Source organism: Arachis ipaensis, chromosome B4 (assembly GCF_059453495.1).
Source record: "Arachis ipaensis isolate K30076 ecotype BB chromosome B4, ASM5945349v1, whole genome shotgun sequence".
NCBI classification, from domain to species: Eukaryota; Viridiplantae; Streptophyta; class Magnoliopsida; order Fabales; family Fabaceae; genus Arachis; species Arachis ipaensis.
The window spans coordinates 20085108-20157196 of NC_142439.1; the positions used below are offsets into that span (position 1 = coordinate 20085108).

Here is a 72089-nt window from a genome sequence, read left to right on the forward strand (position 1 = left end):
CTTGGACCTTTGTCAGGTCTCTTTCAGGGATTACTTTTATAACTTTTCATTTTGGGCTGACTTTGTCATGTCGAGCCCTTCTAAGTTAAAGCAATCCTCTTTAATAAGGTTGGCCAGACCTCTTTCCAGGGTTTACTTATAACTTGGGTTGACTTGGTCCGACTTCTCAACGTCGGCCAGTCTTTAAGTTATTATTTTAGCAATCCGTAAGACCTCGTCAGGTTCTTTTTTAGATCACTTTCGATAACTTCTTACATTATTCTGTGTTCATCTTTGCCGATTTGTAGAAAGTGGTTGTCGTCTCTAGATCGTCCTTTGGGTGAATCGCGTTTTCACCTTTATCGGACGGTTGTCTTTATCATGATCGTGCAGTGAAGTTGTTTTTCACTTTCTGCCGATCTGTTGCTTTATAATCAGACGATGAATGCTTCACATTAATGCGTCTTGAAATCTTTGTAGAATATTTAAAATATATTTTATTTAAAGGAAAAATGCAAATATATACATATGGGATTTGTCTGAGTCTTAACTTGGTGCCTCATTAAAAAACCTTTTCAGGAAAAAGAGTGCATCCAATGATGAGATCTTTTATCTTCTCTAACTGTAGTACCTTCTGAGGTTGCAGGCGTGCCATGACCTGGGAAGTTCTCGTCCATCGAGTTCAGACAGTCTGTAGTAGCCCTTTCCAAGTACTTCTATAATTCGGTAGGGTCCTTTCCAGTTTGCTGCCAGCTTTCCCTCTCCTGGTCGAGTTGTACCGATATCATTTCGGATTAGGATGAGATCATTTTCTGCAAAACTTTTCGGCACTACCTTTTGATTATATCTGGAGGCCATTCGGCGTTTTAGAGCTTCTTCCCTGATCCGAGCTCTTTCTTGGATTTCGGGTAACAAGTCGAGCTCTTCTCTCTGAAGTTGGGAGTTTGCTCCCTCATTGTAGTGAACTACTCTGGGCAACCCTTTCTCAATCTCTACTGGAATCATCGCCTCTATTCCGTATGCTAATTGGAAGGGGGATTCCTTCATGGTGGAATGTGGCGTTGTTCGATATACCCACAGGACCTGTGGAAGCTCTTCTGCCCAGGCTCCCTTTGCATCTTGTGATCTCCGTTTTAATCCAGCCAGTATGACTTTGTTAGCAGCTTCGGCCTGCCCATTGGCTTGTGGATGTTCGACGGAGGTGTACTGGTGCTTTATATTCAAGTCGGCTACTAGTTTTCTGAAGCCTGCATTTGTGAATTGAGTGCCATTATCTGTGGTTATTGAATATGGAACCCCGAACCTTGTGACAATATTTCTATAAAAGAATTTTCGGCTTCTTTGAGCGGTGGCATTGGCCAGGGGCTCTGCCTCGATCCACTTTGTAAAGTAATCTACCCCTACTATGAGGAATTTAACTTGTCCTGATCCCTGTGGGAATGGGCCGAGAAGATCGAGTCCCCATTTTGCAAACGGCCAAGGCGAGGTCACGCTGATGAGCTCTTCTGGCGGGACGATGTGAAAGTTGGCATGTTTCTGACATGGTGGGCATGTCTTTACAAATTCTGTGGCTTCTTTCTATAGAGTTGGCCAATAAAATCCCGCCCGGAGTACTTTTTTGGCGAGAGCTTGTGCTCCGAGATGATTGCCACAAATACCGCCGTGTATTTTTTCTAGCACTTCCTTTGTGTTGGAGGTTGGCACACATTTTAGTAAAGGTGTTGAGATTCCTCTTTTGTACAGGATGTTGTTTATGATGGTGTAGTACTGTGCCTCCCTTTTTAACTTCTTTGCCTCCTTTTCTTCTGTGGAGAGCGTTCCTGTTCTGAGGTAGTTGGCTATAGGGGTCATCCATCCTTGGTCTTGATTTGTTATGGTCAAGACTTTTTCCTCTTCCGAGATTGATGGGTTCTGCAACATTTCCTGGATGAGGCTTCTATTGTTACCCCCTGGTTTAGTGCTGGCTAGTTTTGAGAGTGCGTCAGCTCGGGCATTTTGTTCGCGGGGTATGTGGCAGATCTTATACTCCCCAACTTGTCCGAGCTGTTCCTTGGTTTTATCCAAATACTTTTTCATGGTGGGATATTTGGCTTGATAGCTCCCTGTTATTTGTGATGTGACTACTTGTGAATCGCTGTAAATGTTGAGTTTTTGAGCTCCGACCTCTTTAGCCAGCTTCAAACCAGCTAATAACGCTTCATATTCCGCCTGGTTGTTTGAGGCCGGGAACCCGAACTTGAGGGAGAGCTCAACCTGGGTTCCTTGGTTGCTCTCTATTATCACGCCCGCACCGCTTCCAGTTTTATTTGAAGAACCATCCACGTAAAGATTTTATTCTGTGGGGGTTTCTAGGGCATCTGTGAATTCTGCGATGAAATCGGCCAGATACTGTGATTTGATGGCCGTCCGAGCTTCATATTTGAGGTCAAATTCTGACAACTCGACTGCCCATTGCAGAATTCTGCCTGCTAAATCTATTTTCTGCAATATTCCTTTTATGGGCTGGTTAGTTCGAACCTTAATGGTGTGAGCCTGGAAGTACCGGCGGAGTCGTCGAGATGTTAGGATAAGAGTATAGGCAAATTTTTCTATTTTCTGGTAGTTCAGTTCGGATCCCTGTAGTGCCTTGCTAATGAAGTAGACGGGTTGTTGCCCATTTTCGTCTTCTCTGACTAGTGCTGAGGCTATTGCCCGGCTCCCTACTGCGAGATATAATATGAGCAGTTCTCCTTCTCGTGGTCGAGATAGGATGGGTGGCCGTCCTAAGAATTCCTTGAAGTCTTTGAAGGCTTGCTCACATTCTGTCGTCCATTCGAACTGTTTTCCCTTTCTTAGAGTGGCATAGAAGGGGAGAGATCTTATCGCAGCTCCTGCTAAGAATCGGGATAGGGCGGCCAATCTCCCGTTGAGTTGTTGTACAGTTTTGACATAGGTTGGGGTCTTCATGTTGAGTATGGCTTGACATTTGTCTGGATTTGCTTCAATTCCCCTTTGTGTGAGCATGAAACCTAAGAATTTGTCTGCTTCTACTGCGAAGGTACATTTTGAGGGATTGAGTCGCATGTTGTGTTTCCTTATGGTGTCAAACACTTGAGCCAAGTTGGATAATAATGTATCTTCGGTTTGCATTTTTATCAACATGTCATCCGCATAAACTTCCATAATTTTTCTGATGTGATCTGAGAAGACTTTATTCATTAGCCTTTGATAAGTAGCTCCTGCGTTCTTGAGACCGAAAGGCATCATGATGTAGCAGTAGTTTGCTTTTGGTGTTAAGAACGAGGTCTTTTCCTGATCTGGTGGGTATATGGGGATTTGGTTGTATCCCGAGTATGCGTCCATAAACGAGAGATATTTATATCCAGAGGAAGCATCTACCAGAGCGTCAATGCTTGGAAGTGGGTATGGGTCTTTTGGACAAGCTTTGTTGAGATCGGTGTAATCAGTGCACATTCGCCACTTCCCATTCGACTTTTTCACCAAGACGACGTTGGCTAGCCATAGTGGGTACTTGACTTCTCTTATAAATCCGGCTTCCAGCAGTGCTTGTACTTGCTCTTCCACAGCCTGGGATTGCTCTGGCCCAAGCTTTCTTCGTCTCTGCTGCACCGGTCGAGATCCTGGATAGACCGCCAACTTGTGGCACATTAGCTTAGGGTCGATGCCTGGCATGTCCGCGGCTTTCCATACGAAGAGATCGACATTATCTCATAAGAATTGTATTAGCAATTCTTTTAATCCTCCTTTGAGGATTGTACCGATATTAGTTGTTTTTTTCGAGGTGTCCCCGATCTGAATTTTTTCTATCTCACCTTCTAGTTGGGGGCGAAGATCTTCTTGTCGTTGAACTCCGCCCAACTCGATTGCGTGGAACTCTTCTCCTTTGCCTCTGAGGTTTAGGCTTTTGTTATAACAGCGACGTGCCATCTTTTGGTTAGCATTTATCGTGGCTATCCCTTTTGGCGTTGGGAACTTCATACATAGGTGTGGGGTCGAGACTATTGCGTCGAGTTGGTTGAGTGTTGTCCGACCTATAAGAGCATTGTAAGCTGAACTTACATTGACTACGATGTACTCTATTTTGAGGGTCCTGGATTGGTCTCCTTTTCCGAAGGTTGTATGTAGTGATATATATCCTAGTGGTCGAACCGGGGTATCTCCTAACCCGAACAGACTGTTTGGATATGCCTTAAGTTCTTTTTCTTCTAAGCCGAGTTTATCAAAGGCTGTCTTGAATAATATGTCGGCAGAACTCCCTTGGTCTATTAAGGTGCGGTGTAGGTTGGCGTTTGCCAATATGATGGTGATGACCATCGGATCGTCGTGTCCTGTGATGATGACGGACGCATCCTCCTTAGTGAATGTTATCGCTGGGATGTTGAGTGCTTCCTCCTCTCCTTCGACATGACATACTTCTTTGAGATACCTTTTGCGGGAAGATTTGGAGATCCCTCTTGCTGCGAATCCGCCATGTATCATGTGGACGTGTCTTTCTGGTGTCCGAGGTGATCGTTCTGCTCGTTCGGTATCTTCATCCCTTCGTCTTTTTCTTTGATCATCATCTCGGGTGGCCAGGAATCGATCTAATTTTCCTTCCCTCACCAATTTTTCTATGATATTTTTCAAGTCGAAGCATTCGTTGGTGGCGTGTCCTCTGACCCGATGATATTCACGATATTCCTTCCGATTTCCTCCTCCTCTTTTTCCTTTGAGGGGCCGTGCTGGGGGAATCTTTTCTGTATGGCAGACCTCTTTGTATATTTCGACTAGGGATGCTCTGAGGGGAGTATAATTATGGTATTTTTTAATTTTCTCCCCTTGTCGGTCTTCTTTCTTTTTGTCTTTATCTCGGTAGGGGTTCCCAGATTTTGAGGTTTCTCCTAATCGAGCGTTTTCTTCCATGTTGATGTATTTTTCTGCTCGCTCCTGTACTTCGTCTAATGAGGTAGGGTACTTCTTTGATATAGATTGGCTAAATGGCCCCTCTCGTAGGCCATTGATGAGTCCCATGATGGCGGCCTCTGTTGGTAAGCTTTGTATGTCCATGCATGTTTTGTTGAATCTTTCCATGTAGTTGCGGAGGCTCTCCCGATCTCCTTGCTTGATCCCCAGTAGACTGGGGGCGTGCTTGGCTTTATCTTTCTGGATGGAGAATATGGCCAGGAACTTTTTGGCCAGGTCGTCGAAGTTTGGGATGGACTTTGGAGGTAAGTTGTCGAACCATCAGATTGCTGTCTTTGTGAGAGTTGTTGGGAAAGCTTTGCAGCGAACGGCGTCTGAGGCGTCGGTAAGGTACATTCTGCTTCTGAAATTGCTGAGATGGTGGTTGGGATCTGTGGTGCCATCATATAAAGTCATATCTGGGAGTTTGAAGTCCTTTGGGATTTTGGTTTTCATGATCTCTCTGGTGAATGGATCCTGTTCTTTACGTGAGCTTTCCTCAGGAGTGATCCGAGGGGCCTTCGATTTGAGATCGGCTTCCAATTGCTGTAATTTTTCTTCCAATTCTCGACGTCGCCGTATCTCTCTTTGTAGATCCTTCCCGATTTCTCGTTGTTGTTGGGTTTCTTTTTCAAGTTGCTTCAAGCGATCTTGAAGTACTTCTATCGCCCCAGGATTTGCTGGATTTTTGTCTCCGTTGGATTCCGGGGTGTCTTTTAGTGGGGTGTCCGCGTTTTTGTGCGGCGTTCTGTTTTCTAGATCTGAATCGCGATCGTTGTCATGGTTGTCCGCCATGGTGTTGGGATGACTTCCAGGTCCCCGGCAACGGCGCCAATGTTCCAAGGGTTACTTGAAACTATAGGTCGATCTCGGACGAGATCCTCAGTGGTGGTCGGAACCGATGTGTCCGGCTGGTGAATGGAAGCCGGAGCTGGTACGTCCGACTTGTTTGGACTTGGACGTGCTGCTGATCCTTTGTCACCGAAGGGTGGGGGTACCTGCAAGAGACTCCGATGCTTAAGTTAGCATGGGTATTAAACAGGTATTATGTAGAATCAGAGTATGAGATATACCTGGGTGCTCCAGTGTATTTATAGTAGTGGGGGCTGACCTTTCTGATAAGATAAGTTAGTTATCTTATCTTATCTTATCCTGTTTTGGATGAAGTCAGCTTATTTTTAAGGGAACCGCCTTTATTTCTATAGGCTGGGATTGCCTTTGGATTTGGGTCGTGTTCCTCTATTTGGGCCCTTTATTGGGCTGTCCTGTCGATTTGGCCGACCTCTTTTAGAAGAGGTCGGGTAGTCTGACCTGAAGAGGTCGGTCGCTTTGTCGCCAATCATCCTGGGTCGGGTAACTCGACCCAGGGTATGAACACCCCCTGGTTTGGTGTTGGCAAGTTTTGAAAGTGCGTCAGCCCGGGCATTCTGCTTTCGGGGTATGTGACGGACCTCATATTCTCCGAGTTGTCTGAGCTGTTCCCTAATTTTGTCCAAGTACTTTTTCATGGTGGGATCTTTGGCTTGGTAGCTCACTGCTATTTGTGAAGTGACTACTTGTGAGTCGCTGAAGATGATATGCTTTTGAGCTCCAACCTCCCTAGCCAGCTTCAAACCAACTAGTAGCGCCTCATATTCCGCTTGGTTGTTTGAGGCGGGGAACTCGAATTTGAGGGAGAGTTCAATTTGAGTTCCTTGGTCGCTTTCAATTATCACACCCGCGCCGCTTCCATTTTTATTTGAGGAACCGTCCACGTAGAGATTCCATTCTGTGGAGATTTCTAGGGTGTCTGTAAATTCTGCAATGAAGTCGGCCATGTATTTTGATTTGATGGTTGTCCGTGCTTCGTATTGAAGGTCGAATTCGGACAGCTCGACTGCCCATTGCAAAATTCTTCCTGCTAGGTCTGTTTTCCGCAAAATCCCTTTTATGGGCTGGTTGGTCCGAACCCTGATGGTGTGAGCTTGGAAGTATGGACGAAGTCGTCGAGATGTTAGTATGAGAGCGTAGGAAAATTTTTCTATTTTTTGGTAGTTCAACTCGGATCCTTGTAATGCTTTACTGATGAAGTATACAGCTTTTTGCCCACTGTCGTCTTCTCGAACTAGTGTTGAGGCTACTGCCCGACTTCCTACCGTGAGGTATAGTATGAGTGGTTCTCCTTCCCGTGGCCAGCTTAGGATAGGCGGTTGTCCCAAGAATCTTTTGAAATCTTGGAAGGCTTGTTCGCACTCTGTTGTCCATTCGAACTTCTTTCCCTTCCTTAGGGTGGCGTAGAAGGGGAGAGACCTTATTGCCGATCCGGCTAGAAATCTGGACATGGCTGCCAACCTCCCGTTGAGTTGTTGTACCTCTTTGACACAGGTCGGGCTCTTCATGTCGAGTATGGCCCGGCATTTATCCGGATTTGCCTCGATTCCCCTTTGTGTGAGCATAAAACCCAATAATTTTCCAGCTTCTACTGCGAATGTGCACTTTGCAGGATTGAGTCGCATGCCATGCCTTCTTATAGTATCGAATACTTGGGTCATGTTGGACAATAGCGTTTCTTCACTTTATGTCTTTATTAACATGTCGTCCACATAGACTTCCATGATTTTTCCGATGTGATCCGTAAAGACCTTATTCATTAATCTCTGATAAGTAGCTCCCTCGTTTTTAAGACCAAAAGGCATGACGATGTAGCAGTAGTTTGCTTTTGGGGTTAAGAACAAAGTTTTTTCTTGGTCAGGTGGATACTTTGGGATTTGATTGTATCCCAAATATGCGTCCATAAACGAGAGGTATTTATATCCGGAGGAGGTATCCACCAGAGAGTCGATACTTGGGAGTGGATAAGGATCTTTTGGGCAGGCTTTGTTGAGATCAGTGTAGTCAGTGCACATTCGTCACTTCCCATTTGATTTTTTCACCAAGACGACGTTAGCTAGCCATAGTAGATACTTAACTTCTCTTATGAATCTTGCCTCTAGTAGAACTTTTACCTGCTCTTCCACAGCTTGGGATCGTTCTGGCCCGAGCTTTCTTCGTCTCTGTTGTACTGGCCGAGATCCTGGATAGACCGCCAACTTGTGGCACATTAATTTGGGGTCTATGCCTGGCATGTCTGCAGCTTTCCATGCAAAGAGGTCGACGTTATCTCATAAGAACTGTACGAGTGATTCTTTTATGTCTCCCTTTAGGATCGTACCAATGTTGGTTGTTTTGTCCGGGATGTCTCCGATCTGGACTTTCTCTATTTCACCTTCGGGATGCGGGCGGAGTTCTTCCCGCCTCTGAACTCCACCGAGTTCGATTGTGTGGAATTCTTCTCCTCTGCCTCTGAGGTTTAGACTTTCATTGTAGCAGCGGCGCGCCATCTTCTTGTCTGCTTTTATTGTAGCTATCCCTTCTGTAGTTGGGAATTTCATGCACAGATGTGGAGTCAAGACTATTGCGCCGAGCTGATTCAATGTTGTCCGACCTATTAATACGTTGTAGGCTGAACTCACGTCGACCACGATGTAGTCTATCTTGAGTGTTCTGGATTGGTTTCCTTTTCCGAAGGTTGTGTGTAGTGAGATGTATCCAAGTGGTTGAACTGGGGTGTCTCACAGTCCAAACAGACTGTTCCGATATACTCTAAGTTCTTTTTCTTCCAGGCCGAGCTTGATGAAGGCATTTTTGAACAAGATATCGGCGGAGCTCCCTTGGTCTATCAGTGTGCAATGGAGATTAGCATTTGCCAGTATAATAGTGATGACCAAGGGATCGTCGTGTCCTAAGATGATACCGGATGCGTCTTCTTTGGTGAAAGTAATTGCGGGGATGTCGAGTGCTTCCTCTTTCCCCTCAACATGATATACTTCTTTGAGATATCTTTTGCGAGATGATTTGGAGATTCCTCCTCCCGCAAATCCACCATGTATCATATGGACGTGTCTTTCTGGTGTACGAGGTGAACGCTCAGTTCGTCCGACATCCTCGTCCCTTCTTCTTTTTCTTTGCTCATCGTCCCGGGTGGCCAGATACCGATCTAATTTCCCTTCTCTTACTAGTTTTTCTATGACATTCTTTAAGTTAAAACATTCGTTGGTGGAATGTCTGCGGATTCGATGGTATTCACAATATTCAGTCCGATTTCCTCCTCCTTTTTTGCCTTTGAGTGGTCAAGCTGGGGGTATTTTTTCAGTGTGGCAGACTTCTCTGTAGACATCCACAAGGGACAGCCGAAGAGGGGTGTAATTGTGGTATTTTTTAATCTTTTCCCCATGTCGATCTTCCTTCTTTTTGGATTCTTTATCCTTATCCCGGAAGGGATAGGTGAATCCATATTTTGAGGTTTCTCCTAGTCGAGAGTTTTCCTCCATGTTGATGTACTTCTCTGCTCGTTCTTGCACTTCGTTCAGAGATATGGGGTGCTTTTTTGATATAGATTGGCTAAAAGGTCCCTATCGCAGGCCATTGATGAGGCCCATAATGGCGGCCTCTGTTGGTAGGCTTTGTATGTCCAGGCATATTTTGTTGAATCTTTCCATGTAGTTGCAAAGACTTTCCCGATCTCCTTGCTTGATTCCTAATAGACTTGGGGCGTGTTTAGTCTTATCTTTTTGGATGGAGAATCTGGCCAGAAACTACTTGGCTAAGTCGTCGAAGCTTGAGATGGACCTAGGAGGTAGATTGTCGAACCATCTGATTGCTGTCATTGTTAAAGTAGTTGGAAAGGCTTTGCAGTGAACTACATCTGAGGCGTCGGTGAGGTACATTCTACTTCTGAAATTGCTAAGATGATGGCCGAGATCTGTAGTGCCATCGTATAAAGTCATATCCGGGAGTTTAAAATCTTTTGGGATTTTGGTCTTCATGATCTCCTTGGTAAATGGATCTTGGTTCTTGCGGGAGCTATCCTCATGAGAGGATTGATTAGCTTTGGCCTTGAGATCGGCTTCGAGTTTTAGGAGTTTGTCCTCCAATTCCCGGCGTTGCCTTATTTCCCTTTGTAGGTTTTTCTCAGCCTCTCGTTGATGTAGGGCTTCTTTTTCAAGTTGTTTTAAACGATCTTGAAGCACCTCCATGGCTCTTGCGTTTGGAGAATTCTTTTCGTTGTTAAGTTGAGGAGTATCCTTTGGTGTAGCGTCCGCATTTTTGTGCGGTGTTCTATCCTCTAGATCTGAATCGTGATCGTTGCCCTGGTCGTCCGCCATGGTGATGGGATAACTTCTAGGTCCCCGGCAACAGCGCCAATGTTCTGAGGGTTACCTGAAACCGTAGGTCGATCTCGGACGAGATCTTTAGTGCTGGTCGGAGATGACGTGTCCGGCGTGTAGGTGGAGGCCGGAGCTGCCGTGTCCGACTTGTTGGACTGGTGATTCAGTTGATCCTTTGCCACCGGAGGGTGGGGGTACCTGCAAGGGACTCCGATGCTTAAGTTAGCAAGGGTATTAAGCAGGTTTTTTATAGAATCAGAGTATGAGTTATTCCTGGATGCTCCAGTGTATTTATAGAGGTGTGGAATGACCTTTTTAGATAAGATAAGTTAGTTATCTTATCTTATCTTTGGGTGAGGTCAGCTTATCTTCAAGGGAACCACCCTTATCTCTATAGGCTTGGGTTGCCTTTGGCTTTGGGTCGTGTTCCTCTATTCGGGCCCTTTATTTGGGTTTTCTTGGTAATTTGGCCGAGCTCTTTGAGAAGAAGTCGGATAGTCTGACCTGAAGAGGTCGGTCGCTTTATCACTAAACATCCCGGGTCGGATAGCTCGACCCAGGGTATGAACAGTTTTCAAAATTGATTAAAATTTGTTTATAATTAAAGATCTTTGAAAACCCTTTAAATCGATATAAAGTTTGTGAAAATTGGAATTTTGTAGAGGAAGTTATGATCCGGCAAAGTTGGTGTTAAAAATCTGAAATTCTGCAAAATTGCAGAATTTCCTAATTTCTGATATGTGCGGGCGCACACTCTTGTGCGGACGCACACCCTGCGAAATTTTGACCTGTGCGGATGCACACACACCTGTGCGCACGCACAGGCAGGGGAGTACGCTCTGTTTGCAGCGCTAGCATAGCTTGTGCGCGCACATATCTAAGGAAGAATGCCAACCTGTGCGGACGCACATGTTTGGAAGGTCAGTCTGTTAGGGGCACTGGCACAGGTCGTGCGAGAGAACAGACCAATTTGAGTTTTGACACCTGTGCGTACGCACACTCTTAAAAATTTTCTGGACGTGCACACGCACACACCCCTGTGCAGCCGCACACGTCCTGTTTCTCAAATTTTGCTTGTTTTTCAACTATTCTACCTTCCCAACAAGGTTGTGAGCTTCTAAAACACCATTTTAAGATTTTTGGGCCTAGTTTTGAGTATTAGAACATGGGATATAACTTAAGGGTTCAAGTACTTGATTTTAAGATAAATTAGAAAACGGAGGCCTAGGTTTCTGGTGTGCTGATAAGAGGTTTGACGTTAGGTGAAGGATGAATGATATATGAGATGAGGAATGATGAACTGTTGATATTTGGATACTGAGTTATGAATGGACAGTGGTTGAGATGAGTCGGGGACTCGGATTGAAGTGATGGATCTCTGTATACTGAAAATGCTTTTGAAAACCACTAAAATAACATTTTTATATGATATTATGAGACGCTATGCGCCTGACAAGGACGGTGGTTAATCCCGCCTGTCGAGGTAGCGGCGGCGGCGTAAGGACGGTGGTTAATCCCGCTTACATTGAGATATGAGGTCTGAGGCAAGAGTATCCTGCTTGCATCCCTTCTGATCTATATGGTGAGCATGCGCCGATACCTGGACAGTGATCCGGGCACTATATCTCGGGAGTTCCCATATGAGAAATCCGAAAAGCGACGTCTCTATGGAGATGTGTCGGGTTGGCAGTTGAACCGACAATGTGATATCACAGCCAGTAGGACAGGCATTCATCATATGCATTTTCTATCTATTTGTATGCTTTGTTTACTTGTAAATGGCTTGCCTTATTGAATAACATGCTTACTTGCTATCCGAATTAATTGCCTTGTATGCTTCTACTTGTGATTTACTTGCATTGTATATTACCTGTGTTTTCTGCTGGGATTGAGGAGGTTTGGAAGGCGGTGGTGATGGGATCGCATGGAGGATCGGTTGGTGGAGGCTGTGGGACAGCGGTGTTTGGTTAGAGTAGAAATCCCCTAAGATAGATTACCTGGTTTATTTAAGACAATGTTGGTATATTATGCTTATCTGTTTTAGAATGCTTAACTTTGAAATCTTATGATGGATACGGAGCTTAGGATTACCTTTGGCGTCCCGGGGTCTTATATCCTACATCACTGGGCATTATTACCATACTGAGAACCTCCGGTTCTCATACCATATTTCTGTTGTGTTTTTCATATGCAGGTCGCAACCCACCTCGGTGAGTTGTTTTGGATGGTGACAGAAGCGGAGGATCTTGGATTCTTTTGGAGTCTTTTTGGTTTACTTTGTTTATACATCTCTCCTTTTGTATTTTGTTTTGCCTAAAGGCATGTATTTGAGAGGACAAAACTTGTATAAGCTGTTTTTCATTGTATGGTTCTGTATACCTGTATATGGCTAGCCGGCTTAAACTCCGCGAGTCGTGACTAGTTCCCTATGATATTATATACTTATCTTTTGTTATATCTTGTCTGTTTCTTGTGCTTTAAGCTAGAATCTTCGTTAGTACGTTTTGCGCTTTGAAATTCTGTTTTTGAGCTGTATCCTTCATCAGACTTCTAGATTATATTATTCTTTCTATATATATCTATTATGTAAGAGTTTAGAATTGTCGTAATCTTTGATTAGCCTTTGCTTTACAACGCGTGGTAAGGCTTAGGCTAATTAGGGTGTTACACAATGCAAGACTAACAGCGTTAATCAATAGACCGTCATGTGTATAAAGCTCTAATTCTTGTTATCCAGACAAGACCTATTACATGACAAACGCTCAGAATATGCAATTGAAGCATAGTCGGTCCATTCCTCAGGCTCTACAGGAAAGACCGCTCTGATACCATAATGTAACACCCTAACTATCAAAGCTCATGCTTCTGGCTGCACAACTCTGATAGCTCGGACATTACAATGACTCTTATACTATTTAATACTAAAATATGAGCCTGTTTAAAACTTAAAACCGCAACACCGCTTCAAAGTACTTTTATTATGTACATACATCCATACATACAATACAACTTACAAGACTCATAAAGAGTATATATATTAAGTAACTTTACAAGCATTAGCCAATGCCATTCCTATCCCTCTTACATAATGCATAAAGATAAAGGCGAGGGAACAATAATTAATAACTAAGGCAATACAAAACATCATGACAACAATTAGATAAGCTCTTTATGACTTCTGCTTCCATATCCTGAAAGGGGAAATTATAGGGGGTGAGAACATCATCCTCGAAAGGGTTCCCACCGTAGGGTTGCAGAATTACTATAAAAGGATACGAGAGATAAAATCGTTATAGTGATTGATAACCGCCTTATGTATCTTTTCCAAAAACAACGGCTTATTATAAAAGAGAAGTCTGAAATCTTTTCTGAAAGAAAAACCGTTCAATTCTTAAAAACTCAAAAGCCTTTCAAAAGGGTTTATCTAAGCTGAACCAAATTAGCCTTTCATGCTTTTCCAAACCAGAAACACCAACGAACATGGCCTTCGGCCCAAATCATGATCAACCAAGGCCCCAGGCTCAAACAGTCCAACCAACAACCAATCACCATAGTCCAACAGAATCCCAGTCACAATCACAAGTAGAAAAGTTCAAGCACAAACAAATAGTTACTGCAAGTAGAACAATTAGCAGATAATCACAAGTATTCACAAAGGCAAACCAAGTACAATATACACACCCAAACAATGTCACATAGATGCATATGATGCATGCCTGTCCTAGTGGCTGATGATATCATCTGTTGGTTATAAAGCCAGTCTGACAAGTCTTGGTAGCTAACCATTGGACTGTCCCTCTATCGTGCATCCCCAACTCGATTTATTTCTCAATCATCATCATGATCATAATCACAATCCATATCCAACACCCTCACTGGTGTATATTCATGGGGGCGAGCTCATCCGAGAATTTTACAGTGCCCGGCCACACTTACGACATAGGGTCAGCAGAGTATCGAGTCTCCACCTGGAACACGTGGTGGCTAGCCACTGCTTTCACCCAAGGAAACTCGTATCTCAGATAAGTGGAAGTGCAAAATCACAATATCAATATCTCAGCATATATGCATTTATTCTCAGCCATAATTCAACATTCATTTCAGCCATTCGGCTTGAATTCATGACTTACAGTCAGCCATCCGGCTCATAGTTCAATCCAGGATCAGCCAAAATTCATAATCATACACAGCCATTCCGGCTCATAACAAAACAGCACTTCCGCCATCCAACATCATCAAATTCATGAAATCATTATTCAAGCCATAAATCACTTTTTCTCAATTTAATTTACTCTGAAATCAAATTTCAGCTCTTTTCAGCCTTGGCTTTAAAGATCTCATTTCTCAAATCATCTCAGGCTCATAAGCCACTTTTGCTCAAAGTAAGTTCCCCTTTTAAAAACAATGCCACTTTCGGCATCCTCTTTCCAAAATTTCCATAACCATGGCAAGTTAAAGATTTATTTTGAAATATTCAAAATCATCCATCCAATAACGGGATTTTATGACAAAAGTTCATCGGCAGAATCTCAAGTCTTTAGGGGAGAATAACATAACTCATTTCCTCAAATTTACTAAAAATCATTAAAACATTGGCTTCCTGATTTGAGTAATAAAATAGGATTTAAGCCAAACCGAATCATGTAATCAATTACTCTTTTCAAAGCCGCTTCCTTCACTTAAACAAAACCAGTTTCAACTCCATGGTAAATTCCAAAGCGTTTCAAACTGCCCAAAAATTGTTTTAGTCTTACAAAAATTCAAAATTTAAAGAGTACTTAAGACTTTTCCAAAACATTTTAGAATGAAACTTGTCAATAGACGTTTAGGCTCTTTCAAAGTCACTGAACTTCTCTAATTGAAACCCTCAAGTCAAATTCAAAGGCATAAACCCTTTTCACATTTAAAACAGCCTTAAAGCATAAGTTTCATCTAAATAACTTGTTCACAAGTGAAATATAATATTTTTCTTAAGAAACAAGACTAAATCACAATTTCCTTTTTAATAATTCATTTCAAAAGCAAAAGTCATCCCTTTCTTAATAATTTGGATAAAATAGTAGAAGCCTTTAACTCATAAGTTTCCGAATAACGTTTCAGTAAAGTCCCAGATTCTACCGAAATTTCGGCAGCACCTCCCCTAAAACTTGGACTTTGCCACCCTTTCCGGGTCCCAACCAATCCATTCCGCAACCCTCTTCAAGGGATCCAAAACCAAATCAATTCAAAATCAAGTTGTTTCCAAATATGCACCGTGTTCAGGTTTTAAGAATACCAAATCAAGTTCAAATCAATTCTTGACAGAATAAACCCGATTTCAAGCTTTTAAAAAAAATTAACTTTAAAGAAGCATTTCAAGAACGGTCCGTTTCACAAAACCGAACCACAACCCAGCCAATCAAACAGTCATATTCGTTCAAGACAATCAACAATCACATAAGACTTATACAATCACTCTCAGATACATTTCCTCATATCAATATCCATATATAGTAATTCTAATTCATACAATATGGTTTTCTGAAAGAGCCCCTACCTCGACACGCGAAACCACAGTCCAAACGCCTCAGAGTCCTTTCCGCCTCAACCCAAAATCAACAACCAAAATCCCGGTTCCGCTTGTTTTTCTCAATAGTAGAAACAGCCTCAACACCACATATAAGCTCATTTACCACTTCCTAACACATCAATATCGTGGAAATCTTAAAACTCATAACTGAAAATAAATGGCGAGGATTCCGAGGTAAAAACACTTACTGAAATAAAAGGAATGTCAGAGCAGCCTCCGCAACACTTATGCGACACGCAAACAACGGAACTCAAACCTACATTACCAAGCCTCAAGGTCTTTAACCAAACACAACCGAACGCTAAAGCAGGGGTTTTCGAAACGTGAAATACTCACTGAATTAACAAAACGAAGCAGCCGCAACTCCAAATCGACCCAGCAACGGCTCCGTCAATAACCCCAAGTGACAATCGCGAGCAAAAACCCCGGTAACGGCAACTGTAATAACCACACGGCGTTAACAACCTTTTCGAAATTCCAAAAGGACAGAAACCAAACTCAAAACTCTTACCAGCGGTGGAACACGGTGGTAGCAGGGTCTCAAGTGGCAGAAGCTCAGCCCGGAGCTCCGGCGGTCAGAAACACAGAGGCGCGGCTTCACAGCAACACCTGCGGCGACCTGAATCCTTTTCCAGCGGCGGTGAGAACCCCAACAGCACTGCCGCGGCTCACTCTGTTCCATAGCACAGCGGCAACGATGGTTTGACCGCAGGTTGATGGCGTCACAGGGTGCTTCGGCAGCGGCAAATCGGTGGCGACGTGGTGGCGGGACGACGGTGGCTTCACAGACGAGACTAGGCGCGGCGGTTCCAGGCCTTCAGCCCCCTTCTCACTCGCGTACCCTCTCTCCCCGTGTCTCAAATTTGACGGGTCAATAGAGGTGGAGGCGGCGCAAGCTCCCTCTCGTCTTCGCGATTCTCCTCAGGCGACGGAACGGGTGCTGGATGGCAGAACCGCGACTGGGCAGGGGCAAAAGGCGTGGCTTCGACGGCGGCGCTCCTCACGTGTGGCAGAGCGCGACGGCAATGAAGCCTCATCTCCCTCCTTCGCGTCCTTCTCCTCTCCTGGCGACAGCAACAGCGACGGCACTCCTCGCCGGCACCGCACCGTCTGTCTTCTCTGATTCCCCTTCCCCGGTTCCCTCTGATTCCTCATCCTCTCTCTCTGTTCTATTTCATGAATGCCGCCGGTTTTGGAAGAGGCAATAGGATTAGGGTTTCGGCGGCTGAGGGGTAGGGGATTAGGGTTTCATTTTTTTAAAAATTAGGGTTAGAGGCATTTTAGTAATTTTAAATGAAATGGGGAAAAATATAATAATTGAAACCCTAATTAAACTCAACACTAATTGTATATAGAAAATACTATTTGTTCATTAATTTTATAAATTACTTTCAATAAAAAATCCAAATCAAATAATTAGAAATAATATACTTAATTTCTTCATTTTCCAAAATAACAGTATTAATATTTAAAATATTACTTATTTAATCCAAATTATATAAAATCTTTGTTATTTCACAACTACCAACTTTATAATTCAAATATAGAAAATAATCCAATAATTATAAAATTGGATAATAAATCCTAATTTATTTCAAATTCAATTAATCAAAACTTGCTCTAATTTTCTTTAATAAGGAAATTTCTAAAATTAAAGCTACAGAAATACTAAATTTGAAATTAGCTCATGATAGCTATTTTTCAAAAGTTATGGGTCTTACACCTATAACATACAATTTCAGCTCCAACTCATACAATATCATAACAATATCACTCCATATTCAACCATCACCCATCAAACCCCAACTTTTACCAATCCACACTCTAAATTTCTTCCATCAACAAAAATCACTAACACCTTGGCATACATTCATATATAACCAATATCATCAATTTACCAACTTATCAATTACCCATCAATACACCATATAGCATTATATTTCCCACAATAACTATGATCACCAACATATATTCAGCTCATTCAACTCATATCAGCAATCATTGTCATAAGCACTAAACATTCAACATGCTTAATCATTCCAACCTTACTTAAGGTCTTCTAGCCTAAGTTTTCACAGAACATTATATATTAAATACGAGAAACCTAAACCATACCTTGACTGATTTCCACGTATTATCCGAGACAACCCACTAATGCATCGAACACAGCCCCAAGAGGTCCAAAATCACTAAAGCAACGTCACCCAACCTCCACCAAGTCTCAAGTGTCCACAAATCAAGCTCCAATTAATATATATACACCTGACTTCACATTACCACACATATACATATCCAAATTTAATACCCAACATATGAAATTAGAGAATTAACTAGAGTTCTAGGATTCTCACCTTACACAAGCACCAAAGAAGCAAGATTGAACGTTCTTCTCAAGCTAGTTCAAACCTAAACACCGGAATTAAGCAATTTTTAACATAATTGCTCATATAATTTGAAATTCGGAAGGAAGAAATTGGAATACAGAAGTAGTTTTCTTACCTAATTGTTGACTGGGCTTTGTAGAGCTTGACGTTGCGGACGCGTGGCCGCAAACAGTACGGTGATCGGAGCTCAGAGCGAGAAGTTATGGAAGATTGAATTGGAACCAAGGGTTTGGAACCTCACCCTCGTTCTTCTCCCTTTCCTTCAGCCCCAACGTGAAAATGAAATCATTTGGGGAAGGAAACTGAACCTCTTGCTTTATATGTGTTGGGCTTTGACCCGGTTTGGATTCGATTCAATCGGTTCGGCCCGTTCAACCCAATTTTAGGCTAAATTCTTTGAAATTGGTATCAAAATTTTCGTTATATTTAGCTCTATCCTATTTTAAAATAAAAATCGCATTTCTAAATTATTTTATTAAAATTTAATTTATTAATTAATTATTTACTAATTTAACGAAATTTACGTAAAGTACTTACACAGCATAAAAAACAAAATAATAAGCCACAATATATAATAACCACATAATATTATGAGTCCTTATTATTAATCAATTGAATCCACAACAAAAAGATTCAAATAACAAAAAAGTCACAACAATTATCTTATATAACAAAAAACAATCATGAATTAATATTTATGCTATTGTGGCCATAGTAAAATTTATTTATTTATTTTAACGCAATAATAACTGAATCCATATTCATATACATAAGGGACATTGAATGAATGTTTATATAGACCAACAAGAACATATGATTTAAAGCCTTATATCATATAAAAAAAATTAATTCATGATGTTTTAAAAAAAATGAAATTAACGTCATTCTCTATGATACCTCAAAAATAAGTGCTGCACAAGATAACACAAAAATATATACTAATTTTTAACAAAGGTATACTGCATATATCAATTAGTCTTTTATATGATAAAAATTTACCACACATTATAAACATCAAAGTGGATAAATAAATTGTATACACATATTATTAATAATCTGTCATCTTGTATCTCATTATCCCGATGGAATTATCGGCCATTCCTAATGCATTATTATAGTTGATTGATTCACACTAATAAATTTTATCCAAAAGATAATGAGAAAGAAAGAATTTAATTGAATCTAAATAAATGTATAAATGTAAAAACAGAAACTGTTTGAAAATGAATGATTCGTAAATCCAAAATTCACATCAAACATTAATTAAGATAAATTGAATATCGCTCGATGATTCAATTATGGATGGCTCTGATACTACTTGTTAGAATTTTCTTAAAATTTTTTAATCCCAAAATCATCCATGTTAAATAATTAAAAAAAATATTTGAATACGCACTACTAGAAAACAATAAATTATAGACATAATTTTTTCGATAGATTTTTTTTATCAAAAATATCGACGAATTTTAAATAAATTTTCTATCGATAAAAAACCCCAAAAAAAATATGAAGACGGGAAATCTCACTGATAATGAGGTCAAGTTGAAGCACGAGGAGCTCACTGATAACAATAATAAGCAGATTGATGGAAACAGGAACACTTCTCTGAATAATGTGAGTTATAATTTTTTCCCCATATGTTTTCAGGGTTCCATGATGGACAATATCAATTCTAAATTGTAGAGATATCTACTTTCCTGGTTTATGTTAATGCATTATGCATGGATGGTTATTTAGAATTTCACCTAAATTGTAGGTCTGTGTGTTTATTTTCAGTTATTGAAGATGTGCAGTGAAAGTATTGGTACTTAGTATACTACTATACTAGAACAGTAATGCTTGTAGAATAATTTGAGATACTATCTCAAGGTGTTGGGTCACTACTGCTGGTTTACTAGAGATATATTCTGATGTCTTTCCATGATTGTGATTTACCTTTCTGTGCACCTAATCTTGGTCATTTCACTGCTACATTGATAAGAGTGAGAAAAACTTGACGCTGAATTTCTTGAATCTGTTATTAGAAATAAGGAGTACTTAGTTGAGTGTTTTCTTTCTCCTTTTTTTTTTCTTTTTCTCTTTCCCTCTTATCCACCGTTTTCTCTATGATATCAACACAATCAAATTGATCTTAGTTTTACAAATTACTACTATTTTTTAGGAAAGCAACAATAAATAGTACATGCTCAATTGTCAAGAGATTCCTTAATATTTTCTTCCTTTTGCAGATTATATTTGCGTTTGTTATATAGCCTTGTTTGGTGGTACAGTATATAGGTCAAGCTGCTTTCTTGTCTAAGAACCTTTAATCTATTCATAACAGTTTTTATGATTCAATACCTGGTTGGTCCATTTATTACTCTCATTCATTAATACTGCTTTGAGAATTTAGTAATTTAGTGCAATATGCTCATTTTTTTGCTTCTCCTGCAGAACCTGTATTTTGGCTTGTTTTTGTTGTTGCCAGCCTTGCTGCTATTGAGAGTCAATTTCGTAATATATATCTTTAGCATAAGTTCTTATGAAGCCTATGTCACACTTGATAATATGGGGAATTGGTGGCACATTTTTCATCCTTCTTTGTTTTCTTCCCTTCTTCAGAATCTGAGACACATACAGCTTCTAAATCTCTGTGGCCTCAATTAATACTCTCTTAAATTATCGGCAAAGTCATAACCAACAACATGTGCAACCATTCTTATGCTTTGAAATTAACTTCCATATCCTTTTTGCAACTATTCTAGTATATATATATGTTCCAGACCCGATCTCCGGGCCTTTCCTCGAAACGGTCATCAAACCCGGCATGTGATGAGATGCCCAAAAAAAGCGCTCATCGCCTGACCATGAAACGGCCAGGAACTCCTGAATCCCCGACCGTGACCGGAAAAACCAAACAACGATCTCCTTGCCAAACCACAACGGCGAGGAAAAGGTTCCTCCAGCGATGAGACCGAGCACCCTCACTCTCTCGCTCCGGGGGCAACTGTTATGGATCCGGCCCACGACTTCCACACCTGGAACAGTCTTCGAACCCGGTTACCCAGATCCGAACTACTTCACCCTTCTAGAAGGCCCGAAACCAGCCCACTAGAGCTTCTAACCAACAATCAAATTCAAATATCTCCCTTATCTTAACCAGATAAGATAAGATAAGATAATTACCATCACCTATATAAAGGGGAGCCTAGGCACCCTCAAGTATGTCATTCACTCTACACACCTTATACCTCTCAGATCCATTCTGACTTGAGCGTCGGAGTGTCTTTGTAGGTACCACTCCCATTGCTCCAGTCAAATAATCCGGCATCCGCCTCGACTCGCAAGTTCCCGATCTATCTCTCCACATCCAAATAAGTAAACGGATACCCGGGAATCGATCACCTCGAAGCCAACAAAACGGATATCTAAATAATAAAACGGATATCCAAATAGGTAAACTGCTACCCGGGAATCGATCACCCCGAGGCCCACAAAACGGATATCTAAATAATAAAATGGATATCCAAATAAGTAAACGGATACCCGGGAATCAATCACCTCGAAGCCAATAAAACGGATATCCAAATAACAAAACGGATATCCAAATAATAAAACGGATATCCAAATAAGTAAACGGCTACCCGGGAATCGATCACCCCGAAGCCAACAAAATGAATATCCAAATAAGTAAACGGTTATCCGGGAATCGATCACCTTGAAGCCAATAAAATGGATATCCAAATAACAAAATGGATATCCAAATAATAAAACGGATATCCAAATAAATAAGCAGCTATCCGGGAATCAATCACCCCGAAGCCAATAAAACGGATATCCAAATAATAAAACGGATATCCAAATAGGTAAACGGCTACCTGGGGATCATCCCGAGGCCCATAAAACGAATATCCAAATAATAAAACGGATATCCAAATAAGTAAACGGCTACCCGGGAATCGATCAACTCGAAGCCAATAAAACGGATATCCAAATAACAAAACGGATATTCAAATAAGTAAACGGCTACATGGGAATCGATTACCCCGAGGCCAACAAAACGGATATCCAAATAATAAAATGGATATCCAAATAGGTAAACGGCTACCCGGAAATCGATCACCCAGAGGCCAGCAAAATGGATATCCAAAAAACAAAAAATGACGGCTCGGGGATCGATCACCGCGAGGCAAACAAAACAGAAATCTAAATAAGCTAAATAAATAAAGTCTTGAAATTGGCCCACCAAGAGGCCTAAAATAAGTTCACAATAATGGCCCAAAACAACAAGCATGAGCTGATGGTCTTCCAACTCGCGAAAAGCCGGACTAACCAACATCCTGCCAATCGGTGCAGGATGACGTCACGCCCTTTCCAGGCCCTTCACAGTCTCCCGAACTACAGAGAATCGGACTCTCCAAACAACTTAGCATTGAGACCAAGCAAGCATGCTCTCATGCTCTGGGGGCAACTGTTCCAGACCCGATCTCCGGGCCTTTCCTCGAAACGGTCATCAAACCCGGCATGTGATGAGATGCCCAAACAACGCACTCGTCGCCTGACCATGAAACGGCCAGGAACTCCCTGAATCCCCGACCGCGACCGGAAAAATCAAACAACGATCTCCTTACCAAACCACAACGGCGAGGAAAAGGTTCCTCTAGCGATGAGACCGAGCACCCTCACTCTCTCACTCCGGGGGCAACTGTTATGGATCCGGCCCACGACTTCCACACCCGGAACAGTCTCCAAACCCGGTTACCCGGATCCGAACTGCTTCACCCTTCTAGAAGGCCCGGAACCAGCCCACTAGAGCTTCTAACCAACAATCAAATTCAAATATCTCCCTTATCTTAACCAGATAAGATAAGATAAGATAATTACCATCACGTATATAAAAGGGAGCCTAGGCCCCCTCAGGTATGTCATTCACTCTACACACCTTATACCTCTCAGATCCATTCTGACTTGAGCGTCAGAGTGTCTTTATAGGTACCACCCCCATTGCTCCAGTCAAATAATCCGGCATCCGCCTCGACTCGCAAGTTTCTGATCTATCTCTCCACCCGTATCGGAGGCATCCAGTACAATATACATCTTGGATTATTAAGTTTAAAACATCAAAAGCTTTAGTTATTAACACACTACTATTTTGATAACAAATTCCATATATAACTAATGCTCACGTATCTAATCCAGTACTTTTCTTACAAATTTGGAAGGCATTGTTGCTAGCAAAGTGTTCAAGGAACAAAGTGTTGAAGCAACTTGGTCTTGCTGAGTGCAGCTGCAGCAGCTCTATAAACAGGGGTCTCACCAAGGTGGTTCCTTATTATATCTTCAATTTTGCTCTCTGATTTAAGTTTGGAGATAAATTGTTTATTATACCTTTGTTTTTGCTCTCTGATTTAATCTATTAAGAATTAAGATGAGCTTTTGGATCTGCAGTGATTCAATTGCTTCTCTCCAACTGTTTGAAGTCCTGAGTTGAAGTGATGCATTCAAAACTGGTTTATATATCCCTGTACTAGAACTAAATGGTGGTGTCTAATTTCTTTCATAAAATTAGAATTTTTTTTACCATGTATGGCAAGGAATATCATGTGATTTTTCTAATGGTGCACCTGTTATCACTAAGTTGTAAGTCCTTTTATTCTTCTTGAAAATATGTTGCTAAGTTCATCAAACTGAGAGCAAGAATTACATGCACTGAACTGTGGCTTTTTAATGATTTGATAACCGTATGAGATGTATATTATTGTTAGTTTTGCAAGGATCTTTCCTTAAGTAATTTGAAAGGACCACTTCCATCCAGTGTCATAGAGTTGACTAACTTGCAAATAATGTATTGCTTCCTTATAATAAGCCTTTGTTAAGTTGCTAGCATATGTTTGTATTTTGGGACTCATTCCATTGGTGTATGTGCAGGAACCTTAGCCACAACAACTTCAATGGCTATATCCCCTCATTTCCAAGTTCCTCAATGCTCACTTCACTGTAATGACTCTTTCCTCAATGAATTTTAAAATCCAATTTTATAGTTTTGTTTGCTCTTACCGCTTATTAGATATCGATACTTCAATAGACACCTACTTTCAAATGTTGAAAAATAACACACCAAAGACCATCAAGGGACCAAAAGCCCAAGCCCAAGCCCAAGGATGAACAACACACCAAGATCATCAAAGAAGCCAAGGTAAGTCCCCCTATTCAATGTTTGTTTAATGTGCTTCTTGTGCATGTTGTTGTGTGCTGCTGAGAGGAAATTAATGTTGTAAGAGAAATTATACCTTTTCTAAGTAATGAGCATTTGACGATCTTGATGTGTATTTCATAATAACTGTAATGTGTCTATGTTCTTCTGTGCTGAAAGGAAAGAAGAAACGACTCAGTGTTTTTTTTGTATGTTGGTAGATTGATGGAAGTGTTACAAATACACTGGTCATTGCAAATTGTGAGCTTTGTTAAGCCTAGGTTGCAGCTGCAGAGCACATTTCACAAGTTTGTTAATCTTATGTGAATGTGATATCTAGCTTATTATCTTTGAATGGTTTTACTTTGGCGTTTGAAATTCAATTAAGCATTTGGGAATGCCTTTTGGTACTAGTTTAATGAAGAGGTATGCTCTCAATTCGTCAAGAAGTACAAGACCATTATACATCCATGAGAGGTACATATTCACCTTTCATATCGATAGAAATTCAAAAGTGGATCCTTTATTTTCTACAAGAAGTTACAAGCTTATGCAATTTTGTCCGGCTTTTCTTTTTGCCTTGATTTTCTTTAGTTATGGTCATTGTTATATTTTGACTTGAACTTGATTATGTTGATAATGATGAGATAGTGGGGGTTGATCTGATCTATGATGCATTTTATAGATGAATAGAATTACGGAATTATCGCAGAACTTTGAGATAGTGGCTACTCATACAGACAACCCTGACGTGAGAACTTTACCTTTTGCTTTTGTGCATATTCTTCAGAGCTGGTTTTATTTCTTGGTTCATGGTATGTTTTTAATTGGCCGAATTTCAGGTCCTCATTTGGGATGTTGAAAGTCAACCTAATCATCATGCTATCCTTGGAGTTATGAATTCTCACCCAGATTTGGAAAATTTTAATGGTTATCCATTAATATTCTAGATTATCCCATCTTTAAGTGCTAAGTGTAATTTGTTACATTAGTTAATGAAGGAGATCCATGTAACATTGGGATGGTCATCTTTTTTTATGGTATTTTTTTATTGAGACAGAATGAGATATTGGCCAATGATGTTGAAAAATAATACCCAATTTTATAGGTATGATGTAATAAATATTATGTTTATCTATGTGATTTTTGAATTTCTTTTTTTCAATTCGCAGTGTGTTTGATAGAGTAAATTTAGAAAACAAACTTAAAAATATTCATTTTGCAATGAAAAATCTAAAAAAATTATGTTTTACCTTATTGATGGATTTACAGATGAAAAATCTGTATGTATTAAAAGTTGTGAATGCTTTTCCAGGCACCAATTACCAACAGAAAATTTGATGCTAGTTACATACGAAAAATTTGCTAGAAAATCTGACGTTTTAAGCGAAATGGAGGGGATGATTACCGAGAAAAAAAATTGTCGATAAATTACCAACAGAAAATCTGACATTTTTAGTGAAATGGAGGGGATGATTACAGAGAAAAAATTTGTCAGTAACGGAAAAAATCTGTTGGTAAATTACCGACGAAAAATTCTGTCGGTAAATAATTTCTGACGAGACTTCTATAGAGGAACAAAATTCGTCAATAACCAAAAATCTGTCTGTAATAAATTAAAGACCAAATCTATCTATAAATCCGTTTGTAATAAGTAATTTTTTAGTTGTAGCAGAAGCGTACCTTAATTCGTGAGCATGATTGAAAGAGTTTGGTTCTTTGTTCTTCCTCAACCAAAGCCTTCTGTATCCCTAATAGGACTAAATCACAACTCCTTTGATGAGAAAATAAGTACGAAGGCAGCGTTGATGTGTTGGGGACCAAAATTCTGAAATCACTATTTATATTTTAGTGTGACACCCATTAAACCCTAAAATCTAAATAAAATAGTATCTATAATTTTATTCTCATTTAATTTCAAATCAAAAGTAATAATGACTTATTTTATTAGCATTTATAACAATAAATGAGATCACTTATATAAGTCTTATAATATAAAATTGCTAATATGATTATGATCAATTATATGTATTGCCCGTAAATAGATTAGGAAATTATAATTTTCTAACAGAAATTCTAGCTAAGTGGTGAATCAACGCTTAGAATATAAACTATTAAAATTAACCATGTTAGGTATATACTAAAATTAACTATTAAAATTAGTCATTGATATAAAATATATGTTAGAATATAAATATACATTAAAAATAAATTAAACAATATATATATATATATATAGTAATAACTGATTTTAGTAGTTATTTTTAATTTTTAATGTACAAATATAAATATGGACTACAAATTCTAAATAAATATAGGGTTTATAAAGAAAACTTTTGCTTTTTTTTTTTAATAAGTAACGCCATCTCAAAATATATGACTGCTCACTTGTTCAATATGTATTTCAATGAGTTTAATTTTAATATATTTATGTATAATACATTTTTATATAATAATACAATGTATTTATTATGATATGCTACTTTCATATTATTTTTATTATTTATCTTATTTGTAATATAAATAAAATATGTGTATTATAATAAGGGAAATTTACTTAAATAAATAGAATAGAGAAAACGTTTACCTAAATGTGCAAAACTGGTTCTTGTTACCTGCATGTGCAAAAAGCCATTTCTATGTAATCCGTGGCAACCCACCACGGTTTCAAAACGTGCATAAACCGTGGCAGGTCCCAGCGGATTATGGCCAAAAGATATAGAGTGTAAACCGTGGTAGGTCACCACGGTTTACTAAGGAGAGATGGCGTACATAAACCGTAGAGAGTCACCACGGTTTATGAAGAAACTTGTTTGTACATAAAACCTTGTGGGTCACCACGGTTTATGTGTGGTAAATAATAGCCAGAAAACCTTGTTAATTTTATGTCCAATAGAAAATGAATTTATTAGCACAATAAATTTATGAGCAGAATCTTAAATTATGTCTTATCAACAACAACTTTTTATAATAGAAAGAGTACAATAGAAAAAAATCAGATAATACTAAGAAAATGATTTTTATAGTGCTTAAAAAATTGATGTCTATTTACTAAAAAATAAAAAATTAATATTTAATTTAAAATGATGAAATTTAATAAATTTAAAATATTTAAAATTTGTTATGTAAAATAAATTAGAAAAAAATTAGACTCCAATAATAAACACCATGAAATTTTTGGATTTTTTTCTATTATAAAATAAAAAAATACTTTTAAAAATAAATTACACTAACATTAATGTTTGGAATCTGTGTTTTTATTTTTTATTTTGAGCTTTTATGAAGTTTTCAAAATCTTAGGCGAACTTATAAAAACTACTCAAAAGTTCGTTTAAGCTTAAGGTGACCTCTTTCATTATATTCATCTTTATTTTTTCATTTATAAAATAAAGATTCATTACACTATAACATATTAATGAGTACAATTAAATAATTACTTGTTAATATTGGTATATTAATATTCATTAACATGCTTATTGATTAAATCTTTTATATAGATTTAATAAATTCACATATAAGTATATATTGATACATTAGTATTTGTTAAATTTAAAATAAAAAATATTTATTATATTATAAGAATATTAATGAGTACTCTAAAAAATATTAATAAGTAATTATTTTATTATGTTCATTAATATTTTTTATAGTATAATAAATATTTAAATATAGTGTAAAATGAAAAATAGGGATAAACATAATGAAAAAATAATTGATAATACATGTAAAAATTTTATAGTATATATTAGTTAATAATACATAAAGAGAACGAAAAAATTTTATTATAAATATTCAATAGAAATAGATGATTTTTTTTTCTTTATAAAATGTACTATATAGTGTGTATTTATTAGGCTGCCACCTTTGTTTTCAACAACAAAATAGGATAAGACACTGAAAATAGGATAGGACAAGACACTGATGGACAGAGACACAAAATTTTGTATTCTTGTAATTTTGCTTGGTGATAAACTAGAACAAATTATGAAAATCTAATTTATTCTCATTTTTTTCATTAAAAAAATTTGAGATGAAAAATATAATAATAAAAAATATAATTATAAAAAATTAACAAGAATAATAAAAAAAAATAAAAAATAAGTTGTGTCTCTTGGACATAAAATTAACAAGGTTTTCTGGCCATTATTTACCACACATAAACTGTGGTGACCCACAAGTATTTATGTGCAAACAAGTTTCTTCATAAACCGTGGTGACTCTCCACGGTTTATGCACGCCATCTCTCCTTAGTAAACCATGGTGACCTACCACGGTTTACACTCTATATCTTTTGGCCATAATCCGCTGGGACCTGCCACGGTTTATGCACGTTTTGAAACCGTGGTGGGTTGCCACGGATTACATAAAAATGGCTTTTTGCACATGCAGGTAACAAGAACCAATTTTATACATTTAGGTAAACGTTTTTTCTATTTTATTTATTTAAGTAACTTGCCCTTATAATAAGATGTGTTATGGATAATTCCTTTTATTAGGTAAATGGAATTGTGACGGTAAAAAAATTGATGCTACATAAGTAGATCATTCACTTAAACAACATACCAATTTCTTTTTTTATTCTCTTATTCTTCTTATAAATTCAATGATTAGTAGTAAATATATCTTTGCTATAGTATTTATCTAAATACAAGTATAAGTAGTCACCAAAAAAAAAAAATACAAGTATAAGAGATAATAAGGACGGTTTCGTTTAAATGCGTATCCTACATTTTTACGTACTATGTACGTCTATCGTGTGGAGTTTTTGGCTAAAATTAAAAAAAAAAACTCTCATTGATGAATATGTAAGAATTTAGTTTGAAAGAAACTGAGAATATTGGATACAAATTTTTAATAGTATATAAAAATTGATGATTTCGATATAATAATTTTTAGGGTAAAAAATTTTAATAAACCAAGGAGTCACTAATATTACACAATAATCCCAAATCAAAAAACGTTATGTATATGTCTTTAAACATAAATCTATGCAAATTCAATTTAGCTTCTCTAGTATTATATCGAATTAGTTTGATTCGAATTTATAGGAATAAAGACAAATCGAAATGGGTAGCTTCGATTTAGGATAATAGCAGTATTAAATCAGCTTGCATCAGAATTTACGTGATTAAGTCAAACGAAAAAATGAGACATGGATCAACCAAAAGCATGTCTCTATATAATTCGAATCAACCCTATTCGAATTAGTGAGGGAGTTTGCAGTGTGAATAATTCAAATCAACCTGTTCAAATTAGCGAGGGAATTTGCAGTGTAAATAGTTCGAATCACACTTATTCGAACCATGTAAGGTGAAGTTCGAATCAAAACGATTCGAATTATTGATGGGGAGTTCGAATCTATCTGATTCGAATTATGTGTATGTAATTTGAATTAAACCAATTCGAATAATAATAATAATAATAATAATAATAATAATAATAATAATAATAATAATAAGGTTTAGACATACTTTATTATATTAGGTTAGATAAAAATTAAACTATTTAAATAAATAATTCAGTTTTAGAAGTCAAGTATTAGAATAACTTTTTGGGAAGTATTTATCATATTATAAATTCATAATTATGTAAGTATGCGAATGATTTATTTTTTAAATTACGTTTTTAAATTAAATGGCTTTCAATATTATTAGATTGTCCTATTTTTAAATCGGTCAATTCATTTTATATTTATATATTGTAATTATTTATTTTGTAACAAGTACAACTAAAATTTTAATAACAATTATTAAATTAAACATTGTTACGATGAGTACTATAAAAATTTGTAATGTACTCGTTACTAACCTATCACATAATAAAATTTTTTAAACTTTATAAAATGCAATTTTTTTTTACAGACTCGTATTATCGAACTAATTGAATTCGATTTAGCATTGGCTCCATATAGATATAATGGTTGGTGTATTAAAATAATTGCATGAATTAGATTTATGCTATGGAATTCACGTTCAACTGATATTTATAAAAAATAAGCTAACAAAATATTTATGAGACTTTTTCAAAATATTTATGAGCTATAAAAAATGGACGAAAAAATATTGTATGAAATTTGAATTGTTTTGCATTTATTTATATAAAATACTCATATAATTATAAATATACATAAATACATGATAAAATCAAAACCTTTGCATGTAAATCAAAACCTCCTCATTCGATTTATCAGTGACCAAATCCATAGAGTAAATTAAAACAACCTAATTCAATAGATCGAAATGCATTTATTCATAAATCAATGATATCTATTTCGATTTGTCTTTATTGTTACTAATTCGAATTTAGTATCAGAGAAGATAAATCAAATTTGGTCAATTTAATTTATATAAATTTGTACATAGGAACATGTATGTAACGTTTTTTGATTTGGGACTATTATATAATATTGGTGGTTCCTTGGTTTATTTAAATTTTTTACCCTATTTTTTAGTTTGAGTTATGTATTATCAGCCAATGAAAAATTCTGAAAATGCAAAAATTTTAAAGCTTATCTAAACCAGGTTATATAGTTAGGCTAGCTCAAATGGTAAAACTGAGTTAAGACTCAAAGTGGTCTCTGAAGTTGCACTCGAGTCTTAAAGTAATCCCTGAACTTAATAGTTATCCAATTTCATCCCTGAAGTTGTACGCCAAGACCCACAGTCATCCTTCTAGCAATTTTCGTCCACCTGACTCCACCGAAAATCTGATCTAGACTCCGCTGTAACATGCTGGCAAAGAGAATGGCTAGCTGACGTGGAAGAGTAAACTTTTTTTATTCAATTTGGTCCCCTTAATTGAATTTAAAAACCCTAATCCCCAAATTTAAAGATCACTATATGCATTGCTCTGGTCTTCTCCTCTCTTCACTCTTCTCCATCTTCAAAGGCCCACAGTTATGGCTAGCGCAAGTAATGCTGTTGGGAGCTCGAACAACCCACGATTTTTTGGAAGCATTATGAGGAGAATGACTAGAAATAGAGATTTGCATTTGCCAGAATGGTGTGGGTGCGGATCGAGACCAGTGTTGCGATGGCCAGCGACGAATTCTAACCCAGGGAGACCGTTCGTCAGTTGCCCAAACTACAATATAAGTTGTTGTTGTTGTTCGTTGCATTTTTGGGTATGAACTTGGCTGATTCAATTTCTTGTTTCTTGGGTGCAGACTGTAGGTAACAGGTGATGTGGGTTATTTCTGTGGGTAGATAAAATTCTGGAAGATATGATAACATGTGATGGTAGAACAAGCCCTTCTAGACAATGAAGAATAGAAGATGAATATTGTTTGGAAACTTGGAAGGCTAGAGTCTGAAGTTAGGGTTCTAAAACTGGGTGGGATTTTGGTTTTTGTATTTATGTTGCTGATTATAAGAGCCGTTCTTCTGTTAAAGCTAAATAGACAATTTGGCCAATTGTATCTGGCAAAAAATAAATGACATGTTATATGTAGATGTTGTTCTAGTACCTTTACATGCCTTTTTGTTTGAAACAAATGCAAATTAAAGTAAACAACATGTACCTGTCTTTTTGTTTAAAACAAATACAAATTAAAGTAAACAACATCATTGTGCTTGCATATTTTGAAAATTGGAGAAACAATATGAAATAGTAATCCATTTATTCATATTATAATACTTGTCCATGATATAATGAAACACAGCCAAAACATTGTTCACCCATAAACATTGTTCATCTATGTCAAAGTTTTCATAATTAAGGCCTCACAAAGTCATAAGTCTATAGTATCCTAATTAAGACAGCATTGAAAGTATATAATCCAAACAAAATAGATGGACAAAAACACTAATTATTCCATATACATAATATCTAAATCTTCATTTCTTGGTTCCGGATGGTTTGAATCCAGGGTTGGGCACAAACTTCATGAAGTTTTCAAGTCTTGTAGCAATCCTCTGTGTTGCACCTTGCATAGGATTAGGTGGAGGATTCCTTGCTGGTTGAGTGCTAGCTGGTGGGGTGGAAGCAGGTGGAGTGCTTTACTGATGAATTGCTGTTTCTTGAAGTGGATTTTCTAGCTTTGAACAACTTCCTTTTGGGAGGGAGTTTTAGTGGCCTAACAGTAGTAGGTGAAACTTATCAGTGAAAACATGTAAAGTAGTTAGTAAAATTGATAAGAATATGTATTTAATAAAATCAATGTCATTTAATATTGTGAACCTGTTGAGAGTCATCAATTTCTGACAAGGGTGGTTGACTGAGTTCAAGCTGGATTTCAGTCTGAGGTTGTGGGATAGGGATGGCTTCACCACCGTTTACCGGTCCAACTGGAGCAGAATTGTTGAGCTGACCTTCACCACCATTAGCAGCAATAGCCTCTGCAATAGCAGCCTCCTCTTCATCAGCAACCCTCTTTTCACAATTTCTCTTGGTATTCCTGCTTCACCACAATAACGACTGCGACCTTTTTTATAAATTCTTTTCAGTTTGGTCCTCTATTTCTTACTCCCACTTTACTCCTCATCTGCATCCTTTCTTTTTTTTTTTTTTTAAGTGGCCCTGGCTTCTTCCTAAACTTTGGTGCTTGTGGTCTGTTACATGATGACTTTTTTCATAATGCTTGACCTGGAATTGGATTGATATGGAAGGCATATATGTCATTATATACTTTCATAGTCAACCACTTGTGATAAAATTCTTTTACCAGCCCTTGCCAATGCTGCACAAGCATGCACGTATGGCATCCCTAAATAGAATTAACACAACAACAAAGATAACAATAATAAGCCAACTATAATCTCAATTTCCACTCATGGATAACAATAATAAGATAACAACAAACATAAGAAAATATTACCACTCAATTGCCAGAGACCTCATGTACAGAGCCTCTTTTCCAAGTCCACAACCATGTTGGTTGGCCAGCCATGAACTTCAAATTTTTCGTAGTTTGTATCACCAGACTACATAGGGACCCAATTTTTCGATTCTTTCCTTATCTTTTCTAATCTGCTACGCTGTATTGGAGGTAGAATTCCAATGTTTGAACTAAGCTTGACTTTGTTCCTAGCTATAAACCTCATTGCATACATTCTGATTTTCAATAATGTGATAATAGGCTTAGCTCTAGCTTTTTTTATCCTAGAGTTGAAGACTTCACAAGCATTATTGCAGATGTTGTCTATTTTAGGGGCATTACTGAAGAAAGCCCGACTCCAAGAATCTCTAGGCCACTTGTTCAGATAATTCCAAGCATTCTTATTAACCCTCTCAATTTTTTTGATAAAGGAATCCATCTTGGCTAGTACACCTTGCACAATTTCACAGTAGCTGTCTAAACTGGAGATCCTTCCATTGCTTATTGAAGTTCTTCCATAAATGCCAAATATAGAATTTGTGATGGACATCTGGAAAAACTTCTTTAACTGTATGGATGAGGCCCTAATTCAACATACACAGTAGGTGTAAGACTTGTTATTAGGCATCAGAATAGTCCTTAAAATTGCATAAGTGACATCTAAGAGGCCCCTAAACTTTTATAAGTGACATCTAATTGCTCCCTAAATTTTCATAAGTGCATTTAGTTTGTCCATTTTCAACCATTTAAACTTATTGAATTAGTCTTCGTCCATATCATCAACACATTATAAAACATGTATAAATAGCAGTCCAATATATATACAGGAGTCCAACAACTATGGAAATGAGCAGTTAACACTTATTGGTCAAATAACAGTAATAAAAACAACAGCAGCCAAATAATGGGTGATTTACACTTACACAGATACTTTGATAGTTCAAAATAACTTAAAATTACAAAGCAAAAATGTTACAAGTCAATTGCTGCTTTCTTCCAACTTTCACATAATAGACTAATTGCACACCAGTTATATAACAATTAATAAAGACAATCAATGAGCCAAGTACTAGCTATACACAATAAAATTAACTTAATTACATACCTTCTGCATATCTAATATAAAATACAGCTTGTTTTGTTTGTAATCCTCCAAGCCTTGATGAAGTAATTCTAAGAACCACCTCCAGTTATCAGTGTTTTCAACAGGGACAATTGCATAGGCAATCACATATGTGGTTGTTTGCATCTTGGCCAATAGTAGACAGGATTTGACCACCATGCTGGGTCTTCAGAAAAGCTCCATCCAAGCCTATAAGAGGTCTGCAACCAGCCAAAAATCCTCTTTTACACGCATCCAAACAAATGTACATCTTCTCAAAGATTGGATCATCATCAGGGTTGGGATGAAGTATAATACGAACTGTTACAGTAGAGCCTGAATTACTCTTCAGCAGCGTCAGCCCATAATCTTTCACCATCCCATATTGGGCAGCAGCATCACCATACACAATAGCTCTAACATCTCTTAAAGCCCTAGTCAGTGAAGACTTGTTCAGATCTAAATCATACTTTGTCTTAAAATATTGTGCAGCCTTAGAGTGTCTTAGATTAGGGTATTTTCTTAGCTTCTTCACCAATTTGCAGGCTAGCCACTTCCTATTAGCTAGTCTATTTTTGGTCTCTCTTACACAGGTGTGGTCATCTACGATCGTCTCGATTTACCAACAATTATTCTCAGTATTATTAGAAGCATACACCAACCAACCACAACTTTCATCCTTACACACAGCTCTCATTTTTACATTATCATTCTACTTAAACCAAATCCTCTTACCCTCCTGAATATAATAGTCACGCACAGTCTCTTTGAACTCCATCTTTGTAGTGAATGTCATTCCAACATCAAGCGTAAGCTCTCCAAATCTTCCTCCTTCTCTGAACACAGGGAAGACCTCATTTGATTCAATCTCCTCCAACTCATCCTCAGAGTTTGGAGGAGTCTTCATTTCTTCTGAGTGCCATGAGTCTCCACCATCAGATTCATGTTAAGCTTCATCTTGGGCATCATGATATGGTGCTATTGATCCAAACTCAGGATTGTTCCCAAAAAAAGTTTATCATCCTCAGATCCTGAGTCTGCACACACAGGACCATCATCCTCAACCATAACAGCTTTCTTTTGTTTAGTAAGTTTCTTATCTGTGCTAGTTCTCAGTTTCACATTAGTCTTCTTTACTGCTGATCTCTCTACAGCCACATCTTCTTCCTCAGTAGACACCTTATCACCACCAGGCCAATATGATTCATCCTCTACACTATCATCACTATCATGGCTATCTGAGAATTCATCTGAGCTAGACAAAGCCACAAAGACTGTTTGGGGATGTTTTCCCTCAATTGATCTTCCAATAGCTCCAATAGCAGCTGTTCTTGTTAAAGGCCTCCTTCCATATGGTACCGCAGCTTTTTTATTCTTAGAACATCTCTTTAGTACATCACACTTCTTGGTTTCTTTCAATTTGGACCATGGTTTAGGAATTGCAGTGGGTTGGGCCATTCTTTTTGGTGAGATGTTGGGCTTAGTTTTACTGGGTTGAGCCATTATTTTTTGTGGTAGATTGGGCTTAGATCCAAGAGTTGCAGTGGATTGGGAGTGTATTTTTTCTGGTAAGTTTGGTTTACCAATAGAAATTGAAGTAGGTGGGATCTTTTGTTTTGGTCCTAGAGACAAGTTATCAGTAGACTTTGTTGTGGAGACTATTTTTTGGGTAGGAATAATGGTGTCACTTGGTTTAAAAGTTGGAGTAGATGGTGTTGTGATGGGAATTGGTTCAGTTGTGACATTGATGGTGGGGTTTGGAGTGGGAATAAAGTTTTGTATCACCATCAACTCTTTGTCTTTAGATGATACTGGTTCTGCTTCCTCATTATACAAAGGTTCAGAGACTCCATGTTCATAGTACACATCACTACAAGAAAACAAGCTTTTTGCTACGCTTTTAAAGCGTGGCGAAAAGTCCAAAAAAGCGTAGCGATAGCTTTTTGCCACGCTTTTTGAGCTACTGGCACGCTTTTGAAAGGGTCACAACTGCAAGGGTGCCGATTGCTCTATCGCCACGCTTTTGGTGACCTATCGCCACACTTTTTTTCTTGCCTCGCTTTTAAAGATCGTCACGCTTTAAAAGCGTGCCAATAGCAAGAGATATGGCTACGCTTTAAAAGCGTGTCAGTAGCTAGAGATATGGCTACGCTTTAAAGCGTAGCGAAAAATGGCCCCTGTACCGAATAGCGACGCTTTTAAAGCGTGGCGATAGGTTTGTTCAAGTTTAGTTGTTTTTTTTTTAATCTTCATAATAAAATCTAACAGAATTAATAGATAATGTAAAATTTAGACAATATAAAAAACCTTCATAACAATTTTAATTACTATTAACAATATAAAACCTTCATAAACTTGTACACTAAATATAGTGGTTGATCACATGACAAGCTCTAACAAAAAGTCAAAGTGAGAACAGTTACCCATGAATTTGTAATACATGCATTACAATTCCAACAACTATTACATTATCTACTTCCTTTAAAAACTACAAAATACACATTAAAAACTACAAAATACCCTTCCCTCTTGTGATATCTTGCTGGTCATTTGAGATATCATAGGCCAACCCTTTCCATCTGTCCTTATCTTCTTGTCCTCATCGATCGCCACAATCTTGAAGCTTCCGGTGGAAACCTTGCTGCTGCTGGAGATTCTTGACGAACCTTCTTCAAGTTGCTTCCAAAGAAAGCTGATGAACTGGGAACTGATGAAGTCACAGCTCCAGAACCATTCAAACTCGCCTGCAATGTAAAATTACATTATTCTCTTGTTATTTAAGAGTTACTTTTCCACCTAACAATCAAGTAACACAAGGAGAAGAGTGTGTTGATCTGCCAGAGAGACAAGATACTTCAATTCAATGTATTGAATAAGAAACGAGGACCATCATTTAAATGAGTTACGTGATGAAAAATACTAACCAGAATTATCATAGCAATGACAAGAAGGGGACCCGACCAAAGAACTGACATGAATAATCCATTTGGATCAAAATAGTTTTGACTAGAGAAGCTTTTCCAGTTCATCCTCATAACAGTATTAAGCCTCTCAGCGAGATATACACCGGCCACTGCATCAGAACATTCTCAGTAAGAAATGATACATGAAGAGAAATTCAAGAATATCAAGACTGCCATTCAACCACACAAGGAGATGTCTCAATGAATATAATAAAGATGTTTAAATGGAATTACAAATCACGGAGAGATTCATTGATATCTTCAAGATTTAGTGACTTCCACACAAATGTTTATGAATATTACATAACTAGACATCTCAATTTTTTAAGCTCAAATATCAATGATTCACCTACTTAATAACTTGTTACAACACTGTCATGCTCCCAAGTCCTAAACACATTGCTGCATTGTTGCTACATTCATTTAGTAGATCAAACAATCAAAATGATATTTCATATCAGAATCACTCACCACCGGTTACTGGTTAAGATCATCCTAAACAAATATATCTAGTTCGGTAGGCCCTCTCCCTTATATGACAAGTTTAGAAATGTTCACAATGATCAAAGCAAATATGACAAGAGAGAAAAAGGATTTGCACACATGAAATCAAAATTCAAATCATAATGAAAAACAGTGATTTGAATTTCACGTAAAAATTGCACACTATGAATAGGAAAGAAGCTATAGCTAACTACATGAAAGGTAACATATCATATTCATACTTGATTAGAGTTCCTTTGACAGCTCCTATGGTTGAAACTAAAGCTGCCATGGCTGTGTTATTGTCCTTGTAGCAGCAGAGAGTAAATGTACTTACTACAGAGGAAATAATGAACACTATAAAAACTTATTATAGTGGCTAAGTTGAGTTTAAAGAAAGGAATATAAGGGAATATCTTTCAAGATTGGTTGTAGAATCCTTAACATCCACACAGTGAAGATTATTTTTTAAGCCACGTGGCAGACATATGTTGCCTCCAAGATATAATAAGTTACCCTTACGAGACAGATATTAGAATTGCTAGCCATTTAAAAGAATTCAGAAACAGCAATGATAATAGAAAGACCCATTTTGCAGGTACTAGTATCTAGAACTTACAAGAATATCTTGGCCTATCCATGAATATGATTGCTGTAGTAGCAACCCAGAAAATCGTAAATGCAACAGAAAATAGTAACACTACAAGTGAGAAAATAGAGACCTCCCTGAACAGAGGTAAATTCACTGTCTTCTGACCGAAACTTTGACATTTTCTGCTCATAGTTTAAGAAAGTGAGAGAGAGAGAGAGAGAGAGAGAGAGAGAGAGAGAGAGAGAGAGAGAAATTAATAGAACATACATCAAACAGAAAGAAAATTGATTTACCTTTCTAACTGAAGAAGGAGGGAAAAATACATTGATTGTACCTTAAAGTGAGGCTTACAATACAACTGTGCATCTCCTGAAAAATAAACCAAACTTTAATTAATGCACAGAGGAAATTCAAACCTTTTTGTGTGAATTAATTGGTTAAAAGTATTCCATAAAACTAGTTTCGAATCACAGTCAGCTCATACATCAATTACCATTTACCAACATGCCATGCCATGTGATCCAATCTAACAACTGTGCGAAGCAAAGAAAGTGACAGTGAAATCATTAGAGTGCTTGAGCATTACCCTTCCTTTGGTAATAGCTATTACCAGTAGAAAAAATGCTAGATTTTAATTAATAACATCAAATACATGAACAATTTTGTATTTTAAAAGAATTTCTTTAGAGCACTAATTGGACTAAATTTTCTTTTTAAAACTTTTAATGCGAGAAACTGAGAATTATAGCAAAGAAATGAAAATAGCAAAGAAGCAGCAAAGCAAAAAGTAAAAAGAAACTATAGAAATGACTGTCAATAGTTGAAAAATGAAATGAATATTCCATATGAAATGGTAACAAGATTGTTACCTTTCTTGTTGACTTCGAAGAGAATTAACTGCTTGAAGATGGTGATGGCTGCAATGGAGAACTACCTGCATTATTGCTAACTACTGAAACTGGATTTTCAAGATGAAAGAAGGAATATAGAAACCAAAGGAATACAAATGCCTATACTCAGTAATAGTGGGAATAAATTACCATTTGAATCAACTTTTTCTTTATGCCTTTTCTTCTGGATAAACAAAACCAAATAGTAAGCACTTTCCCTAAATAAACATTAAGATATCAATTGCCACAATAATACTAAAAGTTAGAAAATACTTATAGCCATCATAAAGTCTTCAACTACTAAAAAAAATATATATTCAAACCAAACAACGGCAAACAAATCTAGAAGTACAAAAACTCACCACCACTAGAAAGAAGATCTTGTGTTATTGGTTGGCCGGATTGTGCCAAAGAAATTAGCTACATTTCAAAACACATAAACACGTAAGCACTCTACTTTTTCAACTTCTTCGTCATCAAATTCATCTTTAAGAGGTTTTTGTGGCCTTCCTCTTCTCTTTTGTGTGGGAAGCTTTTCATCCTCACCACTTACAGCATCTTCATGATTAACATTTAGCTTTTTACCCTTTCTTCTAACTCTACCCATAATCTTAAAATTATCAGCAAAGATATGATCATACAAACATGAAAATCTGCAAGCAAATCAAGCCAAGTTACAAGACTTTCATTAGAGAACTAGAGATATCAAAGGATTATAAACTCTAACTTCAAACTAAACAGGGTGCACTAGCATATTCTTCCCACCATCACCTGTTTATAATCAAGCATATGTGATATGTATGTACTCACAAAAACAAACACAATCCATAAGCCGCAGCAACATAGTGAAATGAAAATCTAAAAGGTTAATGATATTAAAGCTATGATTGAATTTGTGCCTAGGCAAAATCAACCATAAGAAATATCACTCCCTCCCAAGTCCCAACCATTTCTATAGATAAACAAAGGACTTCTCGTTGTTCTTGCACCATTTTATTATTCCATTCATTCACAATAAACAAGTTCTTTGAAACCCTGATTTTTCAGTGACAGAATAGTAAAACTCAAAAGATATTGCAACCACAGATTGGTTTCACATGCAACAACTAATAGCTAGGTAATAGAAAGGTATATTCCCAAAAATTGAATCTGGTACTCTTTTAGTAAATAACAGTCAGATTAGGGCACATAAGAACACAGTAAGAGGATTAGGCGATTCAACGAAAAAAGAGCAAATCAAGTGAGAAATAATGCACAACTAAGCTTCTAATCTAAACAAAGTATTATTTGGAAGATCCACAATAAACCATACAAAGTATTAAATCCAATAACAACAAAACGAGACAAATAAGTTGCATAACCCAATGAAAATACTGACCAATAATGTGGATAACTTGGTTGATATCTCCAGCATAAGACTGAATGAATGGAATCTGCTGCAGCAGAAGAAAACTCTACAACAAGAAACATCAAAAAGGAGTTAATTTATATATCTCAATCCAGAAAAAGCAAGTGGATTTAAACAGTGAAAACTGAAAAGCTGAATAAACAGAGTTAAACTTAAAAATAATAAACAAATGAATCAGAGAATAAACAACACAAACAAAGAAGCACAAATGAATTTTGTTCAGATGAGAAGCCAAACCTTGCGAGTAACCTTGTTCTTCGGGAACTTGACGGTACCTGCTTTTCTCTCCTTCCATCGGTTCCTTTCAATTGGAGAAGAGTAATAACAATTAAAAGCATAGATTTATTGTAATATTCAAAATAAATGATTAAATGATGATCAAAGATTTATTGAAAAATCATGAACATGTACTCAACAGCGACGATGGCTACCACCGTGACGGCTCCCTCTCGCGTGTCCCCCTCCTCCGCGACGGCAACGATTCTCGCAGATCCCTCATCAGCAACCAGGAATCATGATAGTGACTGACGCGACAGGAGCAGCTCCTCTTTCCCCTCCTCGGCGACGGCTAAGCGTGAAGCTCCTCCAGCGGCGGCGACGCGTTTGGTGATGACTCCTCCTTTCTCATCGTCGCACACTCTCTCTCGGGTTTGACTCGACAGTGGCGGCGGGCTGGGCGCGACGGATCTGGCAGCAAGGCGGCGTCTCCTTCCTCGAGCTCTCCTCTTCCACGTGGTGCGTGTGTGTATTGTGTTGTGTGTGCTGGAGAGGGGAAAAGGTGGAGTGGGGATGCGGCACTGTTGTGAGGGGAAAGGGGGCCCGTGTGGTGGGTGTTAGGTTAGGGTTTGTTAATTAAAAAGGGGTAAGGTTAGAGTTCCGGAACAGGGAGCTCTGACAATGTTCTTCGGATTGCTGGGGTTGCCGAGTACTACCCTGGGGTCTTTGGAAGAGTTTAGGTTTCTTTGGAAGGGCCTTCCTTGAATAAAAAAGGTTCGAAGAGTTTCAGGATTCTAAGGAGAAAGAGATTTTGAAAGATGGTGTGCAATGTAATTAAGTAATTATATCCTGTTCAAAACATTTTTTTTCCAATCTTTTTGGCTACGCTTTTGAAACGTGCCAAAAGAGTTGTAGGAAACGGCTACGCTTTTAAAATGTGACTATAATAAAAAGTTGTCGCCACGCTTTAAAAGTGTACCTGTTTCTCTCTATGGCTACGCTTTTTAAGTGTAACAACAAAAAGCGTGGCCAAATCTCGAATCAATTGCCACCCTCATAAAAGCGTAGCTATAGACCCCTTTCGCCATGCTTTTTAAGCGTAGCAAGAAAAAACGTGGCCAAATCTCTAATCAATCGCCACCCACATAAAAGCGTGGCCATTGACCACTTTTGGCCACACTTTTAAAGCGTAGCAAGAAAAAAGCGTCGCCATAGGCCTTTTTTCTTGTAGTGCATGGATAACTCTCTTATTCTTCTGAGCAAGGTGACACATCTCCATGAGCTCCTTATCATCTGTAATAGCTCTTAGACCAGTTTGCAATGGCCTATTAAGCACCAACCACCAAGATTGAGTCACCTTGTCATACCCAATGTTCTTGTTGTGGTCTCAGATGAAAAAGACATCCAGTGTGTCTATATCAACTCCCGACAACTCAAAAATCTCTCCACTATTGTAAGTCATACTTCCATCATGCTCTGTGATAAATGACTCTCCATAGTGAAATATGATGGTAATCAAAGGATCATCTATCTGCAATTTAAAAAAAATTGAATTATCAGACTCATTATCTTCAACCACATTACCAAATTGAAAACTCCATAACTAAAACATAAAATCCTGTTCTCAATTGTAAATGCAGTAAACCCTAAACCATAAAAAACAAGCTTTCACGCTAACAAACAACCGCTACTTAGTCCATAATTTTATTGACCTAACCACTAAGAAACCTAGCTTTGAGTAAACCCTAGCAAATAGCACAAAGCACAAGCATGCATACCCACACATTACACTCGAAGACAATCTGTTCAACTACTGAAAATATCAAATTAACAAAAAAATAGAGCTATCTTATTATCATATATTTTTTTCCTTTTTTTCCTTTTCTGTTTCATAGAAACCAGTCTTCAGAACTCTTTGTCTGATGAAGATGATGAAACTGATCCTCTAGAACCTGGATTTTTGACAGAAATTGCTGCGGCTACAGCAATTGCACAAATGCCATTTATGAGTGTAGGAGAGAAGAGAAGAGCTCTGTTTGTGTTGTGTTTTGAGAGGGGGAGGTCATACGTTAGTTTAACATTGAGGGAGTGAGGTTTTGAGAGTGAAACAATGTCGTTTTCTTCTATTTGCGCACCACAACAATACTAGGTCATTTTCTCTTTGCCAACGTGTCACAGAGGAGTCCAGATCAGATTTTCGGTGGAGCCAGGTGGATGAAAATTGCTAAAAGGACGACTGTGGATCCCGACATACAACTTCAAGGATGAAATTGGGTAACTATTAAGTTCAGGAATTACTTTAAGACTCAAGTGTAACTTTAGGGATCATTTTAAATCTTAACTCTAGTAAAACTGTATGTTCTTTTTGTAAATCTCGAAAGAATTTACACTTAATCCATCAGTTTAATAAAGTTTGTATAAAATTATAAAATTCAAAGATATTTGTGTTATTTTCAATAATAGAGCATGGTAACAAATTACTCTTTTTAGGAATATTTTGTTAGTGTCGCCAATCCAATTATTTAGTTAGTTAGGTGAAAAAATACATTAGATATTAGAGGTGACAATAGATAAATAGAGACCAAATTTTATTTTATTCAATTTCATTCCATTCTATAATAATATATAATAGAATCTATCACATTTTTATTTGAAGATAATACAAAAGTGAACTCTTAACACATTTCTTAAGTATTTATCCAATTATTTTGCTCTTATAATTATCAAACAAAGTTAAATTTTAAAATTTATATAACTATACTAACATTTATAACATAAATAAATCAGCCTAAAAATATAAAAATAATACCATCTTATCCATTTTAACCGGATAAAGAGTAGAGATAGGTAACCATAAATCTGACAGTATTATCACTCTTATAGGCATTACGAATATTACTCTAAATAAAAAATTTTGATGGCTATTTATTTTCTAATATTTTTTAGATAAATTAATTTTTGTATCGATTTTTTCCTTAAATAGTTATAGAGAGCACTTGGTTCATTTTTTTAAATATGGGATAAAAATGGGTGTAATCCTATAATATTAGAAGATACGGTGTTTTACAAAATTACGAGAATGGTAGAATTTGCAGAGAATAAATTGTCAGATCAGATTTTTTTTTATTTATAAAGACAATACACAGACTACGTATTGTATTATTTTAATGTTAAACTACAATACGCAGTCTGCGTATTGTATTATTTTAATATTAAATTATAATACACAAACTGCGTATTGTAAATACACAGATTGCGTATTGTCAATGTAATATGTATTCTGCGTATTGTGTTTGCACCCCATAACACAGTAAAATCTCATTTTTTGTAATATTAAGGTAAAACTCTATTCACTCTTCCATATTAAAATAAAAAATCTCACTTATGTAGGGTAAACAATTAATTCGAGAATTATAGAAATTTTATATTATTTTTAAATAAATTGAAACTGATTTGATTATTTATTAATGAGTAATTACCCAAATCAGTCCCCGAAGATTTTAAAATCGGACGTTTTAGTCCCCGAAGAAAATTAATACCCAAATCAGTCCCATGGTTTATCTCCCGCGGCCAAAACAATCCCCAAATCCATTTCTCCATTTTATGCCACCGAAAAAAGCTGAAGTGGCGCAGTTACTCTCCAGCGTGTCTAGCAATAAGAACAGGTGTCATAGAAGGACAAATTAGTCCCCAGCCACCTCATCAAAATGGTGTCGTTTAGGGCTTGGAACCAAATGTACGTTGAGTTTTAGTGGGAGACATAAGGTCAGGCTTCTTCTTCTCAACTTCAACCCCTTTCTATTCAAATAGAAACCAAACCCCACACATTCTTCAAACTGTTACAAAGAAGGTGGCTGTCAATCCCTCGCACCTAATCTCCCAGAGCAGCTGAAGAATTCGATCACCAACGCTAGCATTGGGTGACTCTATTGACGCGTCGCTCCCGAAACAGAAGCAACAATTGGAGCGCAAGACGGAGGAAAGTGGATGTTACGATCGTTGAACACGCTCATTGAGGAAGGTGAGCTTGTATTATCTTTCTTATGTTGATTAGATTTATGGAATTTTGAATTAGTTAAGTACAATGCTGAATGTCACCATTACAGAGTATGTTGGATTTTGAGTTTCTGTTCTGTGATAATTATGGAGTATAATGGTTTGGTTGTTATGTTGTGACTGTATAGTGTTTGGTTAGGGTTCAGTTACCAAAATTCTCAAAATAGAGTAGTTTAGGGTTTGATGATTCTGTTTGTTGATTTCAAGTATGTTGTACTTGCAGTTAGATGGAGGATTATGTAGTTCCTATTTTCCACCACGGTGGATATTTTGTAAGTGATAACCAGGGAGTTCTTCTATATATTGATGGAAAAGTTGACAAATTTCCTAAGATGGATATTGACCTTATATGCTTCTTTGACCTGGAAACTCTGTTCAAAGGTTTAGGCTATTTAGATTACAAGGCTATGTACTGGTTTGATCCTAAGGCTCCTGACTTGGAGAGGGGGTTGCACCCTATAAAAGGAGATTTGGAGATTAATCATTTGCGTGAAAATAAACAGATGAACCAAGAGACTGACGAGTTTTATCTATATTTCGATCACCCAATAATGGTTACTCCACCAGAGGACATCAATTTGGACTTTGATACTGATGCAGATGTTGAGGAGGAGTCTAGTGATGACGGGTATGAAATGACAGAGGATGAACCATATAGACCACTCCCAGCAGGATTTGAGGATGAAGATAGTGACTCAGATTGTTTGATTGTGAAGAGAAATACTAGAAAAGTTGGCAAAAAAAAAACAGAGGGTGGTGTAGGAATGCAGAGTTCACAGAGGAATATAAGTGTAAGAAGGAAGGCTTTAAAAGAGAATAAGAAAGCTACAGATAGGCCAAGTACAATCAAGACAAACACTAATGGAGCTACTGGTTCTGGATCAAAGTATGCAGGTCCAAACATGTTAAGGGCTGCTGTTGCTGCTAGGCCCAACATTAGGGCTCCAAAAAATGCTGGACAAAAAGGTCATGGGTCAACTTCATCTGGCCCAACTGCAAATGGGCCAAAAACTGTTAGAACAAGAGCTGGATTGCCAAATTTTGAGGCTGCCAATGCTGTTGAAGCTAGTAACAGTAGTGGTGAAGATGAGGCTGAGGAAAATATTGAAGAAGAAGATCCAATTTTTAAGTATGAATCAGAGACATTATTGACTCCGGAAAGCTTTGAAGATGAGAGAGATAGGTATGAATTCCCTCAATTTACTGAAGGTGTTGGATTTGGGGAGGTAAACTTTGAGTTGGGAATGGAGTTTGCCACAATTGAAAGTTTTAAGAATGCTTTTAAGGATCATGTAATTTTTGAGGAGAGAAAAATTAGGTACATAAAGAATGATCAAAGGAGGATTAGATGCGATTGTGAACATGGGGTGGAGTGGATTAAAAAGCCAAGAAAGCCAAAGGAGCAAAGTAATGTTTCAGGTGAGCACAATGTGAATGAAGCTGCTGTGACTGAAGAGACTGTGACAACTAAGGCTACCAAAGTTGGCGTTGGGGATATGAATGCTGGAACTAAGGATTGTGTTAAAAATGGAACTGGTAGTGCCAAATTGAATCCTTGTCCATGGCTAATTTATTGTACATGGAATAATCAGCTTAAGAGTTACCAAATCAAGACTTATACTTCTCATCACACTTGTGCCAGAGAATTTGGAAGCAACATGGCAGATCAGAAGTGGGTAGCCAAGAAGCTGGAGAAGAGGCTTCGAACTCAGCCTCACATGACCCTGAGTGAGGCTTATGAGCACATCAAGATCGACTACAACGTTATGTTTAATGGAAAGATGGTATATAGGGCCCTCAAGGAAGCAAGGGAGCGTGTGATTGGCAACGAGAGAGCACAATATAGCAAGTTGAGGGACTATCTAACAGAGATATACAGGAGTAACCCAGGGAGCTCCACCATTCTTGATGTGACACCCATCCTTCAGTCCCTTCCACTGTTTAACAGACTATACATCTCTCTAGATGCATGTAAAAGGGGTTTTAAAGCTGGATGTAGAAAACTAATCGGTCTTGATGGTTGCTTCTTGAAGGGATACTTTGGGGGCCAGCTATTGTCCGTTGTAAGTCAAGATGTGAACAATCACTTCTATGTGATAGCATTCGCTGTTGTTGACAGTGAAACAAAGGAGAGTTGGAGGTAGTTCCTCACCTTGTTATAAGAAGATCTTGGAGATCAATACATTCATGGGTGGAATTTTATCTCAGACCAACAAAAGGTATTCTTTTAACTTAGTTGTTTTCGAGTTAATGTATAAGTTAATTTAGTTGTGATTAATTATCTTACTTAATGGATATAAACTAACAAGCAATTGATTAATTATCTTGCTCTGCACTATTTTTTAATTAACATTGTTAGTTCTATTAGTTTTGATTAAGTTATAGTTAAGTTGCTGATTATGTTACATTGTTGGGACTGTTTATAGTTGCTGATTATGTTATAAGTTAATTTAGTTATTTTCGGGTTAATCTTGCTCTGCACTATAAAGTAATATTTTCAGAGTACTAACAATAAAGAAAAATGGACATTACTAATTGATTTAGTCATAAGAGAATTTGAAGTAGAATTTCAATACCAGACTTGGTTTTAAGTGTTTTCTCTCTTTTTCTACCAAAACCTCTTTAAGTTTTTAATATGAAAACTGATGATACATTTTGTTAGGACTAGATGTCTTCGAGCTGATTGCTCTAATGATGTTATCAATATATTGCTTGTTATGGCATGTTATTTCCAATTTAAGTTGTGTTTATTTGCTTGCTATTAGGGATTGTTGCTTGTTCAAAAAATTCAGTTGCTATTTATTGGCTGCTATTTCCAATTTAAGTTGTGTTTATATACTTGCTCTTAGGGATTGTTGCCGGCACTAAAGGAGGTGATGCCGCATGCTCATCACCGAAATTGTGTCAGGCATATTTGGAAAAATTTTACCAATAGATACAAGGACAAGCAAGTCAAGAATGTTGTGTGGGAATGTGCTAAATGCACTACTGATGCTGAATTCCAAGCAAGTATGAAGAAGTTGAAAAGGATCAATGAAGAAGCATGGAGTTATCTAGAAAAATTTGAGCCTGTTTGCTGGACCAAAGCTCACTTCAGTCACGGACCAAAGTGTGACAACCTCACCAATAACATGTGTGAGGTTTGGAACGCAAAAATAGTGAACTACCAGTCAAAATCAATTCTTACAATGTGTGAGGAGCTTCGGTGCTATATCATGCGACGGATGACTAAATACAAACAAGTATTAGAGACACACATCGGAACTCAGATCGCACCCACTCAACAAAAAAGGCTTGATGACATTATGAAGGATGTTAGATATTGTCAGCCAGTTTGGGTTGGTGACGAGAAAGGAGAGTCTTCGAGGTTCAACAAGGCTCCAAGAAGCTTTCTGTCAACCTGTCTACAAACAAATGTACATGCAATACTTGGCAATTAACCGGGATACTCACTATATTTTGTGTGTTAATTTACAATTGTTAAATTACACTTGTATGTTGCTAAATACATTGCAATTATAGGCCTTCCTTGCGTTCATGCACTTGCTGTCATAGCTAGAAGGGGTGATAGACCTGAGACATATGTCCACCCTCTGCTTAAGATTGGGGCAGCAATAGCAACGTACCAACATTGCATACAACCTGTTAATTCTGAAGAATACTGGGAGAAGACAAATTATCTGAAACCTATTCCCCCAAAGCTAAAGAGGCCAGTTGGCAGACCCGTCAAGAGAAGAAGAAAAGAGTCATCCGAGACTGAAGTGCGCAGAACTGACGACAACAAAGTTAAGAAGACATTTCGAGTTACTTGTAGCAAGTGTGGAGAGGTTGGCCATAATTACAAGACTTGCAAAGGACCTCCAGCAGCAACAACTAGACGTCCAACTAATCCAAATAGAAGAAAGACAAAGGCTGGTGCAAATTCTGGAACATCAAACCAACCTGCAGAGGAGATACATTTCTCACAATCAGCACCCCAGGTGCAGGTAAACCACCATAAATAACCTGTTAATTGTTGCTCGCGATTGTTAAATTGAGTTTTTAAGACTTCTATAGGGACTTAGGTGGATACTTTAAAAAACATTGGGGACTTATATGTCTTTTTTTAAATTTCACAAGGACCAATTTGGATTTTTATTTGGCTAATTTTTTCATTATTTTAGAATATGGTCGATCATCCTAATTCAACTCAGCCCGCAGCTAATGCACCAGGTTTTGTGTCTAGTATGGTGAGTGAAAAACTAAATGTAAAGATATGTAATTTGTGTTAATGCACTGTTAGATTTGCTACCATAAATTTGTTTACTCTATGCATATGCTATCTTCTTTATCATAGGGTGCAGCAAATTCTAGAGCGACAATTCTCCAAAGTGCAATGGCCAAGCAGCCTATCATTAGACCACAATATCCTGCACCAGTCCAGTCTAGCACTCCACCTCCTATTCCACCACCTAGACCAAGTCAAGGCGTCTCGGTAGAAACAATTGCAGCGGCAAGTGAGGGTACTACATCAAGGATGTTCCAGTTTATTCCAAATCCTGAGTTCAAGCATCCGAGACAGAAGTGAATGAAGACAAATGATTATGCTTTTTGATGTAATAGTTTGGTTTGTATTTTGGTAATGATCTTTCAAGTTGATGGACCTAAACTTGAAATACTCTTAATTTAGAGATTGATGATAGAGTAGTGTGGATGAAACTTTTTTGTGAATTATGTTTCGGCTCATGTATGGCCGAATTCTGACTTTAGTTTAAGTTGCTACTATGACAATTATGTTGTTTTTATTAGGTCGAATTTGTGACTTGCATTCTATGATTTGAAGTTGTTATTTGACATTAAAGCAATATATTTGCTGTTATAAGTAATGGTGCTGTTGTTTTTTTCCATTATTCATTTCATGCTACTTGTTACTGAACTTATAAGTAATGGTGTTGTTGTTTTTTTTTTTCATTATTCATTTTACTACATGATATAGCAATATGATTTTCTATTTGGATTCATAAAGGTCATCAACCAAACAATTTTGGAAAAAAATTTTAAAGCTGATATATTGCATAAATTTTCTTCTTCTCACAAGCATTTAGATCACAAAAAAAGCATACAAATTTGCATACAAGTTTCAGTGAACTCTTAATACTAAGATATAACTTACAAAATAACTATTGTTACTGACAAAATCAACACAAACATTGCAAAGAACATGATAACAAGTACTACATTCGTATATTTACTCTTGCCCTCAACTTTTGGGACTACATTTTTCTGAAGCTCTAACAAATCAATTCTATTTTGCAACTCCATCAGTTTGTGTTCCAAACCAGCATCATTGGTATCATACATGGGTGAAATATTAGTAGCAATCTCACCACCACCCATGGTTACATTCTTCACCGAGTCATCATTTTTCAACTTAATGTCAAAAATCTTGTCAACCCATGCAAAGAACTTGCAATGAGATAACTTTTCCTGCTCATCACACAAAAATAGCTCTTCAACACAATTCTTATAGAATGTAAATTATTCGAAATCCTACAATTGTTTATCTTATATAGTGGGCATCCAAAAAACAGTCTACCCAGATTTTCATGAGTCCTTGAAGTGGAAATTATTGCATACAAACCGCATAGACATTTTGGGTGTTGCCCTTTGGGGATTTCAACTTTGCTTAGGCTGCTGATGTCACCATCTCCGATAACGCTACAACTATGGTCACCGCCGAGTCTCCCACTATGGTGATTCGAAGACGACGAGCTTCCTTTGCTTGGTGTCATTGCAGCTGCTGATAAACTAGGGTTCCAAAAGTTTCAACGAAGAAAACGTTTCTGTTCAAGTACAGAGGGGTTGAGGTAGAGGAGAAGAAGTGCGACCTTGTGTTTCCCATTTAAACGCAACGTTTGGTACCAATTCTTAAACGGCGCCGTTTTCATAACATTGCTGGGGACTAAATTGTTCTTCTATGATACCTGTTCTTATTGTTGGACACGTTGGAGAGTAACTGTGCCATTTCAGCTTTTTTCGGTGGCATAAAATGGAGAAATAGGTTTGGGATTGTTTTGGCCGTCGGAAATAAACCATGAGGACTGATTTGAGTATTAATTTTTTTCGAAGACTAAAACTTCCGATTTTAAAATCCTCGGGAATCGATTTGGGTAATTACTCTTCATTAATTTTTAACAGAAAACTCTGACATAATAATTACCTGTAAAAGTTTGAGTAATATCGCTATGCGCCTTCCTAAATCCTAAGCAAACGAGGATTCGTTTTTTTTTTTTTTTGTTGGAAATTTTTAATTTGGAAAACATAAAGATTTCATTTTTTTAATTTGGAAAAGTTTCGGTGCATCATTTCCAATTTTCCCTTGTAATTTTTCCTTTTTCTATTTTCTTTTTTCGTTTCTTTCTTTCTTTTCCCCCTTCCTGTTTCCGTCATTGCTCTGTTGGAATTGAGCTCGGCTTGTTCGTTCTTCTGGATTTTCCTTAAATCCTCTTCGTCTTCTTCTTCACCTAACATTTCTAGGGTTTGCGTTTCGTCGAGCCACGCGCACGGTTTATCATCTCTTCAAGGTACTCGCTCTTTTCTTGGTCTTTTAATTAATTCATAATTGATTTGACTCTGCTTTCCTATGTGCTACAATCTTAATTGTTATTTTGAGGTTCTTTTGTGGTACGACGTCGTTTCTTAGATGAGGGATTGATTTGGCCCCGGCGAATTTCGAAATTGGGATGTAGGATGCCGAGTTTTTTTTTTTTTTTTTTTTCACTTTCATGGCTTCTTCAGCTGAATTAGGGGAAATTCGGGAATGGTTTTGAAATTGACCTAGATTTCTGGAACGAGGTGGGGGGTTTAGTTTCAAGGGGTTTTCATGCTGTTTACTGTGATTATAAAGTGATGGGAGCTGAAATTGGTTGGTTGAGATTTGGAACTTGTTTTCTTCGTTTATTCATTTATATCCATTTATGTTTCCAACATTTTGGATGCAGATTTTGCTTTCTTTTCTGAGCTGGGGATTTTAATAAGCATGTCTATGAGTGAGCGCAAGACTATTGACCTAGAGCAAGGATGGGACTTTATGCAGAAGGGCATAATGAAGCTGAAGAATATTCTGGAAGGGTTGCCTGAGCCTCAGTTCAGCTCTGAGGACTACATGATGCTTTACACGTATCCATCTTGAAGATGTTTTGGCGGTTTAAATGTTCAGTCCTGTACTTGGTTTATGTGTTTGATTAAATTGTTCTTGGTTCTGTGAACTGCTTTTCCTTAAATCGTATTGTAGGACCATATATAATATGTGCACTCAGAAGCCTCCTCATGATTATTCCCAGCAACTATATGACAAGTACAAGGAAGCATTTGAAGAATACATCCTGTCAACGGTGAGTAATGCTATTTTTCTGGAGGTGATAAGATTAATTGTTGGGATAAATTTGTAATATTTTTCTGGTACGTTACTGATTACTTGTTTATTATTACCTCCCATTAGCTGGAAATACTTGACTCGAATCATATCTAATGTTCTATACTTTTGGATAATGTAATTGTTCTATGAATCATGTTCATCGCTCCAGGAAAATTAGGACATGTACCATTTATCATCAATTGCATTGGTGTTAAAACATAAGGTAGTTCTAAGGAGATTTTTCCATTTTTGAAAAGGTGTGTTAACTGGTGTTACCTAAGCCTAATATTCCTGAATCACCCCCCTGCCCTTGTTCTAGCTCTTGGGGGGCCACGCATAACTAAAATCATGATTTGGAACATTTAATCCCTAATGTGAATGGTAAATCATAGGTTTGAGCAAAGGAGCGAATCAGATCATCAGCATAGATACTCTACTTATTTGGGCAAGGGAAAGGTTAGTGTTGTTTGGCGGAAAGAAAGAGGGAGAAGGAAAATGGATGGGCTCATTACTCAGTGGGTTTTTGATGTTATAATAGGGGGAATAAATATAGATTATCACCATCACTGAATAAAAGCATTGAAGAAAGAGAAAATTTATTTTTAAGTTTGACTTTGTTATACCTTATTGTAATTAGCACAATTAACATTACGTTGTACCAAAGAAGTATACCCCTATTGTAGCATAATTTTAAGTTTTAACAAGGTAACATACTGTGTATCACATACTACTATCCATACCAAAACCTTGTGTAGCATAACACCCCTATGGAGACAACCTCTCTAGGAAATGAAAGGATGCAGCACAGCAGTTAGGGAGAAAACGCAACACCAAGCACCTAACTTAATCAGTCGTTGGAAGTAATTAAAGAAGAGGAGATATCTTCCGAGATATCTTGCTCAAGAAATGGTGGTGGGCAGGCATAGTTTCATTGACATGGGGGATTAGACTCTCGGAGTTGATTGATAGCATCATGCAGTATATTCAATTATTCAGTAGGATAAAGACAGTTTTGCCTATTAACTTATTTTAAAAGAAATTGTACTGTTACACCATGGATGTTTTAGAGAGAATGGGAGAAAAAGGGAAATGGAATGGACTGAAGTTGTTTTCTGTGATTCAATTATTGATCATGGAAAAAAAAAAGGGGGGGAAGGTATAGCACTATGATTGTAAAATATCCCTTCTTAAGTTCTTAGAATAGATTTTTAATGGGATAATAGTTACATAAAGAGTTTTCAAAATATCAGCAAGACTAATTTTCCTCATTATTCCCACTTTGTGGGGAGTGCAAGCTTGAATTAAGGTTGAATGGTTCCCTCACATTTCAGCAAGGCTAATTGCCTAATTTTCCTCATTATTCTCACTTTATGGGAGAGTGCAAGCCTGAATTAAGGTTGAATTGTTCCCTCATATTTCTTTCTTATCCATAACTTTTAAACTAGCAAACAGGGATACTCGTTCCCTTTCATATCCTTTCACCTTCAACTCTCTCACTCACTGGCCCTGATCCAAATGGAATCATTAGTGACTTGATGGTTGTGTGAAAAATTCACCCAATGTTCAAGTTCTAATTGATATATATATAGACTAACTACGCATTTATACATTGATTGGCATTATAGAGAAATGTGAACTTCTTATTAAGTAAATTTCAGTTACCGCTTAATATTATTTTTCAAAATCATTAATTATGTAAGTAATATTTCTCTGTTGGTTTATATGGGTTTTTTGGGAGGCAAGTTTGAAATGTGACTCATTAAATTTCCAGTACATTTTACCATTAGATATTGGAAACTGTTTTTCAATGAATTTGGAGGTTTCTTCTGTTATCATTTTTTATTTTATTTTATTTGAATAGACATCACTTTTTTGGTTCAGGTGTTGCCTTCTTTGAGAGAGAAGCACGATGAATTTATGTTGAGAGAACTTGTGAAGAGGTGGGCAAACCATAAAATTATGGTTAGGTGGCTTTCTCGTTTCTTTCACTATTTGGACCGTTACTTTATTGCTCGGAGATCACTTCCACCGCTTAATGAAGTTGGGCTGACTTGCTTCCGTGATTTGGTAATCTTATAAATTATAAGGCAACTGAACCAAGGATGACACTGTCAAATTCTTTCATTAGCTATTCCTGTTAATTTCATGATCCACTCTAATTTTTTAGTGCCAGTGCTAACTGGATCATGTTCTTGTTATCATCATTCATTTTAACGCTGCTTCATCATATGAAAATTTCGGGGTTCGTTTTTATTATTTCCAGGTTTACAAGGAACTAAATGGGAAAGTGAGAGATGCAGTAATTTCTCTTGTATGTTTTTTCTTCCTTGGCATAAAAGATTTTCAATTTAAAAAATTTAAATAAACTAACCTCTCTTTTTCTATGAAAGATTGATCAAGAACGAGAAGGAGAGCAGATTGATCGAGCTCTATTAAAAAATGTATTAGATATATTTGTTGAAATTGGAATGGGTCAAATGGATCACTATGAGAATGATTTTGAAGCATCCATGCTGAAAGACACTTCTGCTTATTATTCTCGAAAGGCTTCAAATTGGATCCTAGAAGATTCTTGTCCTGATTATATGCTTAAGGTACTATTTCTTTGTGCTGATTACTGTACGTTAGAATTTTAGTTTCATTATGTTGGTGTGTGGTTTCTATTCAATAGTAATTTATTTGATGTTGTATAATTCATTTCAGGCTGAGGAATGCTTAAAACGAGAGAAAGATAGGGTTGCTCATTACTTGCACTCCAGTAGTGAGCCAAAGCTGTTGGAGGTTTGTTGACTTTGTAATTTATTTCAGCTATTTGTTTTTTTTTTTCTGTGTTCAATGGAGCTCTGCCTGGAACTTCAAGAAATTCATAATTATTGTGAATTCATACGGTTCCTCTTTTTCTAGTTTCTGAAATTTGTTTCTCTTTTTCCTCTTCAGAAAGTTCAACATGAGCTGTTATCTGTGTATGCAAATCAACTCCTTGAAAAAGAGCATTCTGGTTGTCATGCATTACTTAGGGATGACAAGGTACTATCTAAATTCTTCCTACTGATGCTTACAAGTTTTTTAACTTGTCAGTACAGTATTCTGATGTTTTAAATTGCTCAGGTTGAAGATTTGTCAAGGATGTTCAGGCTCTTTTCTAAAATACCTCGAGGCTTAGACCCTGTTTCCAGTATATTTAAGCAGGTTGCAGCATACCTATATTTTGATTTTCCTCCCTTAAATGTATTTTTGATGGTTTGCTTATAAGATGCTTTTTGTCATTGCACGACACAGCATGTTACTGCTGAAGGTATGGCATTGGTGAAGCTGGCTGAAGATGCTGCTAGTAACAAAAAGGTATTTTTGCCTTGGTTTTTCCTTGGATTTTCTTATTTTTGGTTTTTAGGCATATTATCTCATGTCATACAAAAAATGAGCTGTCTTCAATATATTCTTCAAGGTTCTGAGAAATTATTCATTCAGAGAAATGTATGGGTCTACAATTTTAATGAGTTTTGAATAGTTAACCATGGCAATAAGGGGAATGTACAAAAAGGAAAGATATCTAATTGATCTTTCTAATAGGAAATATGATGACTTGTATCATAAGACTCTGAAAAGTGACCTGACATATAGCATGTTTTGAGCCAGACTAAATTACTAATGTTAAAGAAATTGTTCAGTAGCAGTCGATGACCTTTTCCTTTCACATTTTGCTATTCGTTTGTGACAAACTGACTTTATCACTATCATTTGTTTTAGATTCATGTTAACATGGACATTATTTGTGGTTGCTTTCCTGGCAAAATGTGTTGTTTTATTTGTCTCTTTCTGCATGAAATCTTTTTACTGATGACGTTGTGAATGTTGCCATACGTTTGGAGCAATTAACTTTTTGCCATTGCCATTTCTTACCTTCTAAATAAAATGTCTACAGGCAGAGAAGAAGGATATTATTGGTTTACAGGAGCAGGTAATTTCCAAAAATTTTTAGAGTTTAACACTTCAACTGCATTATTTTCATTTGTGAATTCTGAAGACCCCTCTTTCTTCAGGTTTTTGTTCGGAAGGTGATTGAGCTGCATGACAAGTACCTGGCCTATGTGAATGACTGTTTCCAGAATCACACTCTTTTCCACAAGGTTATGATAATGGAATGACTATCCAAATGGTTAAGTAAAATTGATGCACTATCTAAAAGGTTTGTTCATATAGGCTCTTAAGGAGGCTTTTGAGAACTTCTGCAACAAGGGTGTTGCTGGAAGCTCAAGTGCAGAACTACTTGCCACTTTTTGTGATAACATCCTGAAGAAAGGAGGAAGTGAAAAACTAAGTGATGAAGCAATCGAGGAAACTCTTGAAAAGGTTTTTCTTTTCAGCAACAGCAACTCTACCACATACTTTTGTACAGTTGATGTTCATGGTTTTAAAATTGGAGTTTTTGGTTTTTTTGCAGGTTGTAAAGCTGCTGGCTTATATCAGTGACAAAGATTTGTTTGCTGAATTCTATAGGTAAAAGAGCATTGGTTACAAATGATGATCATTTGGGTGTTGTTCCTTTATATTTGTCTGAAGAAGGCAATTCAGTGTCATCCTTGAACTATTTTTCCCCCTCCGTGCATGTTACTTCAATTTCGGAAAAACTTAAAAAGGGACAAGATATACTTCAAAAGAAACTAAGATAATGATGGGTATAAAGAAAATGGAGAGAGAGAGAAAGTAAATCATAAGTTTATGGAAATTTGTCTTTGACTTTAGTTCTATATTACCTTTATAGCTACATGCCCCCTTTTTCCCCCAGTTTATCTTACTGGACAATTTTGAAGTTTTTGAGGACAAAAAATTGATGATGGAAATGTCTCCCGTTTCCTAAGTTAATAGTGGGTCACCAGACAGATCTCAGGTTTTGCCCTTTGGGCTTCAATTACAATACATGACTGACGGTGTTTATTATTTGTTATTATTATTATTATTTGGTGTTCTAACTACAAAAAACTGTTAAATCTTTGTGATGTGATCAGCAATAGAACTGTAGTCCACCCTGAACAGCAGATTCTTCATGATGCGTGTCTAGTAGTTTTCTGTTGCTATTTGTGAATCAAAATTACCTCTGATAATGTTAAGCTATTTTGAAAGAGAACATTGATACATGCTCTTCCCTGTTTGTTTTCAGGAAGAAGCTTGCTAGAAGACTTCTTTTTGACAAGAGTGCCAATGATGACCATGAGAGGAGTATTTTGACAAAATTGAAGCAACAATGTGGTGGTCAGTTTACGTCGAAGATGGAAGGAATGGTCAGCCCTTTTTAGTCTTTGTAAATGGAACTGATATACTACCTTCATCTATATGGATAAAATGATGAAACGACCTCTTATTTCATGTTACTTCTACCAGGTTACAGATTTGACACTGGCAAAGGAGAACCAAACAAGCTTTGAGGAGTATCTAAGCAATAATCCAAATGCAGATCCTGGAATTGACTTGACAGTTACAGTTCTAACTACTGGCTTCTGGCCAAGTTACAAGTCCTTTGACCTCAATCTTCCAGCAGAAATGGTATGTGTAGATCTTATCAATATTAGCATCTTAGAGCTTATTGCTTAGCCCTTGATAGTGATTTCCCAGATTTAGTTCATTGTGCTTTATAATTAACATTTTTCTTAACATTTACTCTAGGTTAGGTGCGTTGAAGTTTTCAAGGAATTTTATCAAACAAAAACTAAGCACAGAAAGCTTACATGGATTTACTCCTTGGGTACCTGCAATATAAGTGGAAAATTCGAACCAAAAACTATGGAACTAATTGTGACAACATACCAGGTTATATTTCTCACCTCATGCTTCCTTGTCCTTTATACTTCATTTTTCATTTTTCATTTTTCATTTTTATCTCTGCATATTCTCGTATGGATGTCTATCTACTTACGTATTGTGGTCTTTTGTTTTCAATAGGCTTCAGCATTGCTTCTATTTAATACCTCGGATAGACTGAGTTATTCTGAGATAATGACTCAGTTAAACTTATCGGATGATGATGTTATTAGACTGTTGCATTCCTTATCATGTGCAAAGTACAAGATTCTTAACAAGGAACCGAGCACAAAGACAATATCTTCTACTGATTATTTTGAATTCAATGCAAAATTTACGGACAAAATGAGGAGGATTAAGGTACAGTTTTGTTTAAAATGTATTATTCTAATCTTTTCTGTATTTCTTTTACTTTAGTTATATCAATCTATTTTGAATGAGACTTGTACGTCATTTGATGTGCAGATTCCTCTTCCTCCTGTGGATGAGAAGAAAAAAGTAATTGAGGATGTTGACAAGGACAGAAGATATGCTATTGATGCCTCAATTGTGCGTATAATGAAGAGTCGGAAAGTTCTGAACTACCAACAGTTAGTTATGGAATGTGTCGAGCAGTTAGGTCGCATGTTTAAGGTTAGCCTTTCACCCTTTCCTAACATAGTCTGCTATCTATTAAAATTCCGAGTTCTTAATATTAAATGGTGTAATTGCACAGCCTGATGTCAAGGCGATTAAAAAGCGGATTGAAGATTTGATATCTCGAGACTACTTGGAAAGAGACAAAGATAATGCAAATTTGTTCAGGTACTTAGCATAATGTTGCTTGACAATTGTGCAAACAAAGTGGTTACTGCAGTTGCTGCAAATAGTGAAATGAGAAGATCGTATTTCAACATGCAAGAAATTGGTTCCTCCTTATGATTATTCGTTGGAGAAAGGAGCTGGAGTGCTTGTACATTTTGCCTCCATATCCAGGTATGGACTATTACTGTAGATGTGTGCTCCTGTTGAAAAAGTTGTAAAATTCCTTAAGTACGTCCAGCTTAATGGTAGTTTCATGTCTATTTCCGATTTTGACTTCTGCAGTTCCATCTGATGACTTTGTCAATGCCTGTCTGTTAATTATTCCTCCAACCCATGAAGGAAATAGGAATCATGTAACACTAGTTTCAATGAAATTCTATTTTGATTGTCGGTTTAGAAACCATCAAATGAATGGATATGTCGTTGGAATCCAAACCTACAGCTGTGGGTTATGGGTCTCCACTTTGATTGTTTATATCATATTTCAGATCGACATTTACATGTTTGTAGTGTAGTATCAAACTAGTTAAAAAAGTTTATTTGGATGTTTAATGCTTCTGCTTTTTGAAGGTTTGGTCCGGCACCAACTCATCTTTGTTTTGGCACTTTTATGATAATTGAAATAATTAAGGTGAATAGGATTATTTTATATTATCAAGGATTCCGCCATTTTTTTGTTATTATTTTAAATTTTCCAAGTTAATGCCCTGTATCATTTTGCAAAAGGGAGAGGGGGTATACGTGGATTATCTTTAGGAGTCAAAATTCAGACTTTACATGTGGCATGAGGAAACCTTAGATGATAGCAGAAATGAAAGAGAAGAGAGAGAGATTCAAAATTGTGAATGGATGGTGAAAGGTAGGTGTATCCATGAGGGAAGTGACATATTGTTTCAAGGTAATAAATAGATAAATACTTTAACATCTTGGAATATCAGGTTTCTCATATGAAGATAATGAGTTGGTGAGTTATAGAGTTTATCATCTCTCTGCAAAGCGTAATATTGCTCCCTCAACATTTATACATTTGGCCAATTTACAGTTGTGTCGTGTTGATCTATGAAAGTATTGCTTGTAAAATGTAAATGAAGAGGATGATATAAGTTTCAATTATGATTTGTTCTGATGGCAGTTGTTCCTCTCGTTAAGAAATGAAATAACTGGGGTGAGTAGTGTGATACTTGTGGAGGCTTGATTTTTGGGTATGGCTTAATAGATCTTTAATGAGATGTCATATTGTCATTGAACTTGTTATTTATTGATATATGAGTGCTTTTATTTGGTGTATTTCAAATTAACAATGCATGATTTAGGATCAACAATTTTAGTTTCATACTTTGGTTCTTCATGGTTAAAGTGACATAAAACATCGATAGTTAAGTGTTTATTGACTTCAGTTCTATCTTGGTGATGCATTTGCAGGGAACTAATAGCACAGAATGATTTTTTGCGCTTTATTTCCTAATTTTAAAAATGTTTTAAGCTAGTATCTTAATTTTTCCTTGAATATGTTTCTTTTTGTTAATGCATAAAAAGTTAGAAAAAGGTCAATTTTTATTTTAATAAAACTTATGGGTTGATTTTCCATGTTTCCAAAAATTGGGAGCATACTGTTGCCTTATGATTTAAGTGATTTTCTTTTTTGTAATGATGTAGATTTTATTTTATATTAGATGAACTAATTGATGGTTCAAATAGAATTCTCCTTAAATAATGATTTGTTACCGATTCTGAAGAACTATGGCTTCTTTTGTTTGGTGTCCATGTCCACTAGATATAGACATGATAGCACATGTCGGTTGTTTGTTGAAGCACATAATTTTTGATACACAAATACACAAGAGTAAACTACTATTTCTATCCATAAAAGTTGAAAACAATGATATATCTAGCCATAAAAAAAGGAAATTACTATTTGTACCCATGAAACATGAACTTTTTGCTAACAAAACTATTTAAATCCAAAAAAATAAAAAAATTGAAATTTCCAAATTACCCTCTAATATAATCAATGTCTAACTTCTCTTACTGCACGCCATCACTTTTTCAATTCCAAACCCTACCTTCACCCAAACTCTTCTTCACCACTCTTATCCCCAACTACTATCATCACTCAAAAGGCCTTCTGTGCCTCCGACGAACGTTCCAAAAATGACGACGCTAACTCGCCGCTTCTAGTCTTCTCTCGCTCTGTATCTCCCCACATTTTCTTGTCGGAAATTCGAATACCATGCTGCGTGAAACTCCTCCAGTGATGTCCACGACCGGCTCTTTAATAGCACGCCTCAGTTTGGTCCAACCTATGTCGGGAATTTCGAGTTCAAAGGAGGACCGAGACTGTCCAAGAAACGATTGAACAAGTTCTGGAAATTTTCAAATCTTTTCAAGACCAGATCAGAGAAATTTCGGTACAGATAGTTGACCCATTATGAACAGAAAAAGCTTCACTGAATTGAATTTAGAGAACAAAAATGGAAAATAGTTGAAATTAATACCGACGCAGTATTCGCCCTTGATGTAGCCTATGCGGTTGCCTTGGTCATCCTCCTTGACGGTGCCTAGGGGACGCAGATTAGCGATAATCCTTCCATGTCCATGGTGATTGTTGATGTTGCTTAAGACTAGGGTATTGTTGGAATCAGAATAAAATTCTGGAAATTTTGGATTGGTGGTTGCAAAGTGGGGAATTTGGAGATTTGAGTGCAATAGCGGAGTAGTGCGATAGGATAAGGTAATTTGGGGATTTTATGGATACAAATAGTATTTTCTTTTTCTATGAATAGATATGTAAATGTTTTCAACTTTTGTGGGTAGAAATGATAGTTTACTCAATACACAAAATACATGTATTTGGTATTCCAAAATGTTGAGATATGAAAATTAGACATGAGATGCAGATTTTAGTTACAGTTTTGTCTTTAAATATTTTTAAAATTCCACTTCTACCCTCCCTTTCACGAACACACCGCCTCTTTTCCCCATACCATTTTCCTTCTCATTCCTCCCTGATGCTTCTCCTCCCCCTACCTCAGGCTCCTTCACCTCCCCCCTCTCTCTCCCCTTCCTTCTCCCACTGCATCTGCCTTTGCCACGCCGCCGCTTCCTCCACCTTTCTAGCTTTTTGATGTTGATGAGGGAGGTAGATAATGAATTTCTGTTGGCTGTTCGCTATTGGCAATAGTTGGTTGTGGTTGTTAGCTATTCGCTATGGCTGCTACTACCACATCTATTGTCACTACCACCATCCCTAATACAGTATTATTGTTTTAACTTCTAACATTTTAGGTGGGAATCTTGTTAGACAATGTTAAATACTACTCCCAATCTCCCATAATAATTTTTAGTTTATGTGCGCATATAGATTAAGAAAATGATTGAAAAATATTTAAGTTAAAAAAATTACAAATTGTATTTAGCATTGATAGTAGTATTATTAGAAGAGTATTAAATAGGACTGAAAAAAATAGGTTATATAATCAATACGGGTATAATTGGTCAAATTTAACATATTCAAATTTTTTTTTTTTTTTTTTTTTACAAAATTTTCAGAACAGAAAAATTGAAAATGGAAATAGAAACCAAAGAGATGCTAAAATTTTGAAATTGGCACTTAATTTATACTAGATTAGTTTACAGACCACATCTAAATGAGCATAGATATTATTTAGAGGTATATTACCTCCCGAAAAAACATATGTGTTCTAGAAAAATAGAAGTGCGTCAAGGGAGTTCCTCTTGAACCGATGAAAAGAACCAACTTTGATCTCATATTTTTCACCAAATAATTTGAAGTTGCATGGAAGTTAATACCAAAAAAAAAGAAATATTAGGGAAGTTAATCAATTTGGATTGTCGAGTGGTTAGTTTACTCATCCGCTTAAACAAGTTTCGAGGGTTCAAATTATGTTTTGTATATGCAATAATCCTTTGGCTAACAGTAGATCCTTAAATGAAGTTTAGATCAACAGTAAATTAATTCTTAACTTATCGGATTGGGAAATACCGTGAAAATTTCAAAGAAGAAATATTAGGGAAGTTGGAGGGGACACAGTACACATAGTGGTGGGAAAGAGATAAAAATGACCCACTTGTAGTACTGATGCCAAGGGAGGAGACACTAGAAAGTGCTACAAATGGAACTTGAACAAATTCACCAAAACCTAATATTGGTGTCAATTACTAGTGAATGAAGCAATATAAACGGTTTGCATTATTCCCCTTGACACTGACCCGAACCAAGAAAGCACTAGTAGCGAGTTCCTTGATGAACTTGGATGTTCCTCCTATATCTTAAGCACTTTATTTCTCCCAACGGTTGTACATGCTCTAAAATCTGCAAATTATTTAAGGTAAATTCTACCGTACCCTTTCTGAAGTAACATATAAATTATCCTTTGTGATGTGTCATTTTATGATTGAATACTATCTTAACTATAATTAAGCCATTTTATAATTAAAAAATTAGAATAAATGACCATTTGTACCCATCAGAGTTCAGAACGCTGACATTTGTACCCATCGTAGATGGAAACTGACTTTGTAACCATGAAAGATGGGATCCGTGTGACAAAAGTAGCCTGGCTTGGGTTGGCACTTGCTTTGAATTTGTAGGACCCTACGTGGCTCCCCGAACCTCCCAAAACCCTATCTACGTGGATCAGCCATAACCTTGTGCTCCCTCTTGGCCTTTTCCTCATAGTTAAACATAGCCAAAGCACGCTTATCCTCAGCACTATAAACCTGGTTCTCCTTCCTAATACGAATGGCATTCATCCTCTGATGCCTGCTACCACTCATGACATAACCAAGGCTCTCAAACTTCTGAATCTCCTCAGCTGAAAGACCGACTTCACCTCTTTATGGGATACGCTTCCCCTGCTGCACATACTGCGCGATTGCATCACCTTCTCCCGGTCTAAGGGCACCACCATAACTTATGTGACCCGCTGCCCTTGGCAAGGGCATTGGCCCTACTGCAGGTTCGTTATCTAAAGCTGGTGTCTTCTGAGATTCAAAGAGTTCCTTCAATTTCAAAGCCTCGGGGTTCACCTCTATTTTCATCACCTCTTTCACTGTTGCTTTGTTCTTTGCATCAGCAGAATCCTTTTCCTCTTCTGACTCAGAACCCTCGCTTTCTAATTCAGATTTTTTGCTTCTTTCTCTTCTGCTTACCTTCGACAGCGAAGAATGCTTCTTCTTTCTCCTGCTGCTACCATCGGAAGAATAATTGCTTTCACTCTCTTCACTCTCATCAGATTCGTTATAGTTTCTCTTCTTTCTGCTCCCTCTTCTCTTACCACTCTTCCTCTTATCCTTCCTATTTTTGCGCTCCTCTTCTTCAGTATCGCTTTCCTCCGATTCAACATCACTATCAACTTTTCTCCTTCTCCGACCCTTCGATTTGGAACTCCTTCTTCTCTTCCTCCTTGAAATTGAATCGTCAGATTCAGATTCACTCTCATCAGATTCGTTATCGCTATTCGACTTTCGTCTACTGCGCTTGGAACCAGAACTCTTTCTTCTCTTTCTCCTCGAGCGCGAACCGTCAGATTCCGATTCAGACTCCGAAGAACTCTCCAAATTGGATTCAGATTTTGATTTTTCGTAATGTTTGATCTCTTTGTCGCTCGAATCGTTATTTTCAATACCATATTTTTCATTAATCTCTTCTGCTTTTTCTTCCTCTGATTCTTGTTCGTTCTCGCGCCTAGGAGGGCTCAACGTGATGTTCCAGATACAGTGCCTCAGCGACTTCCGCATCTTCTGCCTCTTCAGCCTCCGATACTCTTCGAACGGCAATCCCTTCAGTTCCTCGTCGGACTCGGAATCGAAGCGCCGTCGCCAGTCACCATTGCGACGGTCGCGGTTGTGAAACAAGCCACCGTTCTGGCGGCCGAAGTTCTTTGGAAGTGCGTCGCCGTTAGGATGTCCTTCGTTGGTGGTGACGCACTTGGGGCTTTTACGTTTGGACGACTCGGGTCGGTGGCGATCACGGCAGCGGTCTCTACTGCGGTCGTATGAGTCATAGCTGGGGCTTCGGCGGCGGTGACGATAATCGTCGGAGAGGTCGGAATCCGGGGTGGTGCGACGTTCTCGGTCGAAAGGGCGTCGTTCGTTAGGGCGTCGTTCAGATTCACGTAGACAGGAGTTTGGGAGGTTCGGAAAGCCACGTAGGGTCCTACAACCCCGAAGCAAGTGCCGACCCAAGCCAGGCTACTTTTGTCACACGGAGCCCATCTCTCATGGTTACAAAGTCAATTTCCATCTATGATGAGTACAAATGTCAGCGTTCTGAACTCTCATGGGTACAAATGGTCAATTATTCTAAAAATTTATTTAAAAGGGGTGAATGTATAATTTGATAAAATATTAAAAATTGAATTCTAGTTTTTTTTCTCCCCCATACTTTATTCTTCATCGCTCACTTCCAATCCTCCACTTAAAAGGAAGCCCAAAACCACTGATTCCTACAGGTACGTTAGTTAGTTTAATTTTGGAATTAAAATTCTCAGCCATCTTAACTCCAAACGATAAATTCATTAGTTTCCTACACCATTTTTGCCACTCCCTACACTGCGTCGACGCAATGTTGGTGCAAAAACCGGAGCGAGATGTCTTTGTCGAAGATGCTTTAAAGCAGAGGGATGCTATCCATGCCTCTTTCCAAAGAAGAAGGTAGCATGGCATTGAGATATGCACTTCTGCAAGGTCGTTTATTAAGGGAGTGAGCAATGAGAATATTTTGCAAACGACGTTGCGGAACCCAATCCTGTTGAGCTAGAGTCACATGCCTATTTTAAAAAATTATTTAATTACAAAATGGTCATATTTTAGTTAAGATATTAACTCTCATTAGGTTAAATTAATTCAAATTAAAAATAAACATTCAATTAAAATGTACCACGTTTATAAAGAGTAATTTACATGTTATTTAAGATGGAGTAGGGTAGAATTCACCATTATTCAATCATTGTTTCAATGCTTCCTAATGCGATGTTCAAATAATTTACTCAGGGTCGGTCAATGGGACCCCTCCACTAGTAGTTGTAGAACTCACCTTTCTCAAACTTAAAGCCTCAATGACACACATATTGCTCAAAATGGCGAATATAACATCATGCTATTTGCACGTTCGAAAATCTAAGAATTGAAAAAGGACCAAGAAAAACACATACACACTTGCGTAGCACTCAGTTATTCTATAGTGGGTTATCATTTTATGCAATCATTATTATGGCTACTAGTATTGTCATTTTGAACATCGAAAAGTGAGTATCAATTACACAACTAAGAAAACTCAAAGGTGAAAATAAAAGGCTTATATATTTAAATATCAAAGTTGTACCAAAACTGAGTAATAGAGCGGGCGGGTGTTATTATTTATTAAAGTTACGGTTTAGGATTTAGAGTTTATTGAGTATGATGATATCAACGTTGAACAAACATTTATCATTAATTAGCTACATAAGTTTCCTGCTATTATAGTCAAGTTCCTCAGGTGTATTCATCATCTTCAAGTCAATTGTGAATTATAACTTAAGGGGCTAAAAAATTAGATCTAGGTGTTGGATTCCACGTTTCGTAAGATTGAGAAAGGAAGTTGGGCATGATCCACTACCTTAGCTGGTAGCTGAGAATGGAAAATTTGGTTTCGAGAATAAACTCCTAAGTTTTCCTTGGTTATTTGTCCCGTCACGTTTAGAGAATGACAAACTAAATTGCTAAATGTAATTACTGTGCATGTTAATATATACGTGTTAAAAGATATAATTATTTATGTATTTTTGAGAATTATTTTAAATTTTTAAAATAAGTAGTTTAATGAAAATGCACTAAAAAATCCCAATGTTTCACACAAATTTTGGATTAACTCTCCTACAAACCAAGAGAGGACAAAATTCCTTCCAAATTAATTATTTGGTTTTCATATATACTAGTTTCCTTCACATTTGATAAACAAATTAGGTACAACATATTTGTTTGCAAATAAGTAATTTTTTTTATATTATTAACCAATAAATTATTATATATAAGATAAGATTTAAACTGATACTTGTTTAACAGTTCGGATGAGTTGATTACTCCTCTAATTTAAGTTTTTTGCTTTCTTAATTTTAAAAATTGTAGAAGTATGGAAGCAAGATTTTGGTTTCCCAGCATGGACCCACAGAGCTATACCCCCACATCCTTGTCTGATAGTGGGGCAGTTAGTCAATGTGTCATATTCCAACAACACTAAAGGCTGTATCTTTTGTTTATTTTTAATTTTTTATTCTTTCCACTGATGAGCATGAGCTCATTGGATTTGATTGTTGCACCTTTTTACTGCATTCATGATTCATGCATCAGACCCTATAATGCATAGAGACTAACATGGACATGGAACGTATATCAACATACCAATTTTAAACTTTTATAAGACATAAAAATATATTACAAAATATAAACTATTTTTTGAATAATTTATAATTATTTTTAATAATATAAAATTTTAAAATTATTTTTTGTTTTGATAAATAATAATATATATTATTTTTAAATTTATTTTAAAAATATATATTAAGAATAAAATTAGATACATTGATAAATAATAATATTTAAATATATTTAAATATGTTCAAAATTTTTTTTATTAAGATATAGTTACACATAAAAATAAACATATATGTTAACCGACTATTATATCTAAAATATATTCAATATGTAAACACAATAACTTTACAAAGTGTCCAAATTTTATAGATTAAACTAAACCTCTAATTTACAATAATGCACACATTATATATAAGTTTATAACCTCCTTTCTTTGTGCTTCTCTTGAATTACTTGATCGACTACAATGTTATATCACCAATTAAAGGAACCATTCCGTTTTCGAATATATGTCTAATTTCTGAAATTTTATTCTTTTACAAATAAGTATTTACTTAACAAATTAATGCAATATTACTATTTTTCTTTTTAGTAAGACTCCTATTTTTCAAAGATAATTTTATAATCTTTATAACTCTAATATATTTTAAAAAAAAAAATTCTCAAGTCCAAATGAAAAGTCACAAGTTGGTACTAATTTAAAAACCAGAAAGAGTATATTTTTTTTGCATACAATAGTGAGCATGATCTACAAGTTTTTTTTTTTAATTATTATCTTTTGGTCCCAAATAATTATATATTCAGACGAAATAGTACAAAACTAATATATTTCCAGTCCCAGTTATTTATTTAATAAAGTGGTACATCTTTTTAACATACTAGTTTATTTAAATAAATAATTATTTAGGACTGAGCGGGAGTGATTGTGAATTGGCAGCACCAAATCAACAAATCAAAACACTCATAAATGAGATATGTGGGACTGATGAGTGATGAGTGATGACAAAGGAAAAGCTCTCCCCTCTTTGTCTTAGTATTTGGACCTATAGGACAAGCCAACCAATGATTTTGTCCACTTTTTGTTTGATATTTTTTTTTTTAAGAAAAAATGTAAAATGTTTGTGTGAAGTGTGAAGTGTAAAATGTAAAATGATTTGCCTTATTTCTTCCTCCTCTTTAAGTAGAGAATTGGTGTAGCTATCAAGGATCGTGATGCATGCTTAATTATTTTTCTTTATATATTATTAATTTTACAACCAAAATATGCCACATCATTTTCTGATTGTAATTAAAATAAAATTTTTTCTTTTAAAACTAAAAACTTTTCCCTTTTTTTCTTTTTCTTTTTCTATCTCTTTTTTTTTCCACTCACTCTATTTCTCTAATATACTATTATCAAGGGTAATAAAGTAAACAGTAACAGTGACAAATATGTTAAAACCCACACGGTCCAGTCCGTGTAACTCACCAAAAAAGCGGGTCGGGCTCAAAATTTGAAATCACCATACCTAAAAAGCTCATCTAACCCGCATTACCTAAACCATGGACTTTGGTGGGTTTCGGCAGGGTAGAGCGGGCTTTCTCGGCGAGCCCAACATTTTTTTTTGTCAGGGGATTTTCTTTTTCAAGCTTTTGAAAAAAAAAAAAGCGCAACCCGACACAAAAGAAACCCTACCCTAATTCCGCTCACTCTCTCAGACTCGAACATAACACAACACACTCACACCAGTGCAGTATATCACTAGTGACCACACTGTCCACACATAGCCCCATGCCCTAGGTCCCAGCCGCCCCCAAATCCTACTGCATCTGGCGTCCCTATTCGGCACCGTTGCCGTAGCTATCACCGGCAGTGTAGGTCCATTGCTATCCACATATGTTCACGCTCATGAGTCACGTCGTCTCGCTGTCATCTCATCGTCAGACTCTGAGTTTGCAGTCTTACACCTGGCAGTCCGGCACCACCGTCCCACCGCTCTTCGTCACAGGCTATTCCCATCGTTGCTTTCTTATTGACTCGCCACTGCACCTCGATCGGTCCTCCTGGGTCTTGGCCACTGCCGCTGCTTCGTCTAGCCATCGCCGCAGCTTCTCGTCGGTTTTGGGCTCCTGGCCATCGGTGCTGCTCCTCTGTCCTCTCTGGGTCTGCTGTCTGGCCATCGCCGTTGTTCCTCGCCTCCTCGGTCTCGGTCGTCGCCGCTGTTAATCTAGTATGTTGGTTGAGCTTGTTAATGTTTTGAATTTTTTATCCTTTTCTATCTCACTTATATTTACAAAATAATGTGCATGATTAAATTAAACATTAGCATAAGTTTAAGTTTGTATCAGATAAGAGATTTAGATATGTTTGGTTTGTTTGCTTTGATTGAATTTTACTGTTTTGACAAATCTAAAATCTGATGCACATTTTTTTGTTTGTTGTGTTTTGTTTTGCTTGATTATGGTTTGACTAAGTCAGATTGTATAATACTTGTTTTAACATTTGTAGTTATTTCGGAAAAGATGAATTCTAAAACTGTGAGTAACATTGCTGCTGCTAGAGTTGGTTTTGAGTCTCAGGTCGAGATTGATGCACCTAGTTCAAAAAGGACCAGACCAGCAACATCTGATGTATGGAACTTCTTAAAAAAAATCGGTCTAATTAAGGATGGAGTATAACGTTCTGAGTGTAAAGGATGCAAGAATGTGTTTAAAGCTTGGGGTGAGCGATAAGGCACATCTACTCTAAAACGACATCTTGATAGTTGTACTCAAATTAAGCATGAAGATATTGGTCAAACTATAATGGAAATACAAAATAAAATGGGTTCACTTAAGATTGATTCAGGAGTTTCTAGAGATATGTTTGCTTCTTATGTAGTTGCTGGGGACAAGCTGTTCAATATGATTGATGATAGGAGGTTTAGAAATTGGGTAAAATATATCAGTCCAACTTTAAAATTTTCTACTAGGAATACAATTAAGGCTGACATAGTGAAAGTTCACAAGAGAGAATGTGCGAGCTTAAAAAAATTTTAGTTTCCATTCCAAATAGGATTTGTTTAACATTTGATCTTTGGACATCATGAACAATGAGAGGTTTATATATTTGACTACACATTTTTTTGATGAGAATTAGAAATTACAGAGTAAAATTTTCAATTTTTGTCACATGCCTCCTCCTCACACAGGATTTGAGTTGTCTTCTAAAATTTTTATGCTTTTGAATGAGTGAAAATTGACTAAAAGATTTTTTTCATTATTTTGGATAATACTTCTTCTATTGATACTTGTATTGATCACTTGAAAAGTATTTTGGATGTGCATCATTCATTGTTATGTGGTGGTGAGTTCTTTCATGTTTGTTGCTATGCTCATAGAAGAAAGCTTTTGAAATGTATAAAGTGAAAGAAGCTGGATTTAGGAATATTTGTCCTTCATCAGATGAGTGAAAAAGAACTGAAAAGATATGTGATTTCTTGTACCATTTTATGAAACTACTAACTTGATGTCCGGAACTTCTTACCCAATATCCAACTTGTATTTTTTACAAGTTTGGCAAATTCAGCTTGTTTTGATGAATAATCTGAAGAATGCTGAAATACTTATAAGGACCATGGGAGAATAAATGATGATCAAGTTCAAGAAATATTGGGATGAATATAGTGTTCTTACATTTGGAGCAGTTCTTGATCCTAAATTTAAACTCAACACTTTAGCTCATTGCTATAATGAGATTGATCCTATTAGTGCTAAAGACAAGATGGAGCATGTGAAGAGTAAATTATATAAGCTCTTTGAGGTTTATACCCACAATTCCTCTACAATTGTAGAAAGTGCTTCTCAAACTCCAAGTATGGTTTCTCAGCGACATCTTCTGCAATAGGAACTCAGCTTATTAAAATTGTTGCTGTAAGTATTTTTTTCTTATATTTACTCTATTTGGTCACATGTATTTTTATTTGTTGGTTATATGTATTTTTTTTTTATTTATATATTGTTTGCATTTCAAAGAATTTGATGTTCTGCAATCAAGAAGCTAAAGTAAAAAGTGAAAAGAACCAACTTGATTTTATTTGAGTAAGGTGACATTATTTTGCAATGATGCTGCTAGAAATAAGAGAGTGATTTGAAGAAAGGGTTGTCTATTATTCAGTAAGTTAAAGAATGATACAATATACAAGACTATATATAAATGCTAGAAGAATCAAAACAATAAAAGCGTAATATCCTATAATAAATATACAGATATGCAATCCTAATTATCTTATAATTGATACTAATTAATTATAAGATAATATCTTAAATATACGTATATCTTATAATTGATACTAATTAATCCTAATTATACTCTAACATCCCCCCTCAAACTCAAGTGGGAGTTAAAGATACCATCTTAAGTTTAGACACTAGAGTCAAACAACGAGTAGGATGATGAGCATCCATGAAGATATCAGTAGTTTGATCCACCCCAACAGCTACGAAATGAATAACATCAATAAGGAGATGTTTTCGGACAAAATGACAATCAATCTCAATATGTTTGGTATGTTCATGAAAAACATCATTATGACCAATCTGAATAGCACTGCGATTGTCACAATAAACATCAGTTGGGAACAACTAAAGGGAACTCAAGTCTTTGAAAAGCTAACAAATCGAGACAACCTCAGCAGTGGTGTCAGCGAGAGCACGGTATTCAGCTTCAGTACTTGATTGAGCAGTGAACGTTTGGTTCTTGGCTCGCCAGAAAATAAGAGATTCACCAAGAAAAAACCAATAACCAGTAATAGAACGAAGATCAGTGGGATCATCAGTCCAATCAACATCTAAGTACGCTTGAATGGTTAAAGATGAGTGGGAAAAAAAGTGAAGACCATGAAATAGAGTACCTTTGATGTAGCGAAGAATGCAAAGAACTACAGCATAGTGAGTAGTACGAGGAGCTGACAAGAACTGACTAAGAACATGAACTGGATAGACAA

The 72089-nt window shown here is 36.9% G+C and overlaps 2 protein-coding genes, 1 long non-coding RNA gene and 1 pseudogene across 4 annotated transcripts; 2 read left to right on the plus strand and 2 right to left on the minus strand.

The window, feature by feature from the left end:
• The first annotated feature begins 24567 nt into the window (after nucleotides 1–24567).
• On the plus strand, nucleotides 24568–25142 carry LOC110270554 (uncharacterized). The gene is made up of 3 exons (XR_015880823.1): nucleotides 24568–24708; nucleotides 24917–24982; nucleotides 25074–25142. It is a non-coding gene; the product is annotated as an uncharacterized LOC110270554 (long non-coding RNA).
• Nucleotides 25143–38533: 13391 nt separating this feature from the next.
• LOC107628553 (uncharacterized) lies at nucleotides 38534–40822 on the minus strand. Its single transcript, XM_088485295.1, has 6 exons — nucleotides 40722–40822; nucleotides 40455–40530; nucleotides 39439–39496; nucleotides 39227–39294; nucleotides 39056–39120; nucleotides 38534–38555 (listed from the first exon to the last, which is right to left on the minus strand). The coding sequence occupies exons 1-6, from the start codon at nucleotides 40820–40822 to the stop codon at nucleotides 38534–38536; spliced, it is 390 nt and encodes a 129-aa protein (XP_088341421.1).
• Nucleotides 40823–50944: 10122 nt separating this feature from the next.
• Nucleotides 50945–59304, plus strand: LOC107639068 (cullin-1). 2 transcript variants are annotated; one of them, XR_015881093.1, is made up of 21 exons: nucleotides 50954–51319; nucleotides 51737–51914; nucleotides 52030–52129; nucleotides 54034–54219; nucleotides 54416–54463; nucleotides 54543–54746; nucleotides 54856–54933; nucleotides 55090–55179; nucleotides 55261–55341; nucleotides 55432–55494; nucleotides 56075–56110; nucleotides 56193–56279; nucleotides 56353–56502; nucleotides 56594–56649; nucleotides 57311–57431; nucleotides 57532–57693; nucleotides 57814–57957; nucleotides 58090–58308; nucleotides 58414–58581; nucleotides 58664–58923; nucleotides 59035–59304. XR_015881093.1 is itself a non-coding variant. In XM_016342484.3 (20 exons), exons 2-20 carry the CDS (start codon nucleotides 51775–51777, stop codon nucleotides 58763–58765), a joined length of 2235 nt encoding a protein of 744 aa, XP_016197970.1. In that variant the 5' UTR covers nucleotides 50945–51319; nucleotides 51737–51774; the 3' UTR covers nucleotides 58766–59304. The 2 variants fall into 2 exon arrangements, 1 of the variants encoding a protein (XP_016197970.1); XM_016342484.3 differs by having other exon boundaries at nucleotides 50945–51319; nucleotides 58664–59304.
• Nucleotides 59305–63396: 4092 nt separating this feature from the next.
• Nucleotides 63397–68898, minus strand: LOC107636195 (uncharacterized; annotated as a pseudogene).
• Between the last annotated feature and the right edge of the window lie 3191 nt (nucleotides 68899–72089).

Coding starts and splice junctions, on each gene's coding strand:
- LOC107628553 (XM_088485295.1), bottom strand. CDS start 40,822: ATGCTTTTAATTGTTATTACTCTTCTCCAATTGAAAGGAACCGATGGA. Junction 39,497..40,454: donor CCAAGTTATCCACATTATTG/GTCAGTATTTTC, acceptor TTTGAAATGTAG/CTAATTTCTTTGGCACAATC. Junction 39,295..39,438: donor AGATCTTCTTTCTAGTGGTG/GTGAGTTTTTGT, acceptor ATGTTTATTTAG/GGAAAGTGCTTACTATTTGG.
- LOC107639068 (XM_016342484.3), top strand. CDS start 51,775: ATGTCTATGAGTGAGCGCAAGACTATTGACCTAGAGCAAGGATGGGAC. Junction 56,650..57,310: donor TTGTTTGCTGAATTCTATAG/GTAAAAGAGCAT, acceptor GTTTGTTTTCAG/GAAGAAGCTTGCTAGAAGAC. Junction 57,958..58,089: donor TAATTGTGACAACATACCAG/GTTATATTTCTC, acceptor TGTTTTCAATAG/GCTTCAGCATTGCTTCTATT.